Genomic DNA, 71,538 nt, shown 5'->3' on the forward strand with positions numbered 1-71,538 from the left:
ACTGCATCTAAAGATCAGAACATATGTACAGCTGTAACTATGAAGCCTAACACATCAATCCTATTCTTCAAACACACTTCATACAGGTGGCAGCTTCTTCCTGAGCTTGGAGGACAGAGAGCTCTTCTCAACAGGAGGCGAGGACTTTGTGGATGAGGGAACATCTGAAGCGTCCAGAGAAAACTTCTCGGTAAGACTGTAACCAGCCAGATCTGCAAAATGGAGACACAAAGTTTAACAGAGGCCACAATGCAAACCTAAAGCATCTGAAGCTACATATTTCCTGGGACACATTTCCTGCAAAATTCTAAACAACTGCACAGGGAAACATGCTCCTGCTGGCAGACACTGAGGCAGGCCAGGGCAAACCCTGAGCAACTTGCCCAGAGCTGGCACAGGCCCAGCCTGGCCTCTGGGCTGCCCTGGGACAGCAGGGAGCCCAGAGCCCTGTGCTCCCCAGGAATGGCTCAGCTGCACATGCACCCTCCTGCTCCTCTGCCTGCCCCACAGCTCAGCAGCCCCACAGCTCCAGGGGCACTGGCAGCAGCACAGCTCATTGCAGGGGCACGTGCAGGGCACAGCTGTTCTCTGGCAATGTGCACAGCCTCTCTGGGCTGCCACAAGACCCTTCCTGCCAGCAGAGATTGGCCCAGCTCCCCCCTCACCTCTGTGTGAGGCTGAGCCATGATTGCCTTCACCTTGTCATTAATCTGGAGCTGCTTCAGCCACCCAAGCCATGACTAGGAAATGTGATGAAGAGAGTGGGGGCAGATGCACACCCTTCCTTAGGATTTTGTCATTTTTGGCACAGCTCAAAAGGCAAATCCAGAGGTGTCCAACTCAGCACTTCCTCAGCTTTCTGGAGAACATCTCGCCTTCACCAGCCCAGCATTTTGGAGAGGTTTTCCCGCACATGTGGAGGCTTGCTGGCAGCACATTCCTTCAGCTGGGTGCCCATCACCTTGCAGAGGGCAGAGGCCAGCTTGGTGGCCACGGTGCGGACGTTGGCGCTCCGCACAGGCAGTGCCTTGTTCCCCAGGCAGGGCCAGAGCACGGGCAGGGCGTCACGCTGGGCGACTTCAGGGCTCCTGGCATGAACCCCCTGCACAAGCACTGCCGGGACAGAGACACAGCTCCTTACCCACCAGCCTCCCTGCAACAAGGATCTGCCTCTGCTTCTGCTTCTTGCCAGCCTCTCTGGCAAGAGCAGCAAAACAGCACCCAGAGCCCCTTGGTCCAGAAGTGGGCAAAGCAGCTGATCATCCTGGAAACAGAACCACCCACCCCTCAGCACTAATTGCTCCGACCAGAACCTTGTCCCTGCGGCAGACTTCCTACCTTTACTAAATTATTTCACAATCTCTTTCTGCATGAACAATGAATGAAATGTCCAATTGCCTTTGATTTCCATTAAGAAGTTGTCTAAACCCACACTGAATATTTGGAAATGCACCATAGAGAGGAAATGGAGAGATTTCCAATAAAAGGGATGATTCCATATTTGTAACTTTGATGTCAAGTGCCAAATGTCTAATCTGGCTCTTCCCTGTGCTCAGTGGCACACAGCAAAGGGCAGGATTAGAACACACCTCAAAACTCCAGCCCACCAGAGATGGCTGCTGCCTGACAGCTGGATGAGAAACATCAGTGGCCAGCTGGTGTCTTTGGCAGAATGCTTTTGGGGCTTCCAACAAAGAGCTGTTTCAAACCTCAGGGTGTCTGAGAGAATTACCCAGACCCCATTGCCTTGGCATTTGGGCATCTCCACATTTTAATGCCATTTCCCCTCTCAATGTAAATGGCATTTTTTCCTATAATGTCCACTCAAATAGGGGCATAGAGAAAGAAAAATGCTACACAGGGGACTGAAATGTAACCAAAACACGAGTGTTTTCTCATATTGTCTCTGAAATCTCTCTGCCCATTTTCTTAACTGAACTGTATCAAACATAGACAAAAACTTACTAACAACAGGCTCCTTGCAACAGGCAGATTTGGCTAAGAGATGAAAACCTGAAATGCTCTGCAGACCATTCCTATTTTCTGATCAGACAAAATGTTATTTAGCAGACATTTAATATTCTGTGGTGGAAGAGACTTCATTTTCTCTATGCTGTTAATCCACCAGCAGTCATCAACATTGAAAGAGCTCCTGCAAGTACCCAAAACCAATTCTGCTAAGCAGGAAAAGGTTATGGTACCCATTTTAAAATGGGAATTCATTTGAATTTAAATGCAGTTAAAGACATTGGTGACTACTGAATGTGAGGAAGAGCTGTGTGTTCCTACTAAATCTCAGAGAGAACATCTGCTTTTTCTAAAGTAGTCCTAATTTATGGTTAATTCCTTTATTTGAAAAAGAGATCAAAAGAACTGCTAAACTAAATTCCCTATTGCTGGAGATCTACTTTATTCAAATGCTCTTTAAGGGCCTTTGACATTCCCAATCACTGAACATGCCCTTTTGACATTCCTAATGAAGACACAAAGTGTATTAAACCTTGCATTCAAAGATGTTGGCATAATTAACAGTGGATTTAGCCCCAGTTAAAGCAAGTCTATCAATCATCTTCTCTACTATATTATTTGGATTATCATTTTTCCATTCCTTGGCTCTTGCTGACCCAGCAAGCTCCTCTGAGGAATCAATTATCAGCTGCATTTGTAGCATTTTGGGCAGCGCTGACACAGGCAGACACTGTTTGCACACCCTGAAAGGCTCAGTCCAAGGCCCCTCTGACAGCACAGGCAGGGAGCCTCAGCACTCTGCTTCTGTCCCTGTGCCCCAGAGGTGCCTTGCACTAAACCCGTGCCTCTGGTACCTCTGTTGAGTTCTGGCCTAAGCTGTGACCCCCAGGCCCTGCACTGTTCAGCCTCAAAACTTTCCAAGAGAAAAACAAGAATTCTGTGAGGACAAAGCAAACGGATGCCCTGAAACAGCATTGGCCACCATTTCCCCTCAAAGATCACAGATGTCCCTGTGCTTCCCAGAGAGGAGCCAGCTGGGGCATTTTTGCCCCTCCCTTTGCTGGAGGTGGTTCTGAGATGCCCCAGTGAGAGCTCAGCCCCAGGCCGAGCGCTGCCCCCATCTCAGGTGCTGCCCAGCTCTGCACCAGCCAGGGAAAACCTGCCAAACCCACCTGCCTTGGCTATGGGGCAGCAGGGACACGCTCAGCACCTCCTGGTTTGGAGGAGCTGCTCTGCTGTCTGCTCACAGGCATTCCCTGTAAATGCTCCCTGGGAAGAGCTCTGGGCTCAGAAGGGGAGGCCAAGCCTGTGATACGCTCGGTGACATCCAGCAGGGCTTGGCCACTCAGGTGATTCCATTGGTAGCTGAACTCTTTCAGCAGTGACACTTTATCTACAAGGGAAACACACGTTTCTGCTCACTTTTCTCAGGTCATAGGAGAAAGGACATGGGGGAGGGAAAGAGCAACCCCATTTTATAAAATAAAGTACATTTCTGCAGATTTTTGAATCCTTTTCTTCTTTCCTTCTAGCCTGCTTGGCAGGGTTTTAATATCCAAAAGAAAAGCTCTCCTCTCACATTTGTAAATTCAAACTTGTCTGCTGTAGCAGGAGCTGAGTTAAAATATTTCACATCAGGGACCTCAAGAGTTCAGTCACATGGAAGCAGTGGAAAGGTTTTTCATCCCAGAGCACAAAGGAAGAGCCCCATACTTGGGTCACAGAAAGGCACTGAGTCAAGACGGTTCCTCACAGAGCAGCTGGGGAGGAGAAAGTGGAAGCTCCCCTTGAAGACCTGCCTCTTTAACACTCCTTTTTTCAGGCATATTTCCCCAGTGCAGCATTCTCAGAGCTGACATAAATCTGTGTGGCAAAGGAATTTAGAGCAGCCCTTGCCTATGTATTTAATTGCTGCGGCCATCTTGGCCCATGCATAACAACATGTGGAACCAGGCATCCTTGACAGCTGGGTTTATACCTATTTGTTCTAAAGAAATAACTTGGTGAATCATCAGATCCCCTTTGAACATAGAAGACAAAGAAGAAAAGTGGAAAATAGGCAGCTAATGCCTCTAATGTAGAGCCTTGCAGGTGGCTTCCCTGCAGAAGCTCTGATGGTTAGTGTCCCTTCATGCCAACAGCAAAGCTGTTCATTTGGGAAGTCAGAGGGGGCCCCAGCAAACTCCAAACCCCCTTTGCCCCTGAACTGTAGCAGAGCTGTAGCCCAGGACTTGCCCTTCAGACAAGCAGCACAGAGCCAAGGGCTCCTGGGACTGTTGGGAAATGCTGATCCCATTCCAGCCTGTTGGGGATGGTGCATAAGGACTGCACCTGCACAGCCTCTAGTGGGTGTCAGCTGCAGTGTTCCACAGACAAGAGCAGCTGTCAAGGCACTCAGCGCTCTCTTGTGCAGGAGAGACAGAAACGAAGCTGAGGAGAGTCCCTGCCAGGGCTCAGCCTTACCCAAATGAGCAATGGATTCTCTCAGTGCTTTCACAGCTGCCCCACGAACCCTGGGATCCTTTGAGTTCAGGTTCTTTGTTACTCCCTCCACCAAACCAATGATCACCGGGTTCAAGGCATCTTTCAGGGCCCCTGTGATTTCAGCCAGCACGTCCAGCACCCTCTGCTTCACTTTCTCGTGGCTGTCAGATATTCTCAGGACAAAATATTCAAAAATCTGTGAAGAGAACAAGCAATGTGAAAGCTGGATTCAAATGCCCCTGTTTGAAGAGTGGCTGTAGCAGTCAGCAATGTCAAAGATGAAAGTGATCCTTTCTGTCAGGTCAGCACTCGCATGCACAATGTCACTGTTTTCCTGTGGGCCACTCACTGGAATGGTGGCGCAACCTCATGCTGGTTGAAAGATTTTCTTCTGTTTTTAGGAGGTTTGGCTGGAGACTGAATGGTTCCTATGGTATTTCTCTCCATCTATAAATCATTTAATCAATTCAATTTATTAGAGCTAAAGAGTACCTTTGCTTTGAGTGGAAGCAGATGTTTACAATGCCTGGTTTTCTATACAGTTGCCTCAAGTACTGAGGGCAATTATGATTTTGCCAAAACTATGGCTGGAGGAGATCTAAGTTTTCTTTTGTTTGTCTCAGAGCCAGTGTCTGGAGAAGAGCAGCGCCCTGGTCAACTCTTCCAGGATCCAGACCATTTCTCTAAGTAACAGGTGGACTTCTGAAATGTCATGTGCTGTACAGCTCTCATTAGAGCAGGTTCAGTCCCTTGACAGCCTCATTATCAGGCACCTTTCCCTGGAAAAAGGGAAAAAGCTGGGAGGAGAAGGCAGAGATGAGTCCTTAGCTGTTTTCCTCCTTTTCCAAAGAGAAAAACAGACCCCCAAGAAGGGTGAGCACTGTCTTTACCAAGAGGAATAGGAACAAGGATGGAAATGAGTAGCCAGAGCTGTGCCTGTGTAAGACAAGATGGAGTATATAGAAGTATTCTTAAATAAAACAACTGGGTTTAAACCAACCCAGCCTGATACTTCTCTTCCCTATGCAAACCCATTTTTGGTATAGAGAACAATTGCCATGCTTTCAGGGGCTGGATTCCCTTCACTTCACCCAGCTGGGAGTGGGAGAGAGCAGCAGTTACACTAGCAGAAAATTCTGCCATCATCTGATGAACAGCATCAATAGGCACCTGCCAGACAAACACAGCTGGACTGAAATAACTTGTCCTGAAGCCTGGACCTGAATTACATTTGTCTGAGTGAGAGGGACCAGCGTGTCCCAAACAGCCAGGACAGAGTGCCAAGACACACTGAATTAACTTTGCTGCTACAGGCTGAGGAAAGGAGCTAAAGGAAAGGAGCAGTGAAGATACCCTACATACTTGGGCAATGTTAGTGGAGATGAGCTGGGGGCTGGTTTTGCACAGGTCTAGGAGGAGTTCCACTCCTTCCATCCGTGCCTGAAACCCCTTGGCTTCCAGGAGATGGTAAAGCTTCTGGAGCAGCTCTGTTTCTTCCACAGCTGGAGGTGACGTGACCTGGGCTTGTGCACGGGGTAGGAGGTGTCCATCAGAGGGAGATTTCACCCTGGAAAATAAAACCAAATGAGGACGTGGTGGTGATAATTATCATAGCATGGCATCCCCATAGTGGAAATAATTAACATTGACTCCATGATTCCAGAAGGCTGATCCATCACTCTATTATACTATACTATACTATACTATACTATACTATACTATACTATACTATACTATACTATACTATACAGAAACTCATCGCCCTCACAGACAGTCTGATACAGACAGACCAGATTGGGCAATTGAATCCAAAACACCATCACCAGTGGCCAATTAAGAAATTACCCTTTGGTAAACAAATCTCCATAACACATTCCACATGTTCACAACAACAGGTGCAGCAAGTGAAGATAAGAATTGTTTCTCATTCTTTTCTCTGATCTTCTCACAGCCTTCCCCAGAAAAATGCCTGGGAAATTTGTGCCTGCTGCTCTCTATGGAGAGAGCTGCAGCCACAGACAATACCTGCAGTTAATTGTGAGCAAAACATCTTGAGCAGCTTTCCTAATTATGTGATTTCAAGCTGCAAAGTCATTTGGCTCTGAAGAACAACATGGACCTCATGACAATTGTCGCAGACATTTCTTCACAGAAATCTTTTTCTTTCACATTTCTGTGTCTTCGGGAGCCAGAGGCCCCCGAAGAGAAGGTAAACAATTATTATCAGCTGCTGTGGAATGCAATAGGATTCACCTTGATTGGCTCATTTTCTATGTTTATAATTAAGAGCCAATCATCAGTTCAAGCCAGGGGACTGAGTCCTTGGCCACAACTTTGTTGTGGGTTCTTTTCTATCTCTTCTTAGCTTAGCTAGCTGCTCTGCAAACCTCTCTCTATATTCTATTTAGTATAACTATAATGTATTATATCATATATTAATAAATTCAGCCTTCTGATCAAGATACAAGATTCACCATCTCTCTCTCACCAGCAGCGACCCACTCAGGTCGCTGTAATATCTGGTGACCCCTCGTGTCAGAGCAAAAATTAATCTGATAAGACCAGAGGAGCAAAATTGCTGCACTGGGTAAAAATCCTGTATGTGTAGCATTTGATGGTTGCTCTGAAGTGACCTCAGAAAGTGGACTCAAGCCAGGAGCTGAAGAACCGAAGATCCTGATTTGGACAGAGTTCACAGCCAAGGCTGACCACAACAGAACCTTCTTCTGGAAAACCATCAGGAAAGATGATGGAAAAGAGCAGCAGACCTGTGGAGCTGGCCAGAGCAAGCTGGACTCTTTCAGAAGGTACTGTTCACTTTTCTATCCCTGATGAACCAGCCCTTCGTAGCTTGTGGCTGTTTGTATGGCAGACCCATGCCTTGCCAGAAGAGATTCAATTTTCCTCTGCAGAGGAAAAAATCATAGCCCTCTGGAAATATTGGTGCAGAGAAGATGGTTGCTTTTTGTCAAAAACAGATATCTATGGGTTCTTTAGATGGGCAAAGTTTTTTGGGTTCTTTACTGATATTCTGTATGCTTTGGATGTTTTTGTCTGGGAGTGCATGGACTCGATTATCCAGTGCGTCTACCTGGAGGGACGCGTGTTGCCTTCCATCTACCCAGCATTTATAAAGCTTTTCCCTGTCCTGAAGCACAGAGCAGCTTGTTTTCAATGGATTTCTAACTGTTATGGCCAGGCTCCGTTTCCACCGCCTTTGGCAGAAGACCCCGTGGGTGACGACTTTGGGTTTTTTTGCCCCCCCTGCTTCGCGGCGGGGGGGGGCGAAACTTCGCGGCGCGAAGAAGTTTTTTTCACTCTTGCTCCGGAGCATGCTCAGATGGAGCCTCCTCCTTCCCCCCCTTTTCTCTCTCCGGGGGGATGGGAGCGGCCGCTCAAGCCAGCGCCGGCCTCTCAGACTCCGCCTTCAGACATAGGGGCGGCACCGGTCTCCGAGGCTTCCTCCACGCCCCTGCTAGAGCTGTCACTCCAGGAGATCCCGTCTCCGCCTCTCCAGGAGGTCCCGCCCTCTGCAAACCTCTCTCTATATTCTATTTAGTATAACTATAATGTATTATATCATATATTAATAAATTCAGCCTTCTGATCAAGATACAAGATTCACCGTCTCTCTCTCACCAGCAGCGACCCACTCAGGTCGCTGTAATAGACAATCATTACAGGAGACAATCTGCCAGTGACATTCTCACCACTGCTCACTCAGGAAAGCCAAGAATGAGATGCATCTGATCTATCTTCAGATGGCTGCCAGGGCACACAGGTCACTTTGCTTTGTGGAGAAAGAGAGACACTACTGCCAAGTTTAAATGCCTCCTCATATGGGACGTGTGTGTCTTAGAATAAGGAAACTCATCACTCTGGAGAAGTGTCTCTGCAACCAGACATGACAATCTGGAAAAGTAGCTCAGATGCATTCTGAACAGATAAACAGGGCCATATTTGAAGGATTCAGAAAATCAGTAAGGGAGATAAAAACAGAAGCCAGACATCCCAGAACTACGCTCACATTTCATTTGCTTACCTGGAGACCAGATGCACAGCTTCACAACCCCACTGGGAACAATTCTCCTGATCAACCTGTCTCTTCCATGAGCACAGGAAGATGCCAGCTGTACTACTGAGGCATGTAGTCACTTTCCTGCCACTGCTGAGCAGGACAGAGCTAAATAAATCCCCTCTGCTATCAGTGGAGAACAGGTACAAGCAGCTCTGCAGCTGCCATGAAGAGGCAGCAAGGAGCAAATTCCTGTCTTAAATGCTGATTGCAGCACAGGGGGAAATAAACCAAACATGCTGTCCATCAAGCAGATTACACGAAGGACAGGAATATCAAGGCAAAAAGTGCACATTGAGACACCTGTTGACTGAAGTTGTTCAGGAATTGCCTTGCTCCTTACTACTCAAACTTGGCACTGTTTGAGGGTAAGGAAACCATGATTCCGCCAGGCCAAACCACACGGATGAGAAGTGCATCTTTGTGGAACGGCATCTTGCTTCCAGACTGAGATTTCTCATCAAAACACTCATCTGAAAAAGACTCCACTCAGGTGAAAAAAAGCCCTGTTTGAATTTACTTGTCCCAAATCAGGCAGCAGAAACTTGGCCCTCTCCCAGCCTCCACAACACTGCCCTTGCCACTGCACTGGATCGTCTGAGCTGCAACCAATGGGTGTCTGTTTGTCTCTCCATTTTTGTGGAAACCCCTCCAGAGAAGTTGTGCTCAGCACAATGCACAAGTCGACATTTTTTATCCTAGAGCATTTGTAGGGAAAAGAAACAATCTGTGGCATTGGTCATCTCTGCCAGACAGTTTTTCCTGAGGAAGAGACATGTAAAGCTTGTCATGTGCTGTGTCACATCTGACAAAAGTGCTCAGTACCGTTTGCCAGCAGCCAATGTGGCCTGGGGCTCCTCTGAGCCATCGTTCCTCTCCTTCACCGGCTCCTTGACAGATGGGCCTTCAGCCTTCTGGTTTTCCATGCCCTACAAAGACACAGAGAAACCCCATCAATCTTTAGAGTATAAAACAGGAAATTCCCTGTTGAAAACACAAGTTAGAACCAGGATCACTGCTACCAAGGCCTAGGGAAACATTTCCTAACTTACAGATGGAAACAGACCAGAGATTCAGTGATGCCTACTCTTTGTTTTCAATAGCCTAAGGCAGGTTACGGGTGCTACCAGACTCAGCAACAGTCTAAAATCTCAAATTCCTTGGTCTTGAGCATAAATGGGAATAATGCAAACTGGTAGGCAACAAGTGTTTGTAAAGGAATCAACAGAAAAAATTGGACTCTTTTGGGGGTTGGCCCGTTGTGTTGGAAGTCGATTTGGTTCAACATTAACTCTCCCTGTGCCTGCACAAAGGCAGGCTCCCTTCTATAATGTCAATAGAAAAAATAAAATTGCCTCCCTCAAACAAACAAAGGATTTTCCAGTGGATGCTGCTGAATTCACCAAGCTTCTTCCAGCCCCACATGGCTGGACAGCAGGGCAGTATTCCCAAAACACAGACAGTCATTGTAGTAACTAGGATTGACTTGGACATCTTTTGTAAATTTGGAAATTTTCTTGGCACTACTACTTCCAGTGTCCTTTGCAAAGACCCTGTTACCTTCAGAAGCACAATTCTCACTTAATTGCTTTACAGGGGGCAGGGTAGGGAGAGCATGGTGGGGGCTTATGCTTAAATGTAAACCCATTTTCTCCTCTTTCCCTTTCCTCTTTGTGACCGATATTGAAAATATTCAAAACCCCTCTTCTTCCCTAATAAATCAGTTCCTTTGTGCTCTGCAGATGAACAGGCTGAGGATTAACAGCTCATTCCCAGGAGCAAAATGATTCAGCAGAAGAGGAATGAGCTAAAGATAGATTGGGTATGTTTGATCTCATATTAGCAGTGGCAATACTTGCACAAAGGAGACATTTCTCCTGCCAAGCACTTACTTTCTTCTTAATTCTTGTCAGAATATCTTCCAGGACACAAGGGGAAAGAGATTGTTCCAAAAGCATTTTAAGTTGTTGATGATTGAGCAACATCTTCACCATCTCCTGTCCAAAATGCGGAAGGAAGGAAGTGAAAGAAATGTGAACAAACACAGGAAGAGTGTTAACAGAAGAGGCTGATACCTTAAACTCATCAGGTGCAATCCTTGCACGAGAAGGCATTACCTACTCAGCAAAGAGAGATATTTACCTCACTTGACACTGCACAGTGCTGTCAGCTGAACACAAAAGGCAAGAGGAGAATGTGGGGCCACAGAAAAATACCATTTCACTCTGAAACTGGGGGTGTGCTTCTATGGCATCAAAGGATCCCAGGGAGCAAGCAAAACACATCTGCTTTTTTGTCAGAGCCTGTTAGCAGTGTCTTGCTGCCATTGCACAATAATTTGCCTTTCTTTAACTGGCAGGGAAGCCAGGACAAAACACCTCATGCATCCTCTTGATTATTCTATACTATGGGTATGCACAGGGGCAGCTAGTTGCTCTGGTGTTCTTGGCAGCTATTAATGGGAATTTAATCATCAAGGAAGGGGATTTTGGTGGTTTGGGTTGATTTTTTTCACTAGGAAGCCACTGTTTTTTTCAAGAACAAATGTGGAGCTCACTGAGCCACAGATAACAGCATTCTAGAATCTTCAGAACAAGTTTAGAAAGTCTGAAAAGACTGGTTAAAGACCCCTGAAATATTTCTAGAAAGTCTGAAGTTAATGAGAAATGAATGTTGGGATCCTTCAGTGATGAACATTAGCCAACACTTTGGCTTTGTGTTGTGCACCTAAGGCCAAACAAAAGTGTTGGACTGGCTGATCTGAGCTCTTTTGATCTCAGCAAAGAATCCTTCAAGCCACAGGAAAAAGGTGGCAATGCTCCTTTTTGCTGGCCAACCTCAGGTTTCCCAGAACAGCCATTTGCCCAGGCAGCCCAGAGCAGTGGTCACAGTGCCAAGGCTGACAGAGCTCAAGAAGAGTTTGGACAATGCTCTCAAGCACATGGAGTGACTCTTGGGGTCACTGCACATGGCCAGGAGATGGACTCGATGACCCTGATGGGCCCTTCCAACTCAGCATATTCCATGATTCTATGACCCTTATTCACACGATGAGGTAACTTCATATTCCCTTTAGTTTCCACTCTTGTGTGGTTTCACCTTTACAGCCAGACACAAAGCGGTTTTCCTGTTTTGGGAGGTGAAATGAAGATCATTACTTGTGTCCTTGTGGCAGTCCTGAGCAAGCTTCCCTGCCACGTGTGGCAGCCTCTCAGCCCTGGGGGTGCCTGCGAGCTGGGTGACTCCAATTCTCTCCACCAGGGACAGGAGGAGTTGGGCCGCACACTCGCGCACCGGGGCGGGGCGGCTGCTGGGGAGGAGAGAGCAAACCCTGGGCACAGGGACAAGGAGCAGCGGCAGCGCCGGCCTTGGCCAGAGCTGCTCCCTGCCCTTGCTGGGGGAAGGAGCCTGGGCTCTCCCTGCGCCTTCAGACACCTGCACAAGGCTCTGTCCTCAGCTAAACACAAAGGTAGCATTGCACACTAGGCCTGCCTGCATGGAAGAGGGAGGAATTCAGTCTCCCTGCACTGTCTGATACTCAGTTTCTTTCACAGTATTTACTCGGAGAAAGATTAAAGAAATAGATGACATATGAATAATTTAGAAATTAAGGACAATTGATGCTGACCCATCAGAGGGCACCCAGTACACAGAGCTACAGCAGGACTAAGGCTCTTTCCACCCATTTATCCCCAAATCTGCAGACCTTTGGAAAACAACAAATGCAGGGAAAACACGTGGTGGGCTGTGAAGTTGCAGAATATCCAGCAATGCAGCCTGTTTCTTCTGTGGGGCTTGGCAATGGATCTATCTGAATGTTTTACCCCATTCCAATGCTGAGGAAAGGGTGGCAGGCAGTTTAGCCAGGCTGTCCTGTTCTAGAGAGTGTCTCTTGGGAACTATCAGGCCCAGCACCAATATTTAAGGCAGCATTTGCTTCAACTGTCCCATGGCTGTCAGCCTGTGGAGGTGCCTGTAAAGTGATTCATCTTCTCAAGACTAACATGAAACATCAGTTTGCATAGAAAGTAGAGCTCTAAGGCCAGGACAGTCATACAAGACTCCTTTGGCAGGAGCTGCACCTGCTGTGCAGGCTGTGCCACACCCAGCAGATTGTCCCCCATGTGCTCCACGCCCCAGCAAGGACCCTCCTAATTTCCCAAGTTAGTGGCATCATGAGGAGACATGGTTTTCCCAGGCCTCTGTGGTTAGCACTGTGAAATACCAAACACTGCTCACAGCTGCAATTGCAATTGCCCCTCTGCCCGCAAAAGCACAAGGCTCTATCCTTGGCCTTTGCAGGCACTTTCCCTTCCCCATCAGTCACCACATCTAGGAAAATCTGACAGACTGGGAGAACTCCAGGGAGCAGCAGGAAGCTGAGTCAGAGGAGCTTTAGTTTGGATATCAGGAAAAAGGGTTTTTCACCCAGAGGGTGGTTGGGCACTGGAACAGGCTTCCCAGGGCAGTGGTCACAGCACCAAGCCTGACAGGGCTGAAGGAGCATTTGGACAGCAATCTCAGGCACTTGGTGTGACCCTTGGGCTGTTCTGGGCAAGGCCAGGAGCTGGACTCTATGGTCCTGATGGGCCCCTTCCAGCTCCCCATATTCTACAGTTCTGTGATTCTGAGAACTGATGGGCTGCAGGAGGGCAGAAATAGGTGACGAGAAGACGGAAGTGAGGTTGGTTGGAGAATCAAGTCACTGAGTTCACAGAAGATGCAGGATACAGGACCCTTCCCTCCAACCATTCCCATTCTCTGTCTTATCCCTTCTCCCTCCCACACACACAAACATGAAGAATATCACTAAAAGAAGAAGAACCTACTTGACTCCCATGTCCATGAGAGCAGTCATTGCTCGTGCAGGAGTCACATTCTCCACCAGGATCCCCAGGGTCTGACTGGCTGCTTTCTGAAGAAATTCTGGGGAGCTGGACACCATCTGGAGAAGGACCTGAGCACCCTCATCCACCTCAGAGTCCATGTCCTTCTTCAAGGTCACAGAGAGCTCTCCCAGAGTGACAATGGCAGAGCAGGACACCTTGGAACGGAGGTTCGTCACCTGGGGAAGCCATGAGGGGAAACATAAGAATCACCTTGGAAAGAAAACCAGTTGCCTTCAGGAGAAGTCCCAGGAAATGACAACACATCCCACTGTGTCCAGGGGAACGTACAAGTACAGGAAGAGCTGGAGAGCACAAGCACAGAAAGGCACTTACTCTGGCACCAATTTCTGGCCTCAGACCTGCTCACTGTGGGCCTAAAATAAAAAATTCATTCAGTGTTCTACTTAACACTTCTAAAATGTCCACAGCTTTCATTTTAGGCCCTTTTACTAGAAAATTAAAGCATGGGCTGCTTTCAAATCATCAAGGCACAAGTCATAAAGATAAAAGAGTCAGGTGCTCCTGTTCCAAAAAGCAACACCAGCAGTTGAAGCACTCAGCCAGGAAACAGAAAACACAGGCTCAGGTCTACAGAATAATTTGCAGTGTTGAATTACAGCTTGGGCAGAGACTGGGAAATACCATCATTAGCGTCTCAGTTTCTGCATTTGCACTCAAAGATGAGTGTCAGATACCCGACCTGCCAGTAAATACAGCTGCATACATAGCTGACAGAAATTAGAAATCTCAAGTCTAAAACCAGAAATGAAGGCAGACCCTGAGCACACATGGAGATGAACAAGCACATACCAACTCTACACACCATGTATGAAGTATGGGGGACAATTCAGAACAATGTTCTCACCGCGCTGGTAACTGCCAAGCAAACCTCACAGAGGCTTCAAAGCAGGATCTCTGAATGGGACCCAGCCAGGTGTTGGATGGTGAAGAGTCCCTTCTCGTTCAGCTCCCTGAAAGGCAGAAGATTGATTTTTCTCTCCACCAAGGCAGCACCCTCTGAAATGAGCAGCACTGGGACAGGTACATAGAGGTGTCAGGGATGGGCAGGGGTGTTTGGAGCCTGCAGCTGCTCCTCAGCTTGGCCCCTTTCCTGCAGAGGCTGGTCCAGGCCAACACTTGGGTGGTGGTCCGGGGCCTGGAGCCAGGGGTGAGGTACCACATCTGTACCAGCTGCGCAGCAAGCCCGACGGTACCTCCATGGACGGCGTCTGGGGGCCCTGGTCGCAGGCTCTGGCTGCAGAGACCCCCCACTCCTCCGGTGAGCAGCCATCCCCTCTGCAGGGTGCTGGCAGCAACAGCAGGGAGGCACCCACGCCTGGGGCTGCAGGGGTGGGGGTCCTGTTGTAGCAAGGTGTGACTCCCAAGTTTTGGGGGGCCAAGGGGAAGCAGCCCCCTCCCTGTCCTGGCTCTCCCTGCCCAGGAGACATCGGGCTGTGCTGCAGAACCCCTGACCTGCGGCACATGCGCTGCGAGTGGGGCTGGGACCCTGCAGAGCCCCACAGCTCCCACCAGCTCCTCTACCGGCCACTTCCGAGCGGGGCTGGCACAAGGTAAGGGGCATGGCAGGCAGGTGGCACCCATGCAGGCACATCCCAGAGACCACTGGTCCTGCTGTGTCCCAATATCCCACACTGGGCCCCTTGCCCATGCCCTGCTCTGTCCTGCCCTTCCACCACCAATCTCATACCCCCTCACCACATTGCACCTCGAACTACAAGCAGCAGTGGCTTTCCTGGGGAAGAGCAGGAGGAATGATGGCTGTGGGTATGCTTTGGTGAGACTGACTGGCTCCCCACTCCTCCCACAGGGAAGATGCATGGCAACAGTGCGAGGAGGTAAGCAGGGGGGCACAGGGCACCTATGCCTGCACCTTCCAGCCCAAGGCTGGCAGTGCCATCTCTGTCCTGGTGAATGTCACCAGGACCCACATGCTGCCCACACTCAGCTACTTCAAGGAGCCCTTTTGGCTGCACCAGGCTGGTGAGTCCCAGTGCCACCGCAGCCCCTGCTTGGCTCACAGGGGACACAGTGTCCCCTGTCCCGTTTCACAGGAGTGACAAATGCCTATCCCCAACACCAGCAGTGCTCACAGATGCCCCACAGCTTGTGCAGGCAACAGCGTCGCAGGGCCGGGTGAGCCTGCAGTGGCTGCCGCCCCTGGAGCTGCCTGCAGAGCAGCTGGACTACCAGGTCCGCAATGCCATGGAGAACAGCCATGACTGGAAGGCAAGGCCTGCCCAGGAAACCCCGAGCAGCGCTGCCCCCCTCCGCTGCTGACACACGGCAGGCGCGGGGTCGGGCCAAGCGGGACCCGCTCCTTGGTGCCAGCCCACAGCAGCCCTGCCTCCAGCTCGGCTCTGCCCCGCAGGTCCTGCAGGTTCCGCGAGCAGCGAGGAAAGAGGTCCTGGAGCTGCGGCCAGGCTCCCGCTACCCCGCGCAGGTGCGGGCCCAGCCCAGCGGGCCATGGTACCGGGGCAGCTGGAGCGCCGGGCCCAAACCCGTTGTGGTTGATGCCGTGGCCGATGCGGGTAAGGGGCAGGGCTGGAGGCGGCGGCCGCAGGAGCCACACGGCTGAGGGCAAGAGGCGGACAGTGCTGGAAATGGGGAGGGGGGCACGGGGCAGGGGGCTGCGAGGGGCTCAGAGATGGTGGCTCTGGGAAAGGCTACAGTTCCGGCATTCCTCCTCCGATGCAGGCTGGCTCAGCCCCAGTGTTACGGTGGTGCCGCTGCTCTTCTCAGCAGCGCTCCTGGGGCTGCGCTGCACCTTCCCCTCCCTCTACAGGTAAGGGCTGTGCCGGGGGCAGGCGCGGGGGTCCAGCACCAAGCCTGGGCACCTTGCATGGGGCATTAGGGCACCTCAAGTCTGAGGGTCAATTCGATGCCCCTTCCTGCGTACCCAGCAACATGAAGCAGAAACTCTGACCGCCTGTTCCTGAGCTGCACCGTGTTCTGTGCGGCTTCCTCCAGGAAAGCAGCAAGCACGGCCAGGTGAGTGGGTGGGCAGGGCGACTCAGCTGCTCCCGGGGGCAGCTTGAAGGGCAGCCCCTACCCTGTCCACTCCATGTCGCCCCAGGCCATGCCTTCGACAAGCAGCAGCCGGAGGAGACCGTCCTGCCCTGCCTGCTGGAGGTGCTGCCCAGCCCGCGGCGTGAGGGGGGCCCGCCGCCGGAGCACGCTGGGGGCCGCCTGTCCAGCACCGACATCGCCAAGCAGTCCTATCTGCTCATGAGCGGCTGGGAGCCGCGGGCAGCCACGACCGCCCCCACCCCGCCGTAAACTCCTGTTCCCCCCGAGCCCCCGCCTGGTCCCTCCTGCGCCGCCGCGCCCCCGGCCCGGATCGCCCCGCCTTAGCAAGAACGCCCCGCCCTGGTCCCGCCCTGGTCCCGCCCCCGGTCCCACCCCTGGTCCTGCCCCTGGTCCCGCCCTTGGTCCCGCCCCCTCACTTCACGCGTGGAGCGCTCCGCCCCGTCCCGCGGCTCAGCCAATCGCGTTGCGTCGCGCGGCCGTCGCCGGACAGTGCGCGGCCGTTGGGTGTGAAGCAGCCAAGCGGGGTCCCGTCCTCCCGCCATTTGAAATGCTGCGGGGCGGGCGAGCGACAGCGGCGCCGCAGAGGTGAGCGTGCCACAGGGCCGGAGAGGCGGCCTGGAGGTGCAGTCCCGAGCGGGGAGGCTGTGGTGAGGCGGGCAGGGTAAGTGAGAATGTCGCTTATCGGAGGGAGCCCCAAAGAGCGGCTGGAAGAGGTGCCGGCTGATCAAGGAGCCCCGAGGAGCGGAGGGAGGGAGGGCGTATCGGCTGACGGAGTGTCCCGAGGAGCGGCTGGGAGGAGTGGGGGTGTGCGTTGGCGGGGAGGAGCGGCCGGAGCGCTTGCACAGTCCGGTGGTGGGGAGGCCGGCGGGGCTGTCGGAGTAGGCTAAGCCCGGCCGGTGGGCACAGCTAACCCCGCCCGCCCGCAGGACCATGGCGCAGTTCCTGTTGGAGGCGGACCTGCACGGGCTGCTGAAGCTGGACACGCTGATCCCGAACGCGCCGCATGCGCGATGGCAGCGCAAGGCCAAGGAGAGCGGCCCCGGGCCCAGCCCCGTCGGCGTGTCGCCCGTGAAGCCGGCCAATCGCTCCCACAGCTCCAGCAAGACGCCGTCCACGACAGCCGGTGAGCGCCGGCCACCGGCGGCAGAGGTTGAGTGCGGGAGCCTCACCCAGGCTGCTTGTACGTAGCCATGGGGCTCTGGGCTCCCTGCCACGCTGCTGTACCGGCTGCTGCTCAGGCAGGAGGAGGTGGGCTGTGCTCCTGACAGCCACCCATCTCCTTGCCAGCATGAGGGGCAGAGCTCTGAGCACTGGGGCTGGCCAGCTGCTGTTCGCCCAGCTGAGCCTTGCTGGCACAGCTGTATGCTAGGATGAGTGTGGGCAGGACTGTTACCTGACAGCTTTACATCCTGTAAGCGTTTTTGTATCTTCCCCTTATCTCTGGACTCTGGAATTGTTGCACTAGACCCAAGGAGTTGCACCACACTGTACCTAACCAACTTGGTGGCAGGGAGGAAAATATAAGTTAGTTGTGACTGTGTGGCATGAGACCTCAGAGTCCTACTGGTCTGGTGGGTGTGATGTGGAAGAGTGTTGGGTTTGCTCCCGTGAAAGCTCTAATACAGGCTGTTAAATAGGTGTAAGACAATATTTTCATGTGTGAATGCAGGTAAATCTGGATCCAAAATTCAAAGCACCCCCACAAAGGCTAGGGGGGATCGCTACATTCCCAAACGCAGCACTATGCAGATGGAGATGGCAAATTTCCTCCTAACCAAAGAGAATGACCCTGCTGAGGATTCCCCTACCAAGAAGGTGAGCATGTTGCTAAGTTACAATTGCTTCAACAACCGCTACTCCTTCCTGCCCCTTTACAGAGCAGTGAACAATAGGTTCTATCAAGTGGGCACATGGGACTGACAAGTCCCAGCCATCACTACTTGCAGCTCTGGGCTTCAGGAGCCTAGCATGAGACTGAAGCTGTAGAGACTGCCATGCACTCTAAGCCTATGCTGCTTCTGGTAGCAAAATTTAGCTTTTGACTAATGAGGCTTTAAAATGTAGCAGGCAACACAAACACAAAGCTGTGAGCCTATGCAAAGTGAAACTGCTGGTGGTAGCTATTCTAGGACAATGTCTGCACAGGGAACACTTCTGGAATGTTTTACACCGTCTTCTGAAATCTGTTTGTGAAGCATCTGGTCGCTTTGTGTCTGTGGCTTTTCCCACTGGCAATAACACTGAATTTGCCATTGTGTGAAAATGTGAGCAGGATGATGTATGAAAGTCTGAGGAAAAACTGCTTTGACCTGCCTCTGTGTGAGTGACCCTTGCAGCACAGGCAAACATCTTCAGATTCTAAGAAAAGGGGACTTAGGTGTCTGTTTAAATTGCAGTGTGGGAATTGTTTTAAATGCATTGCACTGAGGGTGATTTGTCTCTGTAGGAGCAACAGAAAGCGTGGGCAGTGAATCTTAATGGTTTTGATGTAGAAGAGGCAAAAATCCTCCACCTCAGAGGAAAACCACAGAATGCTCCAGAAGGTATGATACAGGCTCTGAGCTGAATCAGCAGGAGAGATCAGGTCAGGGGAACAGCAACACAGAGGCTCTGTGTGGTCACAGGAGAAATCAACTGGTTTCTGAGAGCTGTACAGGCTGGAGTCTCCTTTCTTAAGGGTCCTGAGGTCGAGGGGGGGCATAACAGTTACAGTGAATTTATTTAGGAGAGTTGCTATGACTGCCAGTTGGTCACCTGTTACAGGGCTTGCAAGGGTCTTCAGGGTGGAGAGAGAGACGAGAATCTTGACCTCATGTTCAGAAGGCTTGATTTATTATTTTATGATATATATTACATTATTACTATACTAAAAGAAATAGAAGGAAAGTTCTCAGAAGCTAGCTAAGCTAAGAATAGAAAAAGAATGAATAAACAAAGGGCTGTGTCTCAGCAGAGAGCGAGACCTAGCTCTGCCTTGAGTGGTCAGTAAATCCAAACATCCACCCACGACCAATCACACATCCACCTGTTGCATTCCCCAGCAGCAGATAACCATTGTTTACCTTTGGTTGCTGAGGCCACAGCTTCTCAGAAGGGAGAAAAATCCTAAAGAAAGGATTTTTATGAAAAGATGTCGGTGACATTTCACTATACTGCAGGTTCCAAACCTTCATGAAGTCTGTAAGAGCATCAAACCCTCTGCTGTGCACTTTCTAGCTTAAACTGCAACTAAATATAATGGGATTCAAAAACCCAAGTGTTTGTCAAATTTGTTTCCATGAATGAGGAAATTGTAGCTCACCCCTGTTCAGCAGTTCATACTGCCCGTGATTTTAGTGCACTGCAGGCTTGTGAGTGTTTCTCTTAGGACTTTATTTTCACTCCAAGAGATTCCTAGTTGGGTGAGCAGCACTCAGCTGGGAGGAACCTAACTCAGGTTAACAAACCTGTTCCCCTGCACACAGGCTGTCAGAATAACCTGAAAGTGCTCTACAGTCAGAAAATGGCACCTGGATCCAGCAGGAAGAATAGCAGAAATATTCCCTCAAAGCCAGAACGGGTCTTGGATGCACCAGAGATGTTCAACGACTACTGTAAGTAGGCTGCAGGGTTGAGTGCTGGGTATCCAGAACATTCTGCACTGGATTGCTGTTCCTAGGACAGTGTAACTGGGCTGTCTGTATTATTTGGTGTACCCAGGCTAGCACAGACCCCTTCTGGAGTGTCCCTGTGTGGCCTTAGCGGGACTGTGGTCTAGGGCACGGTGTAGATGCCTTGGAGCAGGGTACCTGGCCCCAGCAGCTGGGCATAGTGACACGCAGAAGGCTGCCCCTCCCCTGTACGTGTGTGTGTGCACATGTGCACCCACACCTGCTGCAGCAGCACGGGTGAAGGGCAGGGCTCTCTAGCCATCATGGTGTGACCTGCATTGCTCTTTCAAATTGTAGAACTGAATCTCATAGACTGGAGCTCCCAGAACTTCCTGGCAGTGGCTCTGGACAACACTGCTACACAGCGCTCTCATACCAGGACCTCAGTGCTGCCTCACCTGAGGATTTAGAGCTGCCTCCCGGCCTTTCCAGGCTAAGTGCAGGTGGTCAGGACTCTGAGGTTTCCTAGCTTCTTGGGAGAAGGTGTTTGCTTCATCTGGACTTCTTGGGGCTTCATCGGAGGAGCCAGGCACAGGCAAATTTCATCTCCACTGTGAGCTCTTCATTCTGCTTGTTCCCATGAAGCTCAAATGCCAACCTGAGCTCATCGTTCCTCTGGTTCCCGTAGACCATCACAGCCCTTCCATGGCCTCTCCAGACAGGAGCAGCTGCACATCTTCAGAGCAGCAGTTGCTGGCCCGCATCCCATCAGGGAGGGAAAGAGTTTCTACCCTTGCTTTCCAAGCAGGCTCTGGTTAATGACCCTTTAAAGTGTTTTCCTGCAGTGCTCTATCATGGGTAGATCTCAAGTGAGAATCAGGTAGAAAGGGTCAAGTCGCCTAGGAAGGGGGATCTTGAAAACAGAAAGATTCTCTGCCTGCTTTTCCTGTCCTTGCTGCAGATTTGGATGGTGTTCTGGGCATTTTGCAGACAGCCTCTCTGTAGGGGTACAAGGGCAAAGTGGAAGATGTTGCCTAACAAGTGGTCAGTGTTAGGTGCACTCTCCTCTTTCTTTGAATGAAGCCAAACTAGGACTCTGATAGGATATTGCAGATGTTTAAGACTGTCTGCCCTGCAAATCAAGCCGTGCCATTTGACGCTGGCAGGGACTATGTAGAAATCACGAGCGGGCCGAGGCTGCTGAGGAACGCGCCTCGAGCTGTTTGTTTTCCAGCATCAGTCTCATTACATGGTTATGACAATGGGAAGATGCCAGCAGCTCACATCCCAGGCAGCAGACAAAGAACTTAATGTTAAAACTTACTTTATAAGTTTTTGGCCCAATCACACAAAGCAAAAGCATATTGACAGTAGTTCTATCCAATCACTGTAAGCACAGGTACCTTTGGTTAAAACAGTGCTTGTTTATTTCAAAGACAATACCTACTAGTAAGCCTTAAAACACAGTGCACTGAGCTCCATTATTAAGCTTCAACCTTCCCAATATCTTGCTAGATCAACTTTTCTGTAGCTTGGAGATTTATTCTAGACCAGTGTTAATACACAGACCATTGTTCTATTTGTCCTTGCTTTTCTGCAGTTTAAATAATTTTTCTGCTGACCTATCTCACGGCTGCTGCTTGGCTCTAATCACAGTTCTGCTGTATCTGAGACCTGCCTTTTGCAGCTTTCCCAAAACTCTCTAATTTTGTGGATTCCCTCAGAGGACTCAGTGTCAGAGCCTCTGGAGAAGCGTGGAGGGCAGGGCTCAGGCAGGCTGTGCCAGCACAGGATTTGAACTCAAGGCACCAGGAAGCACCAAGGCTGCAGACAGGAACTCAAGCCTTCTCATCTCCCTCCCTGCCAGAGGCAGGCTCAGAGCAGCCATCTCACCCCTCTCTAAACCAGTGGGGGCTCTGTCCTTACCAGGCTCCTCGGGCTCCTGGGGATTGTTCCCACAGCTCTCGGTGCCAGGCAAAGCTCCCTCTGCTGCAGCTCTGTCCACAGGCTCCCCTCCTGAGGACTCAGGGACAACATTCATATTCCCCTTGAAAGAGAAACAGAAAGGAAGAAACCCTTCTCACCACTTACACAAAACACCTGGTCCAACAACTGCATGGCTCACACGCTTAATCCCTTGTTCCTAACAAGAACTCTGGGCCCCAACGCCCTTCAACAGTCAGAAAAAATTGACTTCTCAAACACAGTCCAAAAGCTGTCAAAGCTGACAGTGACAGTGTTGAACATGGGGGTGACACTGAACACATGGAATGGCTGCTAAGGAAATCAATTGCTGCTCTGTTCTGTAAGGTTGCATGTCTGACAGCACTAACATCAGTCCTCATGTCACTAATTGCAATGGAAGTAGCACTGTCTCCTTTCTTCAGCCAACACCCCAATCGGTGTAATGGTTTCAGTGCCTCACCCAAGGCAAGTTGATGTAGAAATAAATTCAATGTACCTCATTTTGCAGGGCCCTAGGGTCTGAAATTGCTATTACACTTTTCTTTATAATGATGGGCAAATCTTTTTTCTCTGTGTTTTGTCTTGATGGCTTTTTTAATGATAGGTGCTATCACAGTGAGTTGTCTGATGCTACATGGGCCACCTTTAATTTTTGAGGGAATGTCCTGCCAGGCTCTATCTCCACAAATGAGCCAATATTCTGTTGCTAATTGATGTGGGGACTCATCTAGGTCATCTACCCGTCAGCAGTTCCACCCTTAGGGGGCCCTGGGGTAGTACAATTGCACCACAAACTGGAGTATCTGTCCTCAGGATGATGGGGAGTAACATTCAACTGTGGATCTCCCTGGTACTGAAACTCAGCACAAAATTCCATCACCAATGAACCAAGAATTCCAATTCTTGAGGTTCAGAAGGTGCTTTAAGAAGATCAGGGGCCCAGTGATGTCAGCTGGTTATGGGATTGGTCTCATTGGCAGCCTCACACCAATATTTGTCACGATTGGGTATTGGCTGCTCCTTGGCTGGCACAGGCACACCAACCAGACGGGTGGCAAAGGATCTGTCTGGGCTGAAATGGGTCAAACACATGGTGTCTGAGCCTGCTGACTTGGCTAAAGCAAGGCAAACATTCATTTTTGGTTGATCTACAGGCACGTATGCATGCAAAAGCAAGCAAGCAAAACCAACAAGTGCCAGTATATCATTTGATCAAGCTCCATGTTCCTGTTCAGCTGTTTTTTGGCAAAAGCTTCCCCATCTATTTCAGTTCTCAAGCAAACCTTTTAATGCTTGCTCAGAGACTGGCCAACTATAGGGCACTAAACTGTCCCTCTAACCTTCAATTTTTACAAATTTGGATATCTTAGAATTCTTTGGAACACAATGGACACCACGCTTTTGCTGAAAGAGCTCTATGATACAAACCATTTTCCCAGTCCAAAAATCAACATCAAACTCCAGAATTGTAGCTTTCACAGGTTGAACGGGGAACGTCTGGCATGCACCGTAGCTTCTCGTGTGGCTCACGTCTGCGTGCTCATTTCCCTGCTGGTGGAATTGTCGGTGTGCTCTTGTGTATGAGACGGTTTCACATCCTTCACCAGAACCCACTTAGGTCCGGCACCTGTGCAAATACAAGCATACCCTTTGCCCCAAGTGATTAGTGAAAATGGTCCTTCAGTTTGTCCTAACTCAAGGTTTCTGATCAAAACTGAAGGATTTTCTTTCAATTTTTCCTGTGTGCTGTTTGAAAAGTGCCTAAAAATTGGAGGATTAGTTCCTGCAAATGAGCTATTAAAAACATAAAGACATATAAAGCTTTGCTCAACCTCATCTGGGATGTTGTTTGGGCCACTCCCCGTTTTCTTGATGTAGAATGGTTTTAGAGTGTGTTGCGTCCTTTCAACAATTGCCTGGCCTGTGTAGGAATAGGGAATTCCAAAATGTGGCGAACACCCCAGTCCATCAAAAATGTGGCAATTTTTGAGCTGTGTATATGGGACTATTTGTCAGTTTTCATCTTGTGGGGGATCAGTTTGGCGAGCTCTGGGCCCAGTGACACTGACAAGGACAAAAGCAAAAGACGAGAGGCGCTCTCTCTTCCCAGGACCAAGTCCCACAGCTTTAATGGAGAACAGCTCCAGGAGAGAAAGGGAGTGTCCAGGAAAGGAAAGAGGATGTCCAGGGGAGGCAAGAGAGTGTCCTCCTTGTGGCAGGAGACTGTAAATGCTCGGAGAGGGGGGCAGTAGAAAGGAATTGCCATAGTTCAGCATAATAAATCACCACACTGTAGTTTTCTGCATAAATTGCTGCACTTGTTGCAAACAAAATCCTGAAATCTCCCCAAACACAACCGTGCAGTCCCAAATGACCACAATGTGGGAGAAAAACCACTCAACCCCCCTGTATACCCAAGCACCAGGTGTCACAGCGAGCACCAATCCGTGCAACTAGAAAGTCCACACACACAGGCTCACCGGGAAGGGAATATCTCTTTATGAGGGGACAGAGAGCTCACTTTTCTCAACACAACACACACCATACACCACATCAGCATCCACCCACATCATCTTCCTCAAACATTCACACACTGAAAACACAACCACAATTACAACACACAGGAAAAATAGCAGCAATAAAACAGGATTTGCTCAATTCACCCCCAGAATTGCTAGCAGGTCCTTATTGACACAGCAAATCCTTTCTGCCATCAGCCAGACCCAAGCCCAAACTGCACAGGCGTACGTTGTGTACAGGACATCTCTGTGTGACTTGTGAACAGCCCTTCCTCTGCATACGCCTTAGGGTTACTTTATACAGAGTTAAACGTTCCTTTCTCCACAGTGCCAGCAGTCTTGTCTGTCCCCCACGAGGAGCAGCCGAGCGCGGAGGTGCCTCCAGGAAAGGAATGTCCTGGCAGCGCCCAGAGACATCCAGAGCCCGGATGTTCTTGCTGGAGCAGAGAAGCGTTCCTGCTGCGGTCACCAAATGAGGTGTGGAATAGAACTCCCCACAGTTAAAGGTAGGAGGTGGTGTGTTTATTACAGCCAGGCACAGGAGGAGTTGTCTCCTAAAGACGTGTGTGAAGAATCACTGGCTCTCTCTCTCATCTCTACTCATCTAAAATATCTTACACATTCATATAAATCCCAAAAAACCTAACACATATTCATTAGATAACACTGCCTACCCTCCTTTGAATTAAAATGTATTATAATTGACTCCAAAGTTCCTTCACATTTCTGCAGTCTTTCATTTCAAATGGGTTGGTGGGTTTTAAAGTGGGGAATGGTCTCCTTCTGATGAAGGCCAAGACGTCTTCCTCAATTTGACCTCTTTCCTTATGATCTGTTGTCAGGCTTTCACACCCCTTGGCTATAGTTGTAGTTTCAGGGCCCAGGTGCAGGCTACGGTCCTCTTCTTTGCCACAAAGAAATCCGCATCCCATCCCGCTTCTTTAAACATAGTAAAGACAGGCAAGTGATATATTACCCTAGCCTTCACTACCTTATCTGATAAAAATAACTATCCCTTATTATTTCTACTCTTCTTACTATACTCTTTCCCCCTAACTAAATCTTGCTAAAATTTTAACTCTTCCAGTTCTTTTAAATCCTGGATTCATGGCCTCATCTCACACACCAGCCATGTGTGAGCCAATGCTGTAACTGGGAAATTCCACTCCTGAGCAGGAGATCCCAGGCCTGGTTCTGAGCTGGAAGGGTGAGAAGGATGAGATGCACGTGGTTTTGCTCCAGGGGATGTCCTGAAAGTGCACTGCCTACCTTCCCCTGCTGCCGAGCACCACGCTCCACCTCCTTCTCCTGCTCAGCAGATTTTTAGGAATCCAGGGCTTGGTATGTATTATTTGCTACTGCAGCAAATGGAATGAATTTGCTTTGCAAGCCCAGTTTTGTCCTGGCTTATTTTCTGCATGGGTCTCCTCCTGAACCTGGGACAATGACCAGTAGGGACCTACAGGACACTCCTATTCTCTTGTCAGTACATTCGGAGAAGTTATTTAAGTATCAAGAAGTCAATAAGTATCAATCAGTACATCAAATAATTTGGGGGAATATTTAGCCTGTGAGTTTCAGCAAAGTATTGAATATGTCTTAGATCCATGGATACAAACTAGTAAGTGAGATTGCTGGGTGTGCACGTGTTAGGGAAGTGATTCCCCACACACCCAGTGCTGAGATCAAGGATTGCCTCTCTTCTAACCCTGAGCTGGCAGCAGGAATTGGGCCCTGCTTGGTAACGTTCATTTTAAATACTTCTGTTGAGCAGGTAAGAATGATGAAAATGAAATCTTTTCCAGCTGTTTTCCTTTGGTTTACCAGTTTGAGGGTTAAAATTGTGTGCTGCAGGTGTGCTGGGTGTGTGCAGAGCAGTGCAGCCCCAGAAACCCCTTGGCTTGCCCACAGGTGATCATGCCTCTCTGCCAGGTGTGCCCAGCTGTGGCAGCAGAAGGAGCTCGCAGTGCAGTGGGCACCGTGCCCTGCCCAGCCGGGGCTCTCTGGCACAGAGCAGCAGCAGTGCCAGCGCCGTTCAACCCGCTCCTGCCTTGCCTTCCCCTGGCACACAGAAGCCTCTGGAAATCAGCACCGCCAGCGGCGTTCCTAGCTGGGAGCAGCTGCTGCTGGCGGGCAGATGCTGCCAGTTCGACTGCTGCCAAAGAGGAAGAGAGGCAGAGATGTACCCGCACCGGAGCCCTGGGCATGTCCAATAAAGGAGAAAATATGTGGGGAGATTTGTTAGGAAACATTTCATCTGTGATACCAACAGTAGCTTCTCTCCTGGTTCTGTGTGTTCCAGACGAGTAATGCAATGGTTGGCTCTGACAATTAAGAAGCAGATGTTATGTGGATGTTCAAATGAGTAGTGATTATATTGTAATATATCCTCCCATAGTCCTCTTTCCCGTCCCCCTTGTAACAGCCTGGGTAGTCAGGGCATTTGGGGAGGGCTGGCTTGTGACCAGCAGGCAGGGTGTAACAACACCTGACCTCCAGTCGGGATGCAGGAAAGTAATCTCCACCAAAGGACAGCAGAGAAAGAGTTGACTGACAAAACTTTTGGAGGGGCCGAGGGTATAAAAGGCAGAGCATCCTTTTTGTAGATGAGAACGTGGCTGCTAGTCACAGAGACTCCCAATGCTGCAATTTTTCCTTATTCAGTCCTTTGTTAAGGTTTACTAAACCTTTAAAATGTTAAAAGTGAGAGCCATTTCTCACATGTGCAATGCTGTGGGCCATTGTCTTGGTCTGGTTTCCTTTGCTTGGGTCCCATGTGAGTGCTCAGCTGGGGTACAGGCTGTAGGTGCTTGAGGCACTCTTGGAGTTCCTCTTGGATCCCCCGAACAACAGGGTTTGGCCCATGAGGGGAATTTTTGCTGCTTTGTGACAGAGAAGAACTTCCCAGGCTCTTTTGTGTTTGCTGTAGGGAAAGTTGATTATTGCTTTGCATAAATTCACAGACCAACATGCTTTGTGATGCTTTTCTTTGTCATACTTTGCTTTATGATGTCACACATGGTTGCCACATCGTTGTGGTGACATCAGAAGTTTGCCTTGGTGCACAGAAGGCCTGAGTGTCAGAGCAGCCTTGCTCACATCAGGAGAACCCTCCTGGTTGGAGCATTGGTCAGTGGGTAGTTGCACTCTGAGAGGCCATTTTTTTTTCTAGTGTTGGAGAAGACTGGCACAGCTCTGGGAATATGATCCACCATCTGGCCACAGCAGCTTTTGCTGCTTATGGTGTTTGTTTTTCCACATATTACGTTCCACACTTTTCACGTAAGTAGAGTTTTCCATTCTACTTAGGTTAGGGTGTATCCTAACCTGGCTTTTGTATGTCTTCCTGCTCTTTCTTGGGGGCTGAGTTTCTGATTTTGAAAGAGAAAGAGCATTAGGATGCCACTGGTGTGGTAAAGCTCCTGTCATGACGTTCAGCTAAAAAGGGGGTGTCTGTAGCCACAGGGGCAGCATTTGCAGAGGAACCTGCAGGGCTTCCGTTCCCTCCACAGGAGAGTCTGTGGCAGCAGAGTCTGCCATTTCCTCAGTTTGCTGGGACAAGCAAGACACCTTTGAGATTGTAGACTGGCAGAGCTTCTTGGAAGGCCTTCTAAAAACTCTGCAGTTGTTCCCGGAATTCAGAGAAAGCTTATTTCTTTTTAACTTTTGTCATGAAAGGATTTGACTGTCTAACTTGACCTTTTTCAAAGTACTAAAATAGTGATTCCCTTTGCAAGGAAATGCAAACTCCAAAGCAGTGAGTGTCTGCCACAGCTCAGGGGGATTTTAGGGAAGCTTTTCTGAGCAACTGTTTCAAGCAAGTTAATGAGAACCGGTGCATGCAACTGATTAAAAAAAAAAAAAGAACCTCAAGGAGAGGATTTCAGAAGCTGTTTTATGTCTTTGGTAGAACAGGAGCACTGAGTGTTAAAAAACAATTTGCATTTTCTTGGTCATATTTGTATTCATTTACTGGCAAAACAGGCCAAATTGTACGCACAAGCAAGAATATTGTCCTGATCCCTTGCTGGCTGTGTGAATGAAATGTGTCTGCTGGAGGGATGTTGTGAAACAGGAAATCATCTCTGTTTGGGGTGACTTGTTCTGTGGGATTCAGCAGCCCAGGCAGTTTTCTGACAGCATCTGGTTCATTTTCCCTTCCCACTACAGGTCACCTGAAGTGTGTATTCAGCAGTGCTGAAGATCCTGAGGTGAGTGAGAAAGGAACATTTCAAGTTCCTGGTGTTTAAGAATTGTAGAACATGATGTGAGCTGGGCCAGTAGCAGTAGAGTGTGGAGGGCCAGCCAGGAAGGCCAAAAGAAAATCCATTTTCATGCCTGAAGAAAAGTAACAAAGTGCGAAATGGATATTTTAAATTTCTATATCAGAGCTTTGAAGAACTACAAACCTAGTTTTGAAGAGAGAACCTTGCTTGCTGACGGCAGGTAGGGTGGAATATTTACATAGGAGCAATTTCCTGTACAGTTGAATTAGACCATTTTAATTTAGTCAGAGTCCCTTAGAATTCTATTCCTATCAAACTTTATGATATCCACTTGGAACATGAGGTGGTAGCACAGGAAGGCCATCTTGCAATGATGCCTGCAGTATCTGAAGTGCAATGGGCACCTTTGTGGCTGGGGAGCTGCGTGGGCCCAAAGGACGCAGGGCTGGCGGCCGTGAGCAGCTGAAGATGAGGCAGCGTGGGGCCAGGGGGCCAAGAAGGCCAAGGGCACGGTGGCTGTGCCAGCAGCAGTGGGGCAGCAGGAGCAGGGCAGGGAGCGTGGCCCTGTGCTGGGCAGCGCTGCGGCCACAGCTGGAGTGCTGTGTGCAGCTGTGGGCCCTGGGAAGCAGAAAGTCATGGAGGGGCTGCAGCGTGGGCACAGAGGGAAAGGGGAGCTGGGCAAGGGGTGCAGCACAAGGCCAGGGAGGAGGGGCTGAGGGAGCTTTAGCCTGGACAATGGGGGCTCATGAGGGACCTTCAGGCAGACTTCCATAGATCCCTGCCTTGGATCCATAGAGCCAATGCTCAGCACGAGGGCTGTTTCCCTGCCAAACATCCCTTCACTGCATCCAAGTGCTTTAGACACTGGAGTGGGTTACACTTTCATATTTTGTTTATTTGTTTGTTTGCTAGAAGGAGAAGCCTTGTGCAATTTCTCCTTCTCCAGGGAGCAAGGGAGCTTTTACTCAATCTTTCCTGCCCTTTTCCAGCACTGGCAGAAACACATCACTTTCAGGTTAATGACTCCCGTGTCTTTAGGCTGCCCAGGGAATCAGTGTGTGTTGTGTTTGGGAACTGAGTAGGAAATCAATGCCCTTGCATTCCAGCTGGTGCTCAGAGATTAGAGGAGCTGGGAGGGCTGGGCTGCATTTCTGATTCCAGCCACTTTAGCACCATCAGTGTGGGCGAGTCCAAGCGAAGAACTTGCCCGAGCACAGATGCACAAAGAGAGCAGTTCCCAGTGCAATGCTCTGGGTCTGATTGCATTCCATAAGGACCCACACGCTCCAGATTCCCCAAGAGTGTGGGTTACTGAAGCAACAGGACAGCAAGTTCAGGATGGCTGCTGGTTGGGGCACTGCTACTGAGTGCTGATATGTGTAGCGACAGAAAGGACAGGATTCATTCAGGGTGACCCCCATGTGGCGAATAATGTGCTTTGACTCTATGATTTAGAAGGTTATACAAATGCTTTCTTAGGCTATGGTGTATTACACTAGTACTATATTAAACTATACTATAGAGATACTATACTAAAAAGCTACTAAAGAAAAATTCGTGACTGTCTCCAGACAGTCACAACACAGCTTTTATCTAATTAGCTAATCAAGCTAAACAACTACCACTAAAATCCAATTAACAAATCACTTTCAGTAAACAATCACTATAACACATTCTACATGTACTAAACAACAACAGCCAGTAGAGATAATTGTTTTCTCTTCTTCTCTAAGTTTCTCACTACCTTCCCTTAAAAAAAACCTAGGAGAGAGAGAGGAACCATATCTCTCTGTATTCAAAGAATGTAAATGCCACAGCACAGTAAAGAGAGATTAAAAAAATGAGATCTGTCTATCTATTTGAATCTTCCTGGCTCAGCTCCAAACCAGTGGAAGATGCAAAGCTCACCTAAAGGCATCCCTTCAGGAGAGGAGTAGAGACAAGTTCCATTGACTGATTCTGAGTAGGCAGAGATGTTTCCCCCTCCAGAGATGGTTGTTTTTTCCCCTCATGTTTTCCTCCTCCAGCCTCTTGTGCCCTGAAGCCTTCTTTTTATCCTTTAAATTTTTGCATGTCCTGAGGGAGTGGAACTATCCCATGCTGTAGCTGGGGTCTGGTGACTTTGCTCATACATGACACATGGTTTGCATTACATGACACATGGTTTCCTACGCTGGCATCCCCAGGGCTGTGTAAGTGCATTCGTTAATGGGGCCTTATGAGAAACTCTGTTACTGCTGGTCAGAATTCTCAGTTGACAAAAGAGGGAGAAGAAACACCTTGGTCCTCCTCCAAAAACTGAGGTGGCCATAGAGGTTCTCTGACTTCCATCAGAGATCTTTGCATGCATCCTCATCTCCTGAATGACCCGGTTTTCTAACAAGAGTGTGGATGTCAGGAAGGAGGAATGCTGGTGCAGGCCTGAAGAGAAGGTGAACTCCAGAAGTGTCTCTCACAAGGAGTGAGCTCACCCAGGAAGCCCCCGCAGAGCCAGGATGGAGCTGTGGGACAGGGCGGGGAGTCAGTCACTACTGAAAGACAAACAGGACACGGCAGAAGCAGAGGGAGGCCCTCACCAGACCCTTGAGAAATGCCACCCCTTCCCTGTCAGCTGCCTGAGAGGCTGCTGGAGCTTCAGTCCCAGATGGCCCCTGATTGTAGGGCCAGGGTCACTTTGGAATCTGTGCCTCCCCTTGGGCAGAGAATGACCCAGGAGAGCAGCAGCACAGTGCTTTGGGAACGTGTGAGCCCAGCAGTCTGTGAGTCTTGGCCCACAAAGGGCGTATGGGAAGTTGAAACCCATCTTCTCTTGCTTTCTGTGCAGGTGCTTCTAGAGAAAGAGCAGGAGCACACTGCCTCATCTGAGCTGCCATGCCAGACTCAGGGAGAGCTGTTCCCAGCCCGAGGGCAGGAAGAGCAGCTCAGGCAGCAGGTGGAAGAGCCACAGGAGAATGGCCAGGTGAGCCTGACTGGCCAGGGCACAGAGGGAAGGGCAGGGAGAGGGCCATAAACCAGAGCTCTTGGGACTGAGGAGGCCAGGAGTCCAACAGTCACTGGAAGCACAGAGCCTTGGAATCTGCAGAGATCAGCACCAGGACAGGAAGGTTACAGTGGAAGCAGAGCTGAGTGGAAAAGCAGAAAGAAGGGGCTGAATAAATGTTATTTTGAGGCTAAAAGAGGGAAAAGCTGAGCCTGATGGCAGCTCTCAGTCACTTGCTCTGCTTTTGTGTGCACAGAACATCAAGGCAGAGCCACAAGCAGAGCTGCCTGAAGCTCAGAGTGCCATCATGGCAGTGAAGAGGAGGAATGAAGACATCCAAGAGGAGAAGAATCTCCCTATGCAGAGGGGCAATCAACAAAAACAAGTGAATGAAGGAATGGCAGCCACTCCACTCATGAAAGAGAGGCCTTTCCATTGTTGTTTACAGAAAATTGACGAATAGATGGAGGCACAGCTGCAAGAAACTGAGACTAGGATAAAGGCAAGGAAGAAGAGGCTAGATGAAAAAATTAAAATCATCAAAGAGAAAATGAATCACCTCCTTCAGGAGCAAAAGGCTCTAGAAAAGCAAGCGAGTGAAATAGCACTAGGCACTGCAGTCACCCAAGGGGTGGTTTCTGCCTGCCCTGCCTTTCCAGTGCAGAGCAGCAGCAGGGGTGGGTGATGCCTCTGAGTGCCATCCTGATGAGGCCTCTGTCAGAGCTGCTCTCAGGGATGTCAGCTGATGCTCTAGACAGTGGCATTACTCCTTTGGCCATTTAGCCAGTAGTCATCCAAATGAACTCCTGCTGGCTTCTTCCAGGTGACCTTGTTTCTTGAGGTGTTTTTGCAGGTGAACATGGTCACTCACATAGATTTGGAATACGAGCTACAAGCTGTCTGTATCCTTTGCAAATCTGCTCCTGTACTTTCCTTTCTTCCCAGTCGATGACTCCTGGCTGACGGGCACAAGCTGTAGTCTCTGACTGCTTTGTTCTGTTTGACTTGAGGTGGAAGTGTCGCCATCCTACCTGGCAGCCTGCAGAGAGTTCCAGCAAATGACGGGCAACCAAGAGCCCCGAGGCTGGCATGAGGCCCAGGAACTGACCCATCCAGAGATGCTGCAGGATAAGCACGTCCCGAGGAAGGTGCAGAAAAAGAGAATTTCATGGCAGGAGGTAGAATATTAGAATGAGGAGCTGCAAATGTATCTGCAGACCTAGGAGGGGGAAAGGAGTCTTTGGGAGGAGATGGAGCGGTCGTTGCTGCAGTCATCCTTCAGAACAAGAAACTGGCTATGAACTCAAGTAAAACCAGCCTTTGGTTTTGACCATTTGGTTTCACAAGGGGACATCCAAAGCAATCCATTTGAAGAGCTCTGCATGTGGCTGACAGCAGCTTCCTAAGGGCTTGCATTTCAAATGGCAATCTCTCTTGCATTTCAGGGCAATCTCTGCCACACCTTCCTGACATCAACTCATTTCTTGTCTCAGATCTACACTGACTTTGACACTGAAGCTGCTGCAGAAGAAGCAGTGCCATCCCAAGGAGCCTTTGCTCTCCAGATGAAGAAGTGGAGCCTGAGCCCTTGGTTCACCTCCCGTGCTGACCCAGCTGCTGCTCAGCAACAGGAGATGGTGGGTGACTCCCTGGAGCAACAGAGTACGTCTGCTATCTTTCTTATCTGAGGGACAGTGTGTTGTGTACACGTGTCAGCACAGCGGTACCCAAGGGTTCTCCTGAGTTTAGTGTCACAGAAGTGCTGGCATTGCTCTGAGGCAGCAAGAGAGAGCTCTGGGTGTTCCTGCTGCCTCTGAGGGCAGCTTAGACTGGCTGGAGTTTTCCTGGGCTTCCCTTCTCTCTCCCGAAGGCAGAAGCAGGGATTGTTCCTGGATCAGCAGAAGGCTGTGACTGCTTGAGTCCTAGCCATTGGCAGAAGCCCTGCTGAGATTAGTCTCTAGGAGAACACATCAAGCCCTTTGTGATTCTGCAGCACAACCCAATGGATCTGTTTCTTGCCCTTAATGGCTGCCAGTGCTGTGCTCTCAGATAAGATCTGGTAGGGTTGAGATGAAAGCCCAGTGGATTCTGTGTCTACCATCAGCTGTTGGGACAAAAAGGGCACTGATCTGCGCCTCGGCAGATCTCAAAGCCCATCCTGTTGTGTCCTAAATGGGGGCAACAGCTTGTCTGGGGCTCAGGCTCACTCTGGCTTCTTCCCATCAGTGCCTGTCAGTGCTCATGCTGGGGCTTTGGGCTTTGCCAGCCTTGTCGTGGTCGCTGCCCTGCCCCTGAGGGCTGTGGGAATGCAGAGGCTGGAGTCTTCCTTAGCTGGGAGGGTCTCGCTGCTGCCCGGCTGCTGCAGCACGGAGCTGCCTGAGGCCGCAGCCCCTAGTCTGGGCCAGCTTCTGCCTCACATGGTCTGGACTCACAAGAGGGTCAGCATCTCCTCTGGGCAGCTCTCTGTGTCACAGGGACGCCTGAGGAACACTGCTGTCCTCTGTGCCCGTGCCCGCTGTGCCGAGTTGGGAAGATGGGGACGTGTGCGGTGCTGAGAGGGCGAGTGCAATGGGAGCGACTGATCCGCGCTGTCAGGGTGAAGAGAAGCAGCGCGGTTCATCACGCGGGGCACGGGCAAGGGCATCTTTGGGCTCAGCCTGCTCATTAAGGGTGAGGGTCCTGATGCTGAAAGCCCCGTGGGGATCGGTTCTAGCATGAGCTGCTCTGGTTTACAAACGCAGAGGCATTCTTCTGGCAAACTGCTGCAAGGTGGAAAAGATGGGAACACTTGGCAATATTCCTTCTGTTCTGGACTTGACATCTGTTCAGAGGAATTGATTCTACATGTCCAGGTGCATTTAATCTTAGCAAGTAGGAAAACTTTTCTAAATCTCACAGTGATTATTCCCAAGAAAACAAAGGCACTGTTAGTTCCAGCTCTCCTTAATGTTTCTAGATTACAAACTTACTTGCCTAGGTAGGTATTCTCTTCTGGTCTCAGTCTCCTCTGAATGTATCTCCCTGTGCTTCCCTGTGTGTCTGCTGTCAAGAGGTCTCTCACTTCAAAGGATGCTGGAAATCAGTCTCTGTGCCAGCCACTTGTGCTGTGGGCCTGCTGTTCTTTTCTTGGTGTTCCAGTTGCTGTTCCTGTTGTTGTTAGCCAGCTGTGCACCAAGGGAGGCTCAGAGCCCCAGACAGTGGGGCTGCCTTTTGTATCTCCTACAAGGTGGGATCTCTGCTTTAAAATGAACATCTTGCATTTTGTTTCCCTCAGGGAGAATGGTGAAGATGGAAAGTCCTATTCTAAAATACATTGAACTGGAAAATATTGGCAGTGGGTGAGTCCAAGCAATGTTAATGGTACAAAACTATGCATCAGGTGTTTTGCTGGTGGAATAGGTATCAAGTGTAAAGTCAGACAAGCTGCAAATGTGTTCAGGCACTGGGCTTAGATTGTCAGTGCTGATCAGAATTTCTAGGTGTGCTCAGAAGGCATTGTCAAAGACATCTTCATGCTTCCAGTGTCCTGCAGGCATTTACAGCAGAGATCTCCTGTGTGGGCTGGCTTTCACTGCAAGATCTAAATGGCTTCTCCTTTCTTTGCTTCTGTTTTGTTTCTAGGACTTTTGGAGATGTTTACAGAGCACTCGACAGTGCCACAGGAGGAGAGGTAAATGTCAACAGCCCCTGCAGGCTCTGCTGCACTCGAGGGCTTTCCCCTCTGGTGTGAGCTGTGGCTGGAGCTTTGGGCAGAGCTGTGCTGAAAAGGCACAAGAAGCACAGACTGGTGCCAGCCCACAGAACACATTTGGGACTTTGTCCTCCTCAGCTGCCAGAAGGAAGGCACGGAGGGCAGCGGTTCCTTTCAGAGAAGGACGCGCTCACTCGCTCTCCATTGCTAAAACAAAGGTGGTGCCTTCGAGCACCTCACTGCTCTTTGGGGCTGCAGCTTCAGAGTCCTGAATTCTCATTTCTGGCTGCCAGCAAATCCATCTGAAAGTTACTGGCAGATCCTTAGCCACCTGCAGTGCTGCACTTGGGAACTGCACATAGGGAGAGATCTGCAAGGCGTCCCTGAAAGCCCTAAGCCCTGCCCATATCACAAGATGTACCCACAGAGTATTAAGACATGGATTACTTCTTCTGAATCCCAAACCAAGCAGCAGAGAGTGTGGTCAGAGGTTTGTGGGTGATAACTGAGACACCACTGTTACCAAGTGGTCAAGGCCAAATGTCAGTGGCCCCACGTGCCCTGTAACTGGCTCCCAAGGGAGCAGAGAAATGGGCTGTTGGAATGTCAGTTCCTGATTACTGCACTGCCTAATCCCAAGGCAGTTTGGCACAGCTGAGCTGTGTCATTGCAAAATCACTCGCTCCACGTGCCTTGTGGTCTCGTGCCACCAACCTCTCAAATTACTGATTTTCAATGTCATTTTAGGTGGCCATAAAGAAAATACAGCTTCACGGACTGAGGAACGAGGAACTAAAAGTCAACAAACTCATGGTCATGAAGGTGAATAGAAATCCCAACCTGGTCAACTGTTTAGACAGGTGAGTTGTGCTTTTGTCCCATGAATGTTTGTTTACATATTGCAAACATGCAAGGTAAAATCCCACTTTGGTCAGTGGCAGAAAATCCCACTTTGGTCAGTGGCAGAGCTGTAATTATTGGCTAATTATTATTGCTCTTTTCATCTCCAGTGGATGGGAAGAGGTTGCATTTTGTCTGCATGAGTCTTCGCTGGCACATGGTATCTGAAAATTGTTCAAAAACCCGGATGAGTTGTGTCTTACTAAATCAATGATCTCTATATTCACAGCCACCACTTCGTTTTAGAGCTTGATTTTTTTCAAGTGTCTTCTTATGTCCAGGTAAACTAACAAGGATTTCCCTTGGATTGTTGCCACTGGTTTTCATTGCTATGCATGCCAGGAAGGCTAGGTGCTTTTTTTCCAGAAACACCATGCATGACAGGTTTTTTACCTGGGCTGTTTCCAAACTGCACATTTTGCTTACTGCCCATCTAAGACATCTCCTTTTTTGCAGCTGTGCCTTTCTCCTTGAGACTGCACAGATGGCAAACAATGCACAGCCGAGAGGGAATGTCCATTCTTTTTTTTTGTCTTTGTCTCAAAGGGACCTGAAAAGAAGAATCAACCCGTCTTTTCCAAACAGCAACCTAGCCATTTACATTCATCTCCATGCCCTTGTTTCCTTCTTTTAGCTACCTTCTGGGTGAGGAACTGTCCCTGGTTATGGAGTACATGGATGGAGGCACTCTGAGCAATGTCATCAGCCAGACCTGCCTGTCGGGAGATGAGATGGCAGCCATCAGTCGGGAGGTCAGCAATCCCAGCTGTGTTTCCAGGGGCTTCGGCAGGATTGTCTGGGAAACAGGGGCTCAGAGCTGGAGTGATTTCCCGTGCCAAGCTTTGTTTCTGTGTTGCTGCTATTCTATGGGCAAGTAAAAGCATCTCAAGTGAAAGGCCTGCCATTGCCCCTTCACTCCCTGTACTCTGTGCCAGTAGTCTTATCTCCTGCTGTAGTATTCTCACTCTGTCTCTTGTATTTGTATTTGTATTTTTATTTGCTGTTCTCTACCTTGCCTCTCTAAACCTTTGCCTGGAGTCTGTCTTCACTGCATTCCTTGCCTGTAAAAGCAAAGTTGCTGGTGGCAGGATATGAAATGACCAGCAAAGAAAAAATACTCATTTCTCACAGTCCTCAGCTGAAAAGGATACTAGTGCAGTCAAAATGCTCTTTGCTTCCAGGAGGTGACTGGTGTGATACTTACACGCCTGTGCTGAGGCCAGCAAGAAAATCTTTTCCATGCAGCCTCCCACCCAAAAGTGATCCACTAAACACCAAAGGGAGGGACTTTTCCTTTCAAAACCCCTCCTTTGTCCCCTGCATGGAAAAAGCACGTCCACTGCTGCAGGAGTCACCCTGGCTGGTTTGCGGGGGACAGCCTACAACAGCAGGTGCTATTGCTCTTTCAAAAGCTGACATGCCTTTCCTCAGAAAGGTCCTGCTCTGCAAGTGTTGGAGCAGCAAGCTCTTCCTCTCAGTGGCCATTACTGTTCTGCCATTACTCCCCATTCCCCTGGAGAGGGAATCTTTTAGATTCTATGTTTCCTTTCTTGTGTGATGAAATCACATCACTCATTTTTGCCCTCCTCTTTCTGTTTTCTCACTCAGTGCCTGCAAGGACTGGATTTTCTTCATTCAAACCACGTCATCCACCAAGATATGAAGAGCAGCAACATCCTTCTCAGAACTGATGGCTCTGTCAAACTGGGTCAGTATATTCTTGGTCAGGTGCAGCGTTCCAGGGATGTGGGTGTGGGGCTGCTTGGAGTGACTGCCAGCTCCCCAAAAATGGTGCTGGTGGCAGTGCAGGGACCCCTGCTGCGAGCTGAGGGCACAGTTGCAACGTGCACAGAGGTAGAAGGAGCCACAAGCAGTCAAGAGTGGCCTTGCTCTGTGTGTGTCCCTTCTAGACAGAGGGAGCTACAATCTAAAGCTTCAGGGGAATGAAGTCCACTGCTGTGAGCAGCGTTAAGAAACCTGGGATTTTTTGGAAAGCCCCAAGGAAATCGAGCATGGACAGTTCTCCAGGAGATCCAACAGCACATTCTTAGCCTGAGAGTGGGGAATTCTTTTGCTTGGTTTCCTAATTGGAGCTGGCTTTCACGGTTTGTTGTTTTCTCCACAGCTGACTTTGGCCTCTTTGCTCAGCTCAGCCCTGAGCAGGGCAGACGGAGCTCTGTGGCCGGCGCTGCTGGGTGGCTGGCGCCTGAAGTGGTGACAGGTCAACCATGTGGCCCCAAAGTGGACATATGGTCTTTGGGAATTGTGGGCATCGAAATGGTGGAACGAGAAGTTCCTTCCTGGAATGCAACTCCTGTCTTGGTAAGGTGCAAATACTCACTGATCCCACTGTCTTTCTCACCTGTCCCATGTTCTGTGTGCCATTGGACAAAATCCCATTGCCATCTGCTGGCACCACTTCCACCAAGGTCCCCTTCTAAAAATGCCCCTGCAGCACAGCAGCATCTGCTGTAGCTTTGGTTGTATCAGAAAGGGAAGTGGCAGTTCAGAAACCTAACCAGTTCAGAAACCTGCCATTTTGGCCTCCAGCCATGCCTGACATTTCCCACTTGTTTTTTGAACAATGTTGGAACTCTGTTTCTGAAGGACAAGAATTTTTCAGTGGACAAGGTAGACATGCGATAAATATCCCGAGAAATAGAAGTTAGACCTTTCCAGTTTAAATTTTATAGAAAACATAGGAAAAAAGGAAAAAGAAAACTAAACAATACAAGGAAAAGAGAAAAAAACCTACTACCAAAGCAATGCCCTAGCAGTTCTGCTTGCTTTTTCATTTTTTAAACACAGCTCTTCTCTTCCATTCTGTAGCATCTTTTCCAAATCCTGTGGTTGTTGAAACTTTCAGGCTTTCAAGTCATCTGTACATTGTTCAGTCACGTGTGTGGGTGGCCTGGATAAGTGTAGGATGTGTTTTTCTCCGACTGCAGTTAGAATTGTTTGCCAAACCCTTGGCTGTTTCTTGGCACTTTAACAAGTTGATGAGCTCGCAGGCAGGTGCCTGGGCTGGGATCCAGCGTGGGCAGTTGACACTGGTGCTGTGTTTCTTTACCACAGGAGCAGGGCCATCCCTGGCCTGCACAGTTCTAATGACAGGGAGGGCTCCAGCTCCCCACCATGGCCAGTGGCTGAGCTCAGCTGAGAGTCAGGATAAAACCCTCTTTGTCACCTCTGGTGATGTGGGAAAAGGACAGAAAGCCGCATCAATTATTTGTACACAAGGGGAGTGCATTGCCATTTCTGGCTTTGAAATTCTCCTTTGGGTTAAAGAGGATAATAGCAAAGTCTCTTTTGTCACCATCTATTTCAGTGCCATGAGCACAGCCTTATCATGACAGTGGTGGGCATTTTTATGGAGACTCCAAGGCCTCTTGCCATTGTTATTTTTGTTAATTTGAGATGGATTCTGCAAGTTGAGGTCTGAATAGTTCCAAGTCGATGTCTTATGTTTCTAAATACCATCTTGCAAAAGCAGAATGAGCTCTCTCCCTCTGACTTGTCAGCATGTTAGAGCTTGGTTCCACATGAACCACACTGGATAATGATCAGTCGATGTCTTGCCAATCTACACTGTAATTCCTTGGCCTGAGGAGTATCAGAAAGACCTGCTGAGCTCCATGGACACTGTCAGCTGCATGGAAGTGAGCATCCTTGGCCTTGCTGAAGAAACTGGAGCTCAGTTTAGGTTAGATGCTCTTGAGCAGGAGAAAGGCTGGAATTCTCAGGGGTTTCCAGAGGCCTGCGTGCCCAGAGGGACTGAGTTCTGGGGAGCAGCTGGATGTTTCTGCACATCATGGAAAGGGATTGCCAGACAGCTCAAGCCTCACCACAGGCAAACACTCCCCAGCTCTTCTCAGGCAACATTTGCTTTGGGTTTCAAGTTGTTCCCACTTGTCTGTCTGTGAAGATGCCCCTCAAACACAAGGCAAGCCTCTCAGAACTGGTGTTACATTTCCAGAAATGAAGAAAAGAAGCCCAAACACAAGAAAGTTGCTAAGGCACTGGTTTTTAGGGAGGAACTTAACCCCCTGTGCAGTTTCTTCTCACTGGGAAACGTGCCTGAAACCTGGGCATGAGGGTGTAAAGGCCACAGAGTCTCTTCTGCTTCTTGTGCAGTGCTGCTGAAACACTCAGGGACCGTGTTTCTCTCCTAGCCCAAGCCACATTCTGCCCGTCACCAAGCCAGAGCCTGGTGATGTGGAGAGCCTGCCAGAACCTCCCATTTGTTTCCTGGCACTTTCTGGGATGGGCCTAGCATTCATGCATTGACTTGAGTAGCCAATTGAGCAGAGGGTGACCGTAGGGATGGAACCTCTCCTTCTGATTTGACCATGAAAGGTTTTTCTTTTCCATGTAAGGAAAGCAGAAATTTTCAGACTGCTGAGAGACGGAGCTGCAGGTGGCTCCTGTATGTCCAAGCAGGTGTTTTCATGCCAGTACATTTGTGCATGCATCTCAATGTGTCTGTGTTGAAGATGAGATTCCCAATGTTTGTTTCCTTACCTGAGGAATACCTGGTGCATTTCCTTTCTTTCCTTCCAATTCCCATTGTTTTCAAGAACAAAGCAAAAAGCTTGATTCATTTTGTTTTATGGCAGCTGTGCTTAAGGGACCAAGAAGCACTTCAGAGATACTTTTCATGTACTAACCCTTGGATAGAGTAGAGTTAGTATAGCAAAGTCCTTCTTCCAAAAAGCCTCTCAAGTTGGTATGAATCCTCAGGGAAGGAAATGTGATTGTGGTGATGTAGCTCCCACTAACTAGGTCAGTCAACAAAATCAGCTGCCAAGGCAAGATCTGTGGGATGTATGAGAGGCTGTGGCTGCATCGGGGTTTGGTTGGTAAAGAAAAGTCATCTCTGGGTCTCTGCCAGGGCAGAAACTGCCACTGCAGAACAGAGGTTAAACAAAGGGATCTGGGAGAGCAGTGACAGATGGGAAAGAAGCAGGTGGAGCCTGGTGCCTCCTTTTTCCCCAGCCCCAACTCCTGATAGCCACAGGAGGAAGACAAAAGCTGAAGCTGCCCAACCTATTTTCATCTTGCCTGCGTGACTTCCTCAGCTGCTGCCTGCAGAGAGACGAGGCGCGGCGCTGGTCTGCCAAGGAGCTCCTGCAGGTAAAATGTGAAGGGGCTGCCGGTGAAACAGGCTCTGAGGGATGGGCTCCTCCTCCACTCAAGCCCAAGGCATCAGATGAGCCCCCTTCCTCCTCACCTCCACTCTTGCTGCTCTTCAAATGAAAATGGTGAGGAATCCTAGACTGGGCTGGGCTGGCAGGGCCCTGTAAATGTCCTCTGGTGCAAGTGTCCTGCAATGAGCAGGGACATCTTTAAAGAGATCAGGTTGCTCAGAGCCCTTTGCCACCGGAGCTGGAATGGTTGCAGGGATGGGGCTCCTACAAGCTCTTGGGGCAAGCTGTGCCAGGGTCACACCATGCTCGGAGTAAACAAGTTCTGATTAGATCCTATTTGTGTTTAAAAATATTTACCCCCATCCTATTGTATCTGGCCCTGTTAAAAAAGATGTCGCCCACTTTCTTCAAAGCCACTCTGAAGTCTTGGAAAGTGGCAATAAAGTCTCCCTGGGGCCTGTTCTTCACAAAACTGAATAACTCCAGCTCCCTCTGCATTTCCTGAGTCAGAGAGGTCCTCTGGCTGTTTCTGTCACCCTCTTTTGTAATTTGGTGTGGTGTTCAGTTTTATCTAATGGCAAAAGAATTGAAGTAGAGCAATGCAGGGTTCAGAGACATGAAATGGTGGTGGAGGAACCCAAGGAAGCCAGTCCCAGCCTAGGGGTCAGAGATTTGGCTGTGTGTCACAGACATTTCTTCACAGAAATCCTTTCTTTTGGATTTCTGTGTCTTCGGGAGGCCAGAGGCCTCTGAAGACAAGGTAAACAATTATTATCAGCTGCTGTGGAATGCAATAGGATTCACCTTGATTGGCTCATTTTCTATGTTTATAATTAAGGGCCAATCATCAGTGCAAGCTGGGGGATTGAGTCCCTGGACACATCTTTGTTGTGGATTCATTTCTATCTATTCTTAGCTTAGCTAGCAGCTCTGCAAACCTCTCTCTATATTCTTTTTAGTATAACTACAATGTATTATATCATATATTAATAAATAAGCCTTCTGATCAAGATACAAGATTCACCGTCTCTCTCTCACCAGCAGCGACCCACTCAGGTCGCGGTAATAGCTGTGGGCAGGAGGGGCTGTGGGGGGCTCACTGTGAGCCTCTGAGGGGCCCTGGTTTGTGCCCCCCAGCCCACCCTCAGAGGTTTCTGCCACACAAACAGGGACAGCTGGGAGGGACTTGTCCCAGCCCCATCTGCTGCCTGGCACGCTCAAGCAGACGGGAACTGTGCCAGGGTTACTGCCAGGTTGTGTGGCAGAGAGGGAACTGCAGGGCCCAGTGCCACTGGGCTGGCCCTGCTTGGAAGGAAGGTGCCATCCAGCACACGAGGGGCAGGGCATGGAATGGTAGACACTGCTCTGTCTCCCTGTGGAAATCAGCACAGTGCCTGTCTTTCAAAGAGAGGGACCAGTGTGAGGCTTTGGAGTTTCCTGAAAAGTAGAAACTCCAAGGACAGAAAGCACCGTTTCTAGAGCACTGGCAGGGCTAAAATCTCAGCAAGTTGAGGACACCTGGATAAATGGATGAGTGGGATTCTGGGCCAGGTTTGTCTGTTATGGCAAAGTCCTGCACATAAAGTTGGAGGTGTAGGTGGTCCCATTGGTCCTCTTCCTGTATCCTTCTAGGAGCCAGAGGAATCCCGTGAAGCACTGAGCTTGGAAAGTCATGGTCCATTGTTTTTTGTTGATTTGTTTTTTTTCCCTTTGGGCAGCATCCATTTGTAACATTTGCTGAGCCTGCGTCCAGCCTGGTGCCACTGATTGTTTCAGTGAAGAAGAGGAGGGAGACAAGATCGTGACAATCACATCAGGACCATTTATTCCTCAACCAGTTTAGACTAGGATTGTAGGTTAGGACTAGGATTAGGATGAGGAATAGGATTAGGATTAGGATTAGGGTTCAGGTTAGGGTTAGGGTTAGAGTTAGAGTAGGATTGTCTAATAGGACTGCAGAGTAGGATTGGAAATGAATAAAGTTTCTGAAACCACACCTCACCTTGAAGATTCCCTTCCTTCTCACTCTGCGAATAAGCTCAAAAATTCTTTCTGAATTGTCTGTTGTTTCCTAAAGGTGGAAAGTGACACAGTGTCTTTGGCATGGTGTGAAAGTGGGGAAGGATGTTCTTCATTCATCCTCTCCAGACCACACTGCCTTTGGAATATGGCCCACTGGTCTGTTTTTGGCCAGCTTTGGTACTTCTGTTTGAGGCAGAAAGGGCAATGGCATTTGAAAGCAAAACCAAAAGAAGAATGAGGCAGCCCAAACACCCTGTGCAGATGCAGGCCTTCAGCTGTGACTGGAGAGCAATGGGATTCCTGCCACTTGGATTTGTATCCCTAAATGCAATAATCTCTTTGGCTGGAGGAGAGCCTTGCTCAAGTGAGAAAGCAGAAAGATCAGAGAGGGTGCTCAGGAAGGTCTCCTGTGGTGCAGAGCTGTCAGCGCCTGTGAGGTGAGAGCGGGCCCGGCCTTGCCCGGGCTGGAGCCCCAGCAGAGCCCCGGCAGAGGCCGGAGCAGCCTGAGCCCCGGCAGAGGCAGGCTGGAAGGAGGCCCTTGGAGCTGCAAGAGGCAGCAGCCGGGCCCTGGGTGCCTCTTGCTGGGAGCGGGCGAATCCTCCGCTCTCAGAGCCCAGGTGGCAGCTGGCTGCTGCCGAGGGGAAGTGCAGCCGTGCTGGGTACAGACCAGCCTGGAGGCCATGGCCGTCTGGAGTGTGCCCAGGAGCAGAGAAAGGCCAAGGGCAGCTGCGGGCCGCTGGGCTGGCTGAGGATTCCTCCTCTTCTGCCGGCTGCCCTACAACTCCTGGCAAAGGCCAGCAGTGTGTGCAGCACTCTGGGCACCGGGGCAGGGAGCCGGGCTGCTCGGCAGGCTGGAGCACAGGGCAGCTCCTTCAGGCCCGGCACTTGAGCCAGGGGAAGCGAGGCCAGTGTTAGGCAGGGACTGCTTGGCAGGGCCCATGTCGTAGGAAGGGGATCAGGACACCAGGTGGTTCATCACAGGTCCAGTTTATTAAAGAAAGCATTGTTATGTTTGCCCAATTATCCCATCATAAAAAGGCCAAATAGTATTAAAAGTAGTAAAAATTTTAATTAAATAGTTTAGAAAATATATAAACAAGGGATAATTTGGTTCAAATAATAGCGCATAAGCAAAAACAACCGCGGGGTACAGAGGGCAGGATTCAATGACCCTTGCCACTTCATGTACAAGCTTGCCAGGTGAAAGTCACCCCTTATATGCCATGTGCAAATGCCATCTCCTCCTATTTTCGGTTCGTCACTTTTTTGTCTCCGCCTTCATTACCACCTTTACCACGCATGCGCCATCACTCGGTTTGGTGGTCGCACAAGTCTTTGGGGGTCGTCACTGATGAAGGCCCTGTAGTCTTCTTCGTTGTCCTTTAATTCACCTCTGGGTTACACATGCGCACCAAGCCAGTACAATGTAAGCCAAGACTAACATATCAGTGCATCTACATATCAAAGCAATAAGTCCCTTATAATTAGCATTTTCTTGGACCCAACCAGGTTCTTGGTCATTTTTAGCAACTGTATCTTCAGCTTCTTTCCTCCTGTCCTTGTGAACATCTGCTGGGAAGGAGGGGGTGGGTGGAGCCCCTCCTTTCCCTCTCTTCTTTGGCATTACAACTTTTAGCTATTAACTATTTTATTATTCTCAAATATTAATTACTGTATCAATATTGATTACTGTTTCAATTTTTATCAGCACAAATCATACCTATTTATCACAGCATCAAACACTTATCCAGCAAATAATAAGCTTATGAATATTCTGTAAGCCAAGCAATCTATTGGTTAAACTATACCATGAACTCTTCCTCATTCCTTAGGGGTTACATCTCTCTTTTCTCATGTCTCTTTCACTAATTGTTATCCTACTACAGCCAGGCCCAAGGACACGCTATCTCACAGGTGCAGGACTTGGAATTAGCCACGGCTTCGTACTTTTCCAATCTCTAGCAGCTAAATTCCCAACACACCCCAAAATTACCCCCAAAAAATCCGAATTTCACCCCCAAATTTACCCCAAATTATTTCCAAAAATCCCAAATTTACCCCAAAATTCACCTCAAAAATCCCAAATTCACCCCAAATTCACCTCCCAGCACTGACCTTGCTGTGAGTGACCCAAAAACCCCAAAATTCACCCCAAAAACCCCCAAATTCACCCCAAAATGTCCCAAATTCACCCCCATAAAACCCCAAAATTTACCCAAAAATTCACTCCAAAAATGTCATAAAACATCCCAAAATTCACCCCAAAATATCTGAAAATTCACCCCAAAATTTACCCCAAAATATCCCAAATTCACCCCAAATTCCCCCCCTGATGCTGAACCTGTTGGGAGTGACCCAAAAATGTCCTCAAATGACCCCAAACCCCCAAGATTTACCCCAAAAAGTCCCAGAAATTCCCCCAAAATCCCAAATTTAACTCCTGGCACTGACACTGCTGTGAGTGAACCCAAAAAATCCAAAATTCCCCCCAAAAATCCCAAATGTCCCAAATGACCCAAACTCACCCCGAATTCCTCCAAATGACCCCAAAAGGCCCCGAAGTTTCCCCAAAATTAACCCCAAAATGTCCCAAATTGACCCCAAAATATCCCAAAATTACCCCTCAAATGTCCTCAATTGTCCCCAAATGCCCCCAAATCCCCAAAACTGTCCCCAAAATTTCCCCAAATGTCCCAAATATGACCCAAATTTGTCCCAAAATTGCCTCAAATTGACCCTGAATTGTCCCCAAATGTCCCAAAATGCCCCCAAAGTTGACCCCAAATTTTCCCCATAATTGTCCCCAAATTGTCCCCAAAATTTCCCCAATTTGTCCCCAAATTTTGCCCCAAGTTTGCCCCAATTTCCCCCCAGAATTGTCCCTAAAATTTCCCAATTTTCCCCTAAATTTTACCCCAAAATTGGCCCCAAATATCCCCAAATGTCCCCAAAATGTCCCCAAATGTCCCAAATTTGCCCCAAATGCCCCAAATTGACCCCAACAGTCCCAGAATTGGCCCCAAATGGCCCAAAAATGCCCCAAATTTGTCCCCACAATTGAACCCAAAATGTCTGAAAATTGTCCCCAAATGTCCCCAAATATTCTGAAAATTGACCCCAAACTGTCCCCAAATTTTCCCCCAAATAACCAAGAATTGTCCCCAAAATTGTCCCCAAATTTGCCAAAAATTCAACTCCAAAATTATCCCGAAAATGTCCCCAAATATCCTGAAAATGTCCCCAAATTGTCCCCAAAATTGTCCCCAAAATGTCCCAAAATTGTCCCCAAATTTTCCTCAAATTCCCCCACTTTGTCCCCAAAATGTCCCAAAAATTGTCCCCAAATCCCCCAAATTTGCCCCAACTTTTACCCCAAAATTGGTCCTGAAATGTCCCCAAATGTCCTGAAAATGTCCCCAAATTGTCCCCAAAATTGTCCCTAAAATTTGACGGCCATTTTGGGACACTTTGGTGACACTTTGGTGACATTGGGGGGGGGTTGGTGCCACTTTGTGGCCCCTCGGTGTCACCCTGGTGCCACTCTTTGTGCCTTTGGTGCCACCTGGTGTCACTTTGGTGCCAACTTTTGTCACTCGGTGCCACTCTGGTGCCATTCAGTGCCACCCGGTGCCATTTTTGTCCCTTTAGTGCCATTCAGTGCCACCTGGTGCCACTTTGGTGCCACTTTGGTGCCACTTATTGCCACTTTGGTGCCATTTTTGTCCCTTTTATGCCACTTTGGTGCCACCTGGGTGCCATTTGGTGCCATTTGATGTCACTTTAGTGCCACTCAAGTGCCACTCTAATGCCACTCAGTGCCATTTGGTGCCACTTTGGTGCCACTCAGGTGACACCTGGCGCCACTCAGTGCCACTCTGGTGCCATTTGGTGCCACCTGGTGCCACTTGATGTCCCTTTAGTGCCACCTTAGTGCCACCTGGTGCCTCTTTGGTGCCATTTGATGCCACTCAGTGCCACTCTAATGCCCTTAAGTGCCACCTGGTGCCATTTGGTGCCATTTTTGTCACTTTGGTGCCACTTGGTGCCACTCTGGTGCCATTTAGTGCCACCTGATGTCCCTTTAGTGCCACTTTGGTGCCATTTTTGTCACTTCAGTGCCATTTGGTGCCACTTTATGCCACTCTAATGCCATTTAGTGCCACCTGGTGCCATTTGATGCCACTTTGGTGCCCCTTTTTGTCCCTTCGGTGCCACTCTGGTGCCATGTAGGGACACATGGCACCCCCTGGCATGCCATTCGGTGCCATTTGGTGCCATTTGTCCACATTTGGGACAGTGCCCTGCGCGGGCTCAGCCCTGGGGCCGCTCCCGCCCCTCTCCCCCCCCAGGGCCCCTCCCCCAGCTGGGCGTGGCCCTGTCGAGGCCCCGCCCCCCGCGGCTCCAGTGCGCAGGCGCGGGAACTGGGATGAACTGAGAGGGACTGGGGGGAAAAATCCGGGGATTTAAGGGTTAAAAATGGGGATTTTCGAGGGAAAAATGGGGATTTTAGGGTTAAAAATGGGGATTTTACAGGGGAAAATAGGACTGGGTTATACTGGTTTATACTGGGAGGGACTGGGGGGAAAAATCCGGGGATTTTTGGGTTAAAAATTGGGGATTTAAGGGTTAAAAATGGGACTGGGTTATACTGGGACAAACTGGGAGGGACTGGGAGGTGAAAATCTGGAGGTTTTAGGTCAAAAACTGGGGATTTGACAGTTAAAATTTGGGATTGAAGGGTTAAAAATGGAGATTTTATAGGGGAAAATGGGACTGGGTTGTACTGGTTTGTACTGGGGGGGACTGAGGGAAAAAAACTCCGGGGATTTTGGGGTTAAAATTTGGGCATTTCAGGTTTAAAAATGGGGATTTTACGGGGAAAAAAATGGGGATTGAAGGGTTAAAAATGGGAATTTTAGGGGTGGAAATGGGACTGGGTTGTACTGGGAGGGACTGAGAGGGACTGGGAGGGACTGCGGGGAAAAATCCGGGGATTTTTTTGGGTTAAAAATGGGGATTTTAGAGGGGAAAACGGGACTGGGAGGGGCTGGGAGTGTCCCCAAATTTTCTGGTTTTTCCCCCATTTTGTGTCCCCAGAGCTGCGGCCGTTCCAGACTCTCAAGAATGCCAAATTTCCCCAAATTTCCCCATTTTTAACAAAATTTTGATGTGAAAAATTCCAAATTTTCCCATTTTTGTCCCCATTTTGTGTCCCCACAGCTGCGGCCATTCCAGACTCTCAAAAATCCCAAATTTTTCTCAAATTTCCCCAAATTTTCCCTTTTTTACACAAATTTTGAGGTGAAAAACTCCAAATTTTCCCATTTTTCACCAAATTTTCCAATTTTTTTCCCCATTTCGTGTCCCCAGAGCTGCGGCCGTTCGAGACTCTCAGGAATCCCAAGTTTTCCCCAAATTTCCCCAAATTTTCCCCAAATTTCCCCATTTTTAACCAAATTTTGGTGTGAAAATCTCCAAATTTTCTGGGTTTTTTCCCCATTTCATGTCCCCAGAGCTGCGGCCGTTCCAGTCTCTCAAAAATCCCAAATTTTCCCAAATTTCCCCAAATTTTCCCATTTTAAACCAAATTTTCCCATTTTGGACCAAATTTCCCGCTTTCCCCCCCTTTTTAACCAAATTTTCCCATTTTAGTCCCCATTTTGTGTCCCCAGAGCTGCGGGGAAATTGGGAAAAATGGGGAAAGAATTGAAAAAAATGGAAAAAAGGGGGAAAATCGGCAAAAAAATGGAAAAAATGGGGAAAATGGGGGAAAAGAAAGAAAAATGAGGTGGAGGTTCCGGGCTCAGAGTGTTGTCAACGGGGAGAGAAATTTGGGGGAAAAACGGGGAAATTGGGAAAAATGGGAAAAATTAAAAATTGGGGGAAAAAATCGGTAAAAAACCAAAAAAAATGGGGGGGGGGGGGGGGAAGGAAAATGAGGGAAAATTGGGGGAAAATGAGGGAAAATGAGGGGGAGTTTGAGGGCCCAGAGTGTCATTAACGGTGAGAAAAACAGGGGTAAATGGGAAAAAATGGGGAAAAAGGAAAAAAATGGGTTAAAACAAAGGGAAAATGGGAAAAATTAGGAAAAAACCAAGGAAAAATCGGGAAAAAATGAGGAAAAACACCAGTGAAAAATTGGGGGGAAATGGGAGGAACAAACAGGAAATAATGTGGGAAAAAATAGGAAAAAAACAGGGGAAAATGGAGGGGAAATGGGAGGAATAAACAGGAAAAGTATGGGAAAAATTGGGGGGAAATGGGGAAAAAATAGCAAAAAAGCCAGGGAAAAGTGGGGAAAAAATAGGAAAAAAACGGGGAAAAAAAATGTGGGAAAAAATGGGGGAGAAATAGGAAAAACCCAGGGAAAAATGGGGGGAAAATAGGAAAAAAAAAAAAAAGGAAAAATGTGGGGAAAATGTGAGGAAAAAATGTGGGAAAATGTGGGAAAAAATGTGGGGAAAAAAACCCAGGGAAAATGGGGAAAAATAGGAAAAAAACAGGGAAAAATGGGAGGGAAAATAGGAAAAAAAAACCGGGGAAAAATGTGGGAAAAATGTGGGGAAAATGGGGAAAAAATAGGAAAAAGAGAGGGAAAAATAGGGAAAACATGGGAGGAACAAACAGGAAATAATGTGGGAAAAAATAGGAAAAACCAGGGGAAAATGGAGGGGAAATGGGAGGAATAAACAGGAAAAATATGGGAAAAATTGGGGGGAAATGGGGAAAAAATAGCAAAAAAGCCAGGGAAAAGTGGGGAAAAATAGGAAAAAAACGGGGGAAAATGGGAAAAAAATGTGGAGAAAAATGGGGGAGAAATAGGAAAAAACCCAGGGAAAAATGGGGGGAAAATAGGGGAAAAAAAAAGAAAAAATGTGGGAAAAAAAGAGGAAAAATGTGGGAAAAATGGGGGAAAAATCGGAAAAAATAAAAGGGGAAAATGGGGGGGGGAATGGGAGGAATAAACAGGAAAAAATGCGGGAAAAATGGGGGAAAAATAGGAAAAAATGGGGGAAAAATGGGGGAAACTGGGGAAAAATACGAAAAAAACAGGGAAAAATGGGGAAAAAATAGGAAAAAACCGGGGGAAAATGTGGGCAAAAATGGGGAAGAAGTAGGAAAAAAAACCAGGGAAAAATGTGGGGAAAATGGGGGAAAAATAGAAAAAAAAAAAAAAGGAAAAATGTGGGGAAAATGTGAGGAAAAAATGTGGGGAAAATGTGGGAAAAAAATAGGAAAAAAAAAACCAGGGAAAAATGGGGGGGAAATGGGGAAAAAATAGGAAAAAAACCAGGGAAAATTAGGAAAAAAACAGGGAAAAATGGGAGGGAAAATAGAAAAAAAAACGGAGAAAAATGTGGAAAAAATGTGGGGAAAATGGGGAAAAAATAGGAAAAAGAGAGGGAAAAATAGGGAAAAAATGGGAGGAAAAAACAGGAAAAATGTGGGAAAAATGGGGAAAAAATAGGAAAAACCCAGGGAAAAATGGGGGAAAATGGAGGGAAATTGGGAAAAATGGTGAAGAAATGGAAAGAACTGCAGAAAAATGGGGAAACTGGGGGAAAATAGTGAAAAATGGGGGAAACCAGGGAAAATCGGGGGGGGGAAATGGAAAAATTGGGGAAATGGGAAAAAATAGGGGAAAAGGGAGGGGAAAAGAGGGAAAAATAGGAAAAAATGGTGAAAATGGAAAAATAGTGAAAAAATGGGGAAAATTGGGGGGGAAGTGGTGAAAATATTGAGGGGAAATGGTGAAAAATGGGTTTAAAATGGTGAAAATGGGTGGGAAATGGTGAAAATGGGTTAAAATGGTGAAAAATGGGTGGAAATGGTGAAAATGGGGGGGAAATGGTGAAAAATGGGTTAAAAATGGCGAAATTGGGTTGAAAATGGTGAAAATGGGGGAAATGGTGAAAATGGGTTAAAATGGTGGAAAATAGGTTGAAAATGATGAAAATGGGTTTTAAATGGTGAAAATTGGGTTAAAATGGTGAAAATTGTGAAAATGGTGAAAAATGGGTTAAAAATGGTGAAAATTGGGGGAAATGGTGAAAATTGGGTTAAAAATGGGTTAAAATGGTGAAAATGGGTTAAAAATGGTGAAAACTGTGTTAAAATGGTGAAAAATTGGTTAAAATGGTGAAAATATTGGGGGGAAATGGTGAAAAATGGGGTGGGAAATGGTTAAAATGGTGAAAATTGGGTTAAAAATGGTGGAAAATGGTTTTAAAATGGTGAAAATGGGTTAAAAATGGTAAAAATGGGTTAAAAATGGTGAAAATTTTGTTAAAAATGGTGACAATGGGTGAGGGACATCAAGATGGAACCCGAGGACACCGAGGGTGACAATGCCAGCCCAGGAGTGGCCTTGGGGACACCGAGGGTGACAATGCCAGCCCAGGAGTGGCCTTGGGGACACCGAGGGTGACAATGCCAGCCCAGGAACGGCCTTGGGGACACCAGGATGGGCTGAGGGACACCAAAGTGGCCTCGGGGAGAACGATGGCCCCGAGGTCTCCTCAGATGTCCCCAAGGTCTCCAATGTCCCCAGATGTCCTCAAGGTCCCCAAGGTCCTCAGATGTCCCCAAGGTCCCATCACCCCAACATCTCCAATGTCCCCAAGGTCCCCAAGGTCCCCAATGTGTCCCCAGTGTCCCCAATGTCCAAACATCTCCAATGTCCCCCAGGTTTTCCAATGTCCCCAAGGTCCCATCACCCCAACATCTCCAATGTCCAAACATCTCCAAGGTCCCCAAGGTTTTCCAATGTCCCCAAGATCCCAATCACCCAACATCTCCAACAGCTCCAAGGTCCCCAAGGTCTCCTCACTCGTGTCCCCTCTCGCCCAGGCTCGTTCCCGGTGTCCTGCCACCCTGTCCTGGCGGGTGACGCGCTGCTCCTGGTGGTGGCCCAGCTGCCCCGGGTGTTCCTGTGGGGCGCCGGTGGCTTCGCACCGCACGCAGGCATCCCGCACAGGGACATCCCGCATGGGGACATCCCACATGGGGACATCCCACACGTGGACATCCCGCACGGGGACATCCCGCACAGGGACATGTGCTTATGGGGGTCCATCAGGGTTATGGGGTCATGTGGTTATGGGGGTCCATCAAGATCATGGGAGTAAGCAGGGTCATGGCGTTATGGGGTTCCATCAGGGCCACGGGGTCATGGAGCTCCATCAGGGTCATGTGGTTATGAAGGTCTATCAGGGTCATGTGGTTATGGGAGTCCATCAAGGTTATGGTGTCATGGGGTTCTATCAAGCTCATGTGGTTATGGGGGTCCATCAGGATCATGGGGTTATGGGGTTCCATCAAGGCCACGTGGTTATGGGGTTCTATCAAGGTTATGGGGTTATGGGGGTCCATCAGGGTCATGGGGTTATGGGGGTCCATCAGGATCATGAGGTTATGGGGTTCCATCAAGGCCATGTGGTTATGGGGGTCTATCATGGTTATGGGATCATGGGGTTATGGGATATGGGGTCATGGGGTTATTGGTATTGATCAAGGTCATGGAGTTATGGGGTTCCATCAAGGTCATGTGGTTATGGGGGTCCATCAGGGTTATGGGGTTATGAAGGTCTATCAGGGTCATGTGGTTATGAAGGTCTATCAGGGTCATGGTGTTCCATCATGGTTATGGGATAGATCATGGGGTTATGGGGGTCCATCAGGGTCATGGGTCCAGGGGGTTTCATCAGGGTTATGCGGCCATGTGGTTATGGGGGGTCCATCATGGTTATGAGGTTATGGAGGACCATCAAGGTCATGGGGCCATGTGGTTATGGGGGTCCATCATGGTTATGGGGTTATGGAGGTCCATCAAGGCTATGTGGTTATGGGGGTCCATCAGGGTCATGAGGGTCCGTCAAGGTCATGGTGGGTCAGCAGGATTATGAGGTTATGGAGTTCCATCAGGATCATGGGGTTATGGGGATCCATCAAGGTTATGTGGTTATGGGGGTCAATCAGGGTCATGGGGGTCCATCAAGGTCCTTGGGGTCCATCAAGGTCCTCGGGGTCCATCAAGGCCATGTGGTTATGGGGGTCCATCAGGGTGATGTGGTTATGGAGGTCCATCAAGGTTATGGGGTTATGGAGGTCCATCATGGTCATGTGGTTATGGGGTTCTGTCGTAGGAAGGAGACCAGGACACCAGATGGTTCATGACAAGTCCAATTTATTGAAGAAAGCATCAAACACTTATCCAGCAAATAATAAGCTTATGAATATTCTGTAAGCCAAGCAATCTATTGGTTAAACTATACCATGAACTCTTCCTCATTCCTTAGGGGTTACAGCTCTCTTTTCTCATGTCTCTTTCACTAATTGTTATCCTACTGCAGCTAGGCCCAAGGACACGCTATCTCACAGGTACAGGACTTGGAATTAGCCACGGCTTTGTATTTTCCAGTCTCTAGTCTCCTAAGTTTCCCAACACTTCCCCTGTTTTTATTTTTTATGAAAAGCAAAATTCTATGGGCTAACTGTGTCACACTCTTTGCAACACAAAAATAGGCAATTCTAACAACTAAACAGTATTTCAAACAGTATTCTGAGCTAGCAAGGTTTCTCTCTTACAAGGGATCTAAGCCAGGGAAACAAACCAAAAAGGCTGTCACTTTTTATAGGATATGCTATATGACAGATACAAAAAGAATTCTATGTGCTACAAGGCTCAAACAAAACTCAGGTGTGCTAATACAACTTACAAAAAAAAGCTAAAGGAGTAACATGTGCGCAGGTTTCACCCGTTTCAACTGTCTGGTCAGTTTGCTTTCTATTCTCAAACAGCAGATATACTTCAAACAGGAATGGCTCTACTCACAAATGCTTCTGATTGTCCTTTTTTAACTAGAGTTTCTCTGATGTTCACAACAACACTTCACACAGAAGTGATAAAAATAAACACCTATCGTAAAAGGATAAATCTATCTAATATCAATTAAACTTAATAGTACCTAGACTTAAAATACTTAAACTTAAAATATTTAAACTTAATAGAACTTAACATTACTTAAACTTTACTTAAACTTAACAGATTTTTAAATCAACAGAACTTAGATGTAAAATCACTTAAATCTAACAAAACTTTAACAAAACTTAACTGACTTTAAATTCTGCATAACTTAAACCTAATATAATTTAAACAGAATCTAGCTTTACTTAAACTTAATAACACTTAAACTTAACAGGAGATAAACTTAACAAAACTAAACCTTAACAGTATTTAACATTTGATGGCACTTAATAGATAATTGAACTTAAACTACTTAGGATAATACTTACTATAGAAATAAAATATAGCATTTACTATAACTTACTTACAGGCCTGATTCTAAAACACTAAACTAAAACAAGTTTCTTCTTGTATTTGCTGCAGCATTTTTATACTTGAATGCACTTAAACATAAGAAGTTTGTTCAAGGTATACCTGTGGAAAAATTCTTTTAAATTCAGTGCTTGCTTTTACTTTTATCACATCTAAACAAAGATTAAAAAATACAAAAAACACACTCATTACATCTTACTTCTACAACCACTTTAAAATATTTTTAACATTTTTAAATTTTTTCAAAATATAATTTCAGAGTTTAATGTTCTACTGACTGAGTTAGTTTGGCTTCTGATATTTAAAGTCTCTTTTACAGTCTCTGCTAGGAAAAACAAAAAGTCCTTTAAACTTAGGTGAAAAACGTCTTGACCGTAATGGTCCTTGGTGTACTTTGTTTATTATCACTGGCTTCTTAATTGCAGTAGGAATCTTTCTTTTGTTGACAAGAGTCACATTTATTAAGCTGTTAGGTCTCACACTGAAGCTTTTGCCAGCTGCGGGGCGGAGGGAGAGCGCTCCCGATGGAAGAAGCACTCCGGTCCCGCGGCGCTTGTGTCGGAGGGGGCGAACCCCCCCGCGGCTGCCGCCGCTGCAGCCGCTGCAGCGCAGCATTTCAGGTGGCCGCTCACTGCGGCTTCTCCCCATGGCGGAGCGCCCATGCTGAGTTCGGAGCAGCACAGCCTCGCAGGCGTCCCGAGCCGCAGCTGCTGCTTTGCACTCAGAGACATGCTGAAGTGTATTGTATATCACCCGCCATGGCTTGCTCGGTTTCTTTGCTGACTTATCATCTTCTAACACTGCTTCCCACAGTATATCCCCAGATTTTCTCCATTCCGAAAGTTCACGTGGGTTAAGGAAAGTTTCTTCAGCGGATCCGTAGGCTAATAACAAATCTATCCCCTTTATCCCTCGGCATTCTAGATATGAGGCGGATAACTGATATGCTGCTTGCATTTTCATACCTCTTTCGTGAGCGCTCTTGCAGCTTTCCAGGCTTCCAGCAGCACGTATGGCTCAGGTCACCGATGTGAACCCCGAGGGTGCTTCAAAATTCTGGCACCTATGATTTAAAATATATTATGTTGTTGTCATTTACAGAATACACCCTGTGGGAAGAGGGATGGAAGTGTTTATTATGCTAATAGCAATGAGTATGCTAATAATGAGGCAAGGGCGGAATTGACAATCAACCATCTAGCTGGAGAAGGACAACACAGCCTACCAGATGATCAAGCAGCAGGTATCCTCAGAGAAGTATTGGATGATATCAAAGAGATGGCTTTGAAAGCTTTAATCCAGGTATTGGATGGTAGCACCCCCAATTTGGACTACCTTGGGTGGCTGCAGCTAAAGATTTAGGACAATCAGACCATCTTGGGTGCCTGTTAAGTAAGCAAACCAATGCTACTCCCTCACATTGAGTGGCCTGCTCTCAGACATAGAGACCATCAAACATGCCACCTTGCAGAACAGTGATAGAGTTTTTATTCTGGGCACATGGGCATGACTGTGTAGACTCTGAGGGCATGTGTTGCATGAACCTCTCCAGCCACAGCAAGTCAATCCACAAGAGCATTCAGGTATTGAAGGAAGGGTTCAAGAAGTTTCAAGTGGAAAACATAGACTGGGTCAATGAACTCTTCCAATCCAAGGGACTAAAGGGTTGGATGATGTCTATCTAAAAAAGGACATTTATTTTCTTAGCTGTTGTATTGTTAATTGTCTCATGTTTGTTTGGATGCTTTTAGAAAGTCTTAAAAAATTCTTTCAGTTCCATCTTTGTTATAAAACAGAAAGAGGGAAGATACCCAACACAGGCTCCTCATGGACTCCTTGGAGGAGAGAACTGCAGGTCAGGATGGTACAAAAACCTTTCAGAGACTCAGTGTGGGCAAGGAAATCCTTAAAATTACCTAAAAGTATTCTTAAATCCATAAAGTACATTAAAACCTCAAGTATCTAAAGCCATTAATGAGCCCCACTGAGTGTCAGTACAAAGCTCTCCAGGGACTCTTTAAAGCAGAGAATTGGGGCCATGATTGCACAAACCTCTCAGAGACTCAAAGGCAAAAGCCAAACCCAAAGTTCTTTGAAAAACCTGCAGTCCCTACAGGGAGCATTCAGGATTCCCCAGGGCCATTGCTGAGCAAGGCTCCCCAGGGACTCCTTCCAGCAGATCCTTGAGGCCACTGGGATGTGGGCTAGGGGGGGATGCTGAGGGCAGGACAAGGGGCTGACAGTGCCCAGCCTGACTGGGGCTGTGCCAGGAGGCCCCAGGGCCTCAGGACAAGGTGTCTCCTCACAGCCCTTGGTGGCACAGAGCCTGCTGTGCCCCAGGGCACCAGGACTTGGCTTCTCTTTGTCCCCACCTGTCATCATTGCCTCCAGTTCTCTGCTCTGCCTGGGGCCTGGGGACACTTTCTCAGTTGTGTCCCTCAGTGGGACCCATTAAAAGTCCAAGAAACGTTGGAGTTGGATTCTGCCTTGGAGTTCTGGAGAGGTTTCTTCAGCTTCCTCTCTGGGACTCATGTTCAGGGCCTGAGCACAAAGCCCCAGAGGCTCATTAAAGTCCTGGTGATGTGTCTGTGCTGCTGAGCTGGGCTGGGCTCCTGGCACAAAGGCAGCTCCTGGTAACCAAGAAGAGCTTCAAAAGCTCTCTCGATGAGCAGCTTTTCTCCAGCCCAGCAGGGCTGGGGCACTGCCTGCAGCCACCCTGGGCACAGCACAGAGGCAAAGAGAGCTTCAATCAGTCAGGGCTGGGAAGGTGCTGAGAAGTGCCTGGGGCAGAATCACTGCCAGCCCTTGGCACAGGATCCTCTGGCTGCAGGACAATGCAGCTGCAGCTCCTGGAGCCATCTCCCAAAGCTGGAACATCCCAATGCCTACTGACCCTGTGAGTACATTCTCTGATTGTCTCTTGTGCAGAGCAGCCAGGGGTGCCCAGGGCTGTCCTGCAGAGCAGAGTCCTGCAGCCCAGGCGGCTGTGCTGGGGCAGGAACTCTGCTGCCTGCCAGGGACAGCTCTCAGCCAGCCCTGGCAGCTGCTCCCAGCGCTGGGGAACAAGCTGGTCATGCTTGGAAGTGTTCTTCTTGTGTGGGGAGGATGCTGCATTGTTCAGGACTGCTTCCAGGATGGCATTTAATGTCAGAACAAATAGATTATACAGGGAGCACAGCAAGGCAGGGGCTGCATGAAAGGGAATTTCCTGCTTTTTGAATATGCTGTTCTGGGTTGCCTGGATAGGAAAGTGCACATAGATATTCATCTCTCAGTTAAGGTTGAGGAAAAAAACCCCAAAAAACCCCCAAAATTCTCTCAGATGTTAATAAACCAGGCAGTGACAGAAATCCTTGCAGGGCCCCTTAGAGGCAGCATTAGTGTTGCTTTCCCAGTCTCCTCAGGGTTCCTGTGATGTTGCCATCTGAGCCTGCAGAGCCAGAGCTGCCCCTGGGCAGGGAGGGGTCTGCAGGGCAGAGCTGAGCCCCCAGGGCTGGGCTGGGCTCTGGCAGCACTGGCAGGGCCCAGCCCTGGGCACAGGGAAGCAGCTGCTGGCAGGGACAGCTCCAGGCAGCAGCGCCCTGGGCAGGCAGTGGGGGGAAAGTGCCCCCAGGCTGTGCTGGGATATTTCAAGTCCTCTCCTAAACCAAACTATTCCATGATTACTTTTTTACAGATCCCCATGCCAAGGCACAGCAAATGTCCAACAGCAGCTCCATCAGGTTCTTTCTCCTGCTGGCACTGGCAGACACGCGGCAGCTGCAGCTCCTGCACTTCTGCCTCTTGCTGGGCATCTCCCTGGCTGCCCTTCTGGGCAACAGCCTCATCATCAGCACCGTAGCCTGCAGCCACCACCTGCACATGCCCATGTTCTTCTTCCTGCTAAACCTGGCCCTCAGTGACCTGGGCATGATCTGCACCACTGTCCCCAAAGCCATGCACAATTCCCTCTGGGACACCAGGAACATCTCCTACACTGGATGTGCTGCACAGGTGGTTTTTTTTGTGTTCTTCATCTCAGCAGAGCATTTCCTCCTGACCATCATGTGCTACGACCGCTACGTGTCCATCTGCAAACCCCTGCACTACTGGACCCTCCTGGGCAGCAGAGCTTGTGCCCACATGGCAGCAGCTGCCTGGGCCAGTGCCTTTCTCAATGCTCTGCTGCACACAGCCAATACATTTTCCCTGCCCCTGTGCCATGGCAATGTCCTGGGCCAGTTCTTCTGTGAAATCCCACAGATCCTCAAGCTCTCCTGCTCACACTCAAACCTCAGGGAACTGGGACTTCTTGCTGTTAGTGCCTGTTTAAGTTCTGGCTGTTTTGTGTTCATGGTTTTTTCCTATGTGCAGATCTTCAGAGCTGTGCTGAGGATCCCCTCTGAGCAGGGACGGCACAAAGCCTTTTCCACCTGCCTCCCTCACCTGGTTGTGGTCTCCCTGTTCATCAGCACAGCCACATTTGCCTACCTGAAGCCCCCCTCCATCTCCTCCCCATCCCTGGATTGGGGCGCTGTCGTTTCTGTACTCGGTGGTGCCTCCAGTGCTGAACCCTCTCATCTACAGCCTGAGGAACCAGGAGCTGAAGGCTGCAATGTGGAGACTGATGACTGGATGGTTTCAGGAACATTAAACTGCTGGCTAATTTATGCAAAGTGCTTGTAATAAAACTAATCTTTGATACTTCTTGCTGCTTTCTTTCTGGAGGTTCTGTTTCTTTCTTTTAACTTCTTCATATTGTCTACAAAGAAATGCCATTTTTTATACCATTTCTCATTTTGTTTCTCTATTCCTTCACTGTAACCACAGACTGTGTCAAGGAGGGGCTGCACTCTCTGTGGCTTTAAAGGAACTAAAGGATCTCCCAGCCAAGTTTTCTGCAGAGATGCCCTTTTGTTGCCTTCTCTGGAGCTGCAGCAGCAATGTTTGTGTGCAGAGCTGGGGGCAGATCAGTGCTGGCCCAGCAGCTGTGCCCAGCAGCAGCAGCACTTGGTGTTGCCAGTGCTGCTGCCATGGCCCTGCCCCGCTGCCCTGGTGGCCCTGGTGTTGCTGTAGGGCCTGAGTGCTCTCGGGGCCGGGCACAGCCCTGGGGGTGGCACTGCCAGGGCTGCAGCAGGGACAGGCCATGGGCACTGCTGGGGCAGCGCTGATGCCTCATCCCAGGTCCTGGGAGCTCCAGGCTCCTTGCCCAGGCTCTCTCAAGAACACACCCAGGCCAATGCTCAGCACAGAAAAGCCCCGTGAGCAGCCCCAGATTGGCCGTGGGCAGGCTGGGGGCAAACAGCATGGCTGGGGTTCTGCAAGGGCCCTGGGGGAGATGGGAAGGAGCAGCAGAGCAGGGGCTGATCCATCCCCAGTGCGCTGCACAGCCCAGGGCAGCGTCCCAGAGTGTCCTCATGGAGCTGACAACAACATCCCCCCCTCTGCAGCCCTGGCCTCTCCCCCAGCTCACACAGGTGCCCCATCCTTGCAGGCACAGACACGGCAGCACTGGCTCAGCAGCCCCTGTTTGCATTGCACACAGCAGGCGGGAGCACACCCATGCTGTTGGTGTGGGGACATGAACCTGAGGGAGCACAAATGCCATCAGCGCCTGGGGCCAGCAAGGGCTGGGGGACACCAGGGAAACCACTCAGCTTTGTCCTGGCCTCTGCAGTCAGCCAGAAAGTTTGTTCCCATCAGCTGGGAGTTTCCTGTCCCGCTGCAGACGCTGTTGCTCAGAGCCAGGGCTGTGTGGCATCCACCCCCAAACGGCCCTGAGCATTTCCTCTGCTTCACCTTTGCTTTCTTTACTCTTCCTGATACAAATTTCTTCTAACTCCCCACCCCAGGGGACCCAGAACTCGACACAGCACTCGAGGTGCTGCCCAACCTGTGCCCAGCACAGGGGAAGAATCCCTGCCCTGCTGCTGCTGGCCACACCATTCCTGAACCAGGCCAGGAGCCATTGGCCTTCTTGGCCACCTGGGCACTCTGCTGCCTCATGCCCAGCCTGCTGTCCATCAGTCCCTGCAGGTCCCTTTCTGCCTGTCTTCTCTCCAGCCACCCTGTCCCCAGCCTGTAGTGCTGCAGGGGTTGTTGTGGCCAAAGTTCAGGACCCAACACTTGGACTTGTTCAACCTCCAACCTTGTTGGATTTGGCCTCTGGATCCAGCCTGTCCAGGGCCCTCTGCAGAGCCCTCCTACCCTCCAGCAGATCCACACCCATACCCAGCTTGGTGTCATCTGCGAATTTGCTTATGATGGACTCAATCCCCTCATGCAGATCATCAATGCAGACATTTAAATCCGCACTGGCTGGCTCTGACCCCTCGGCCATCCTGTGGGTGCCCTGTGATGGCACTCAAGGTGATCTGTTCCATAACCTTGCCGGGCACCCAGGGCAGGCTGACAGGCCTGGAGTTCCCCAGATCCTCCTTCCAGCCCTTCTTGGGGATGGGCTCACACTGGCACCTCCAGTCCTCTGGGACCTCCTTGCTGAGCCAGTACTGATGGTGAATGATGGAGAGCAGCTTGGGGAGCTCATCCACAGCTCCCTCATCTCCCTGGGATGGATCCCATCGGGTCCCAGAGACACCTGTGAGCATCTGAGGGGCTCAGCATGTGCCCAGCTGCTTCCTTCTGGATTACAGGGGGCTGTTCTATTCCCTGTGCCCATCCACCAGCTCAGGAGAACACTTGTCCCAAGAGCAACTTGACTTATTTTTGGAAATTGAGGCAAAGAAGGGGTTAAGTGCCTCAGCCTTTCCCTCATATTTGGTAACCCTATCTCCCCCAATAATGAATGGAGATTGTTCCTTGTACCTCATTTTGCCATTGATGTATTTATAGAAACATTTTTATTCTCCTTCAGAGAAATGGCCTGGGGAAGCCTTAAGCTTTCACCTCTCTAACTTTCTTTCTGCATGACCTAACAACATCCTTACACATTTCCTGAGTTACCTGCCTCTCTGTCCAAAGGTGATGCACCTTCCTTTTTTTCCCCAAGTTCCTGCAAAAGGCCCATCACATACACAATGTCACCTTTTGCTCTGAAGTACGCCTCAGAGGAGGAAAATACAAGAGTCTATAAATTAAAAGAAAGAAAGAAAGCTAGGAAAGTAAAAGAAGAAGAAGAGGCTGTGAAGGCTGACAAAAACTGGAACCCCCTTGACCACGTAACTCCTCCTACCCTTGCAGTTCCTCAAATCCTTCCTCCAATTCCTCTTGCTGTGGACCCAATTCCTCCTCCTCTCCCAGCTGTCATTCCTTTACTACCTGCTAACCCAGTTATACCTCCACCACCTTCCCCTCAACCCTCTCCTTACTCTCTTTACCCTTCACTACTGTCCCCTTACCTCTGCACCCCTTATTCACCAGCAAGTTCCTGCTCTGCCTCCCCCAGCACAAATGAGAAGCCAAACAACATCTCAGAATCTCACGCCCAAGAGTGAAGTTAACCAGTCAGCCTCCTCAGCTGATGTTTTACCACTCGGACCAAAGAGGCAGAAGTGGAAAAATTGTTCCCCCTCAGAGAAGTTCCCATGGGTGGGGTGGCCAGTGAGATTGGATTTGTAAACCCTCCTCCGAAGTTGGAAACTTTAAGAAAGAATTGGGAAATTTAGTGGAAGACCCAGTAGGAATAGCAAATCAAATTGACTGATTTTTAGCCCCTAATATTTAGACATGAGGAGAATTGTACATCTTAAACATCCTATTTTCCCCAGAAGAGACTCGAATTATAAGAACTACAGGAATGAAAATTTGTGAGCCAGAAAACCAACCCGAGCCCCAAGGTAACAAAAAATGCCTTTAGTGGAGCCTGACTGGGACCCTAATCAAGAAGAGGGGAGAAGAAATATGAGAGATAACAGGTCCCTGATGACCAGAGGGATAAAAGAATCAGTCCCTAGAGGGAGTAATACCAAGTTAGCGTTTGACAGCACCCAGGAAAAAGATGAGACCCCAGCAAAATGGCTTAATAGGCTAAAGCAAAACTTCCAGATTTACTCTAATATGTTGACCTAGATAGCCCTGAAGGCCAAGTCCTTCTCAACAGACAATTTATAACTAAATCCTGGCCAGATATCTGATGAAAGTTAGAAAGAATAGAGGACTGGCAGGAAAAAAGTATAATGAACTTCTGAGAGAAGCCATAAGAGTATATCTGAGAAGAAAAGAAAAAAGACAAAAACAAAAGCTAAAATTATGGTAGCCATAGGCAGAGAAAGTGTAGGCGCCAACAAGGATTGGCCAGTAGAACCACTTAGAAGAGACAAAGGTTTTATTGGACCAAAAGGGGCTAGGGTTCTACTCAGTGACAAATATTGTTATTACTGTGGAGAGAAAGGGCGCCTAAAGAGAAATTGTAAGAAACACCAATTAGATGAAGCCATAGCCTGGGAGCAAGAAACTCTAGAGAACATCTTAAGAAGAGACAAAAAATATGCGGAATAGGGGTGTCAAGGGTTCTATGCTCTGGGGAATTTATTGAATCATCTAGTAGAACCCTCGGTAAATTTCGAGATTGGTCCCCAGAATGATGAATTTGAATTTTTAGTTGATACCGGAGCAGACAAGTCATGTGTGACTAAAATACCAACAGGAATCACAGTCAGTAAAAAGGTCTGCAAAGTAGGAGGGGCCAAATGAGAATCATTGGAGGCCCAGATTATAGAAGATGTAGAAATTAGAGGAAATTCAAGAGAGCATTGAGCTAATTCCATTTACATCCCCAAGTTAGACTGTGATTTATTAGGATATGATTTATAAATCAAATTGGGAATTGGAATAATGCCAAAAGAAGGGAAAATGGTAGTGCAAATAATGGTTCTTAACAAAGGGAGATATAGATGAAATCAACCCAAATGTTTGGGCAGAGGAGGGAAAAATTGGTTGTTTGAATATTCCACCAATAGAAGTAGAGCTGCAGAAAGACATGTCCACCATTTGGGTAAGGCAGTATCCAATTTCCCCAGAGGGAAAGAAAGGACTAGCCCCAGTAACTGACCAGCTGTTAAAGGAAGGATTTTAGAACCATGCATGTCTCCACATAATACTCCCATAATAGCATTGAGAAAAGCTGATGGAAGGTATCAATTACTACAAGATTCAAGAGAAGTTAATAAAAGAACGGTTGCAATGCACCCGGTAGTACAAAACTCATATACATCGTTTTAAGCCAAGTACCTAAGGAGCATGCATGGGTCTCTGTCATGGATTTAAAGGACGTGTTCTGGGCATGTCCCCTGGCTGAAGAGTGCCAGAACTGGTTTGCCTTTGAATGGAAGGACATTTAAAAGTAAAGAAAACAGCAATGAAGGTGGACACATCTTCCCTAGGGGATTAAAGAACCCCCAACCTCTTTGGCAAGCTCTAGAAGAAGTCCTAGAACACTTTAAACCTGAGAATGGGGTAAATATTTTACAATATGTTGATGATTTATTTGTATTGGGGGACAACAAGACAAAGTTAGAAGTTCCAGCGTACTAGCATCTAAATTTCTTAGGGGAAAAAGGCCTAAAAGTATCACAAAAGAAACTGCAATTTGTGGAACAAGAAGTAACATATCTAGGACATATAATCACCCAAGAGTATAACAGGTGAAGCCCCAAGAGAATTTTGGGAATTCTGTCCATCCCTGCCCCAACGACCAAAAGAGACGTTAGAAAATTACTAGGTTTGTTTGGATATTGCAGATTATGGCTTGATCAGTATACTAAAAGTGTTAAATTTCCATATGGCAAATTGATAGACTCAGAGGCTGTAACCTGGACCTCAAATGACAAGGAAAAGCTTCGTAATCTGAAAATTAAATTGTTCCCTGCCCCTGTACTGAGCCTATCAGACCTTATAAAGAACTTTGACCTATTGGTAAACGTGGAAGAGGGGATAGCTTGCGGAGTCCTTACACAGGACTGGGGAGGATGCAGGAAGCTGGTCGCATCTATCTCCAAGTTACTAGATCCAGTAGCCAGAAGGTGGCCAGCCTGTGTACAAGTGATAGCAGCAACAGCCACCCTAGTAGAAGACACACAGAAACTAACCTGAAAGGGGAAGATCCGGGTTCATACCCCACAAAATGTGAAAGCTCTTTTAAGTCACAAGGCCCCTCAGTGGCTAACCGACGCCCAAATACTAAACTATGAAGTCATCCTAAGAAGTACCAAGGGCCTCCAATTAGTCACTTCAAAATGTTTAAATCCAGCCCAGTTCCTCATAGGAGAGCTGTTAATAGACCTGGATCATGACTGATTAGAAATTATTGAAATGCAGACTAAAGTGAGAGAAGATGTAGAAGATGGGCCCCTCCCATATGGGAGAATTTTATTTACAGATGGATCATCATGAATGGTAGCCACTAAACGGGTCTCAAGGTATGCAACCATAGATGGGCAGAACATGCAAGTTGAGGAAATGGGAAAGCTACCCTCAAATTGGTCTGCCCAGTGCTGTGAAATCTGTGCCCCAAAGAGAGGACTAGATTTACTAGTAAAATATAAACAATCTATATCGACTCCTGGTATGCATAAGGGATTGCCCATACATTTGAAAAATATGGGAAGAACAGGGGGTACCTTAATTCTTAAGGCAAAAATTTAGTACAAGAAGAGCTAAGAAAACGAGTACTAGAGTGCCTGAAAAAACCAATAGAGATAGCCAAAGTTCACATAAAAGGACATTAAAAAGGGGACACCCTTGAAATAAAGGGAAGCCAATTAGCTGATCAAGTAGTGAAAGAAGAAGCTTTGGAACAGGAAAATCCAGTTAAAATTCTTAAGATAGAGGGAACACCTAGTAGAGAAAGAAAAGAGGAAAGACCCATCTTTGACGAGAACGAATTAAGAGAGTTAGAAAATATGAGAGGACAGCAAAAAGAAAATGGAGAATGGTGGACCCCTGATGGACGGCAAATTTTAAATAAAGCTTCAGCCCAAAAGGTGATGACAGAGTTGCACGAGTTGACCCATTGGGGAATACAAGGATTATGTGACCACTTTCCAAGGGATCAAATATGCATGGGAGTATATACCATAGCAAAGGCAGTTACCAAGGGATGTTTAACTTGCCAACAAATTAATCAGAAAGTAATGAGAAGAGTACTGTCTGATCTGGGGGAAGAGAGTTGTCCTTGCGGCCATTCCAAAGTGTGCAGGTAGACATCACAGAAATGTCCCCTGTTCAGGGATACAGACACTTATCAGTGACCGTGGATCACCTCACCCATTGGGTAGAGGCGTTCCCTACCAAAACAGAGACAGCCCAAGTAGCCACAAAAGCAATCCTAGAAAACATCATTCCCCAATATGGGTTGATAATGTCGATTCTGACTGAGGTCCACATTTTGCTGCCCAAGTCTTACAACAAGCTGTTGAAGCCCTGGGAATGAAATGGAGGTTGCACAGCCCATTGGCATCCCCGGAGCTCCAGAGGAGCAGAAAGAATGAATAAAACCATCAAAAACGTGTTAACTAAATTAGTTACAGAAACCCAGATGAATTGGCTTAAATGTCTGCCCTTAGCACTGTTACAAATTAGAACAAGGCCTTGAACAGGTATAAGAGTTTCACCTTATGAAATGATGTTAGGACTCCCCTTCTTGACAACCCCATATAGCATGGCAATTTATCCAGAAGGAGAGACAGCCACCCAAAAATAGGTAAAGGCCATAGGAAGGAGATTCAAAGATCTTAGGAAAAAGGGCTATCTCCCTCAAACCTCTCCCTTAGACACTAAGGGACATAACATCAATCCAGGAGACAGGGTGTTAGTTAAATCATGGAACTCCTCACCTTTAACCTCTAAGTTTGAAGGCCCTTTTCAGGTCCTACTCACCACCAATACAGCCATACAGACCCAAGAGAAGGGGTGGACACATATAACCCAGACTAAAGGACCTGCACCACCTCCCACTGAAGAGTCAAAACCAACCACATCCCCTACTAAGTCTTCTAATGAATGGATTGGGACTAATCACTCAATCTAAAGCTAACCCTCCAGAAGAGACCTAAAGACTATTGGAGACTGTCTATAGTCAAAAACTTGTTAAGAACTGTTTAAATAATCAAAACTTGTGAAGAACTGTTAAAAATTGCAGTTAATGTTATTTATATTTTACTTTTGAGTTTGAAAAGTAGATACTTTCCTGTTGCATGTATTATTAGTTAGTGTTTATTAATGAATGTACAGTTTTTAGTTTGTGGTGGAGCCTTTGTTTTGGTGTATATTGTGATTTTGTAGGATTAGGCATAAGAGTAAATACCTCGTTATTTGTTTGGAGTATTTTATCTCTCATTTTGGATACCGAATATTCTTAAGGTGATCTGACCATTGAATTCAAGGTTTTTAGGTGCATGTTTTGGTGTTAAAAAGTTAAAATACACCAGTTAACTCCAATCTTAGTGTACAAAGCAATCTCCTATAAAACATCCATCAGGGCAAGAATAAATTAGTAAAGAAAAGTGAAATGTGTTGACACTGAGAGAATAAAAACTCTGTACTAAAACCAACGAGCTCCTCTGTAGGAGAAAAGCATAACCAGGAGGCAAGGCTGGGTGAGTCTACTGTCTGCCTAAAAACAGCCACTCCAATCACTGGGTGCAGCTCAGTAGTTGTAGAGTTTAGGGGAATGCCTCATACCAGACTCCTGGGAATGCTCTTACTGGTCTAACTTGTTTAACATCACACTGGGAAGTCAGAAGAGCCCATGTGCTAAATGTTACTACCTCCTTTACAAAGGGGAAGAAACCGGATCTTTAATACGAGTACATACAAATTTAAACTTAAACTGTGCCAACCTCTCTCTGTTAGTAACCTGTCTAGGGGAAGGGAAGACTTACTGGATTTCACAAAATACAGCCACTTAGCAGCAAGGACTGCCTGGGGAGTGTCCTATAGGAGATCCTTGGCTTTGCTTTGAACATAAGTCCAGTCAAAAAGGCACAGCAGACTTAATAAAAGAGAAAGAAGTAACAACATCAGTAAATGAGAAAGAAGACCTAGAAACATCTCGTGGGAAAAACTTGTTCATAGATTTAGTGGAAAAGATCAGTAAAGAGTTACATTTAACTAATTGCTGGATCTGTGGAAATGGACAAATGGCCGAAGTCTGGCCTTGGGAAGGGATCAGCTTAAGACCAATAGAAATATTAAAATGGACACAAACAAGACAAAAGATACCAGCTATTGGACAAAGAGGAAAAGAATAGTGAGAATTAAAATCTAAAATAATTGGAGAAGAGCAGTGTATATCTACGAAAGGTAAAATGTATAAAATGTATAAATTTATAAAACCCCAGTAGGAGAAATGTCCTGTAAGAGATATTTAGAAATAAAACGTCCAGTAGCTGGGTAGGTCCCTAGAGAACCCAATATATACTGGAAGTATTATTTATTATTTATATATTGGATAAATAAATATTTTTATTAAATAATAAACAATACAATTTTAATTTATTAATTTTAATTTTTATTAAATACTGAATATTATTGTTATATATGAATGATATATAATATTAATATTATATATATTCATATAGATTATATTATATTATATTATATTATATTATATTATATTATATTATATTATTATATATAATAATATTGATTAATATATAATATATATCATATATATTATTGTAATATATATAATATATATTATATTACATATATAATAATATATGATATAAATACTGATATATATTATAATTATATAATATTATAATGATATATATACATATAATTATATTGATATATATACATATAATTATATTTATATATATACATATAATTATATAATATTGTATTCTATACTATGTATTATATATAAAATAATATTAATTATATATAAAATATATATTTATATATTATTTAATAGATAATATATATTAATTATGATTATTAAGTTAAGTATATATTAGTTATATGTAAGTTATATATAATATTAATATTTAATAATCAATATAGAATCTATATAATATAATATAATATAATATAATATAATATAATATAATATAATATAATATATGTTATGTATTAATATATGTAAAATAATAATAATAATAATAATAATAATAATAATAATAATAATAATAATAATAATAATAAAATAATAATAATAAAATAATAATAATTTAAATTAATAAATTTAACACTGAAAATCCATTGGGAAGTAAAAAACAGGGTGTATCTACCGAGAAGGATCTAAACTCCATGAGTGTACTGGAAAAGGAATAAATAAAGGAATAAATAAAGTAATAAATAAAGAAATAAATAAAGGAATAAAAGGAATAGACCCATTCTGGGGAGTGAGAGAAATATCAAAGTACTGGGAATTTCCAATGACTATCAGTGATGCTTCCTGGAAAGCTCCAGAAAACCTGGTTTGGATATGTGGGAATGTGGCTTACACTGAATTACCCGGGCAGTGGAGCAGCACTTGCACTATTGGAATTATTAAATCGTCATTTTTCTTACTCCCAAAAGAGTATGGATTGAACCAAGGGGTCCCAGTATATGACAATTTGAACAAATCTAGCTGACCAAAAAGAAACTTTATTGAAATTGGAGGAACACAGACACAGAAAAACACAGTATGGACCCCCCAGGAAATATTTTGCACTCATGGACCGGCGACCTGGGCTCAAGACGGGTCCTGGGGACACCGGACCCCAATTTATACGGGGTTAAATCGGATTCTTAGATTACAGGCAGTACTCGAGATGGTATCGAACCGAGCCTCTCTAGCTTTAGACCACATAAATGACCAACTATCCCAGACTAGAACTGTGGTGTATCAAATCAGACTACCAGTACATTATTTATTATTTGTGGAAAATTTAACTCCCCCAGTGCTGCTTAGAAATGGATGACTGCAGTGAAGTCATTAGAAATATCTCAAAGGAAATCTGGAAGTTAGCTTATGTTGGAACACAAGATTGGACCCCTACATTGGATATCAGCTGGTGGGACAATTTCTGGTCATTAAAAGGAAACTGGTGGGAAAAAACATCCTTTTTCATCTTATGTGAAATTGCTGGTTTGATCCTCCTACCTTGCATGCTCCCCTGTATAATCCGAGTTGTAGCATCTGCTGTACAAGCAAGTGTAATGATACCAAAAGAGCTTAATAAAAAAGATGCAAAAGTAATCATGATAATGAATGATCAAGAACATCAAGATGCCAAGCAAATTCACAACCAATTTTAAAAATTTTACTTTCAAGAAGTATTTGCTAATTGATGCATGCTTGAGCCAAATTGAACAATTAGAGGGGGAAACCATAGAGAATACATTGTTAAGGGAGTTGATATAAAGTTCATTGTTAAAGGAGTTGATATAAAGTTCCAATGTTATTTATAGATTGTTTGTTGAATGTTTAATAGTTATGTCAAGTTCCAATGTCAGTTAAAGGATTTATAATTATGTAAATCTCCTCACTGTCAGGTGTTCCCCCCACTGCTCCTGTCAGCGTTCAGAAGCACATAATCACAAGAATGATTCTATGCAGGTGCTTTAATAGAAGAGCTCTGGGTGTCAGGGGTACAAACACAAATCTGTCTCCGACATGCATTCAGGATGAACATGTTTTTATATTCTATCATTATATAACTTTCATGTTCATTATTAAACTTATATTGTTCTATTGTATACATAGATTTCATCCAAGCATGGGCTCCTCGTGGCTCCCCTTTAAATTTCTGAAATAGTTTCTCATGATTCTTCTTATGATTATACAATAATTATATTTAATTACTAAACAATAATCACATCTAACAATTACATCATTTATCATATACTGCTTACGCAGGTGCAATTTCACATGATCTGGCAAACACAAATTCTAACATTTTCAGAGTCTATTTTAAACATTTTCCAGGGCCCCACTAAGTCTAGCTTCTTTCTAATTCCCCAAATTTCATGATTTTAAAACCTTTTACTGTCACTCCCACTCATCTAAGATGGCGAACCACCCGACACCATAAAGAAAAGGATTATGTCATAATAACCAAATATGAAAATGCCATAAGACCTAGCAGAAAAGAATGACCTAATGAAAACCCCTAGAACAACAAGCCACCATGCAAATGAAGAATTAAAGTAACACCTCTAACCAAAGAAAACATAACCACGGTCAGAGCTTTTTGCCTTTGGCACCTGTGGTAGATAGGGTCAGGCGCTCGGAAAATCTCGCGATGTCACGGAAAGCAGCAGGATTCCTCTCCCCCTAACGCCTAGTGATAAGGGATCACCCAAGAATGTAGTCCCCCCTAACATTAGTAACTTTCTGCTCCTTACTAACCAATTACAGTAAGGTAAGAACCCCTGACGTAGAGAAAAACTTTCCCGAGTATAAAACCCAACGAGACGGGACAATAAAGGCCTTTGGACCATCCACCATACTGGTTCCTGGTGTGTTCTTGGCCCGAGTGACCCTGGAGAGTTTGGGTCGCCGTGCCGTTTCCTCAGAACCAGGTTGCCTCGCCTTGCATCAGAAGGCAACTGTCACCCTAACCAGAACAGGCCAAGAGCAGCACAGGGACCATGGACCTGAAACCAACAGCGCCTACCCAGAGACTCTTGAAAGGAAGGAAAACCCAGCCAAGCCAGGCCTTGCTCAGCATTGCAGTTCCCTGCTCAGAGCCTTGGGCTCCCTGCAATCAAGGATCTGCTCTCACCAGGCCCTGGGCAGCCTTTGGCACTCCCTGCCCTCACTGGG

At 47.4% G+C, this 71,538-nt stretch overlaps 1 protein-coding gene and 2 pseudogenes across 1 annotated transcript; all 3 read left to right on the plus strand.

The window, feature by feature from the left end:
* Positions 1–14,204: 14,204 nt before the first annotated feature.
* LOC132085545 (thrombopoietin receptor-like) lies at positions 14,205–16,713 on the plus strand (annotated as a pseudogene).
* A 681-nt stretch (positions 16,714–17,394) lies between these two features.
* On the plus strand, positions 17,395–43,287 carry LOC132085546 (uncharacterized). The gene is given in 13 exon segments (XM_059491010.1): positions 17,395–17,644; positions 18,134–18,366; positions 18,911–19,007; positions 19,929–20,057; positions 24,867–25,015; positions 31,595–31,723; positions 32,001–32,336; positions 36,183–36,295; positions 36,970–37,087; positions 37,944–38,043; positions 38,461–38,657; positions 41,331–41,468; positions 43,201–43,287. Coding segments are annotated over 13 exon segments (2,076 nt in total).
* Positions 43,288–58,604: 15,317 nt separating this feature from the next.
* Positions 58,605–59,475, plus strand: LOC132085547 (olfactory receptor 14C36-like; annotated as a pseudogene).
* Positions 59,476–71,538: the final 12,063 nt, after the last annotated feature.

This window comes from Ammospiza nelsoni, chromosome 31, assembly GCF_027579445.1.
Source record: "Ammospiza nelsoni isolate bAmmNel1 chromosome 31, bAmmNel1.pri, whole genome shotgun sequence".
In the NCBI taxonomy this organism is placed as follows: Eukaryota; Metazoa; Chordata; class Aves; order Passeriformes; family Passerellidae; genus Ammospiza; species Ammospiza nelsoni.